A 60,317-nucleotide genomic window follows, 5' to 3' on the forward strand; every position below is an offset into this window, starting at 1 on the left:
CTGTTATTTAGCTGCACCCGAGTAGCATCTCGAGTATGGTATAAATTTTGATGTTTCAGTAGTTATTATGGATTTGTTTCTGAAAGGTAAGTTTTTCTTTAGACTTCGTAATATATGACAAAAATTTCTAATAAAAGCTTCTACTAAAGTTTTCTACTATTTTTGCATCATTAAAAAACGATGCGAAATTGAGGAAGCATTCGCAACCACTAAACAAATATGTGAAGAAAAAGCTTTCAAAGCTTTCAGCTTTGCCTTCTTCAGTAGTAGAAAATCCTTAAATAAAACAGGGCAATAAAAAGTAAAAAATTACCCTAGAAAACTTTGACTGAAAAAACAAATTAAAACGCAATCTTTACGCCATCAGAGTCAACACAACGGCGGTGATGCAAAAGTGCAATGTGTTTCCCATGTATTATTTTCTCTTCCAAAGAGCTGATCGTAAAGCTTTTGGAAGTGACTCATTCTAGAAGAATTTAAAAATTAAAGCGTCCCCTCTCAGGACCAAAAGTGATTTGAGGGCCTCTAGTCCCTCTCCCATGTCCTTCTTGGTCATTGAGCACTACCGTAATCCTCAGTGAAATCAGATCAACGTTTTAAATAAGTAATTTTCATAGAATAGTTGAAAGGTCAAAAATAATATGTCTCAGTGATGACATAAACCACGTTACCCCAGGGAAGGTATTATGCAAATTCCAACTTCATAACTGATAGGTTTTCAATATCATAGCAGTGCTTCTGATTTATTGAAGAGTGATATGTCTCCTATTTCTTTTTTTTCCTCAGTCAATTTGTATGGAAAGGAGGGAGAGCACAAAAACTAGGTAAGGGGCTTATATAAATGTAAATTAGAAGAATAAATGCTGTTTTGAAAGGCATAAGTAGTTGGAGGGCAGAAAGCCGAGTCCTCTGTGCTGCCCACATTTTGCTTCCTGTGCTTCCCGCATTTTACTCTTAATCCGTCAGTAAACCATTATGTTTCAAGGCTATTTTGTCAAAAAGTCAACACATTTATCCTGAGATGGTATGACCCACGCAGTCGTCTTCTCGGCCAAAAGAGGTTTGAAAATAGACCGCAATACTTGTATTTCTGATCAGTTCGGATCTTGCGTTCTTAATCCCAAAAGCCAAGAGTATTAAATAATTATGTGTCCAAGGATGACGTGAACCACATATACCCAACAACAAGAACACTAAATTAAGCAAATTGTCAATTTATATTTTACTAGATAGGCCTTAGGAGCTGTCTAGAAAATGATGTACGTTCAGAATTGACATGAGTCTTTCAGGGATCAGTTTCCAGGTCAATATCAAATCATATTTCTTGGAGTACAGGGGAGGATAACACCGAGCCGAAAACAGATGAAAGTTATCTTTCATCCCTGTTCAACCTGAAACTTATATCACAAGGTCCTTGAGCCAAAAAGCCCCTGACACAAAGAACAAATTGTGTACATAAGTCTTCATTTGGTTTGAAAATTGCATCCATAAGACCCTAGGCAAAGAGGACCCCAACGCTGAAAAACAAATTTAAGACTAGTTTTGGCTGTCTATATTCATGATGCCCAGAATGGGCCTAAAAACTTGTCATCTCTGATCGGCTTGAAACTTACAAGGTACGTAGACAAGGGCCGGTAGACCTAAATGAAGACAAAATGTATAAAAATTTGGGTCTATTGATTTTTGAAGCCTGAAACTAGGCCAGAGGGCTTCGTTTTCTGGGGTTGCCTTTCCACGAACTTTCTCCAAGTTTCCTTCTAATATCGAAATTATTTTTGTCGTATCTTGAATATCCAGTCTTTCAATTTAGTTTCCATGAAAATGGCAACCCTTTTCGGGGGAAGCTATTATCTGTTTCTCGGATTACACATATTTTCATGTGAAATAAGTTTTTAATGAGTAACTTAAAAATTAATGCAACTTACATATTCAAAATCAGCACAAAGAATAAGTTTTGTTATTACACATCTTGTAATCACAACTTTTTTAGAGTGTCGGTGTCTGTTGACAAGGGTTGCTCTTTACTTATAGTTTGTAACTACGAGCTGTTTGACTCAGGGCTCTCTTAAATGTGAAGGAGGCGTGCAACTCCCTCCTTCAACTCCAATTTTTTACAATAAGTTTCATATACGTAAAAAAATGCTTCGAGAATGATATTAATCATAGAAAAAAGGCACACCTCGTGTCGTTAGGAGGGTAGGGGTTGGAAAATCAAAGGTTACTTATCGGGTCATCCTTCCGACGGTTTTAAAAGCAAATTGTTGAACAAATCAATTTTACAGAGATGTTCCCAATCAACACCAGTTTGGTAGTGAAGCTCCCCGACAAACAAGAAGACTATAAACATTACATATAAATAAGAAAAGAGAAATATTACCATTTAAACCCCCTGAAAAGGGTGCTCCTGGTCGAGATTGGGCTTAAAGCTTTGACGGTTTGAGGTCCAAGTATTTTTCCATTCTGTTTTTGCGAGATTTTCAGGGAAATTCTCAAAAATTAAGGGATAGTGGAAGCAGAATGGAAACAGAACGCACTGATGAGCCAAATGCAATAAAAGAGAGAGGTGATACCGAATTCTCAGCTGCCGTTCTTGGGAGACATCTGACAGTTTATAAGTGACCACGGAATTCCTGTATTGTGTTAAAATCACTTTTCTGTGAATAGTCTTCGCAGCGGTGGAGTGCACTTGACACTTTTACGATAATCAAATCAGTCCAGTTTTGTTAAGAAAAAAATATCTATGATAATTTATTGTACCCCCTGGCATTGTGCGCCCCTAGGCCCGGGCCAAGTGGGTCCGTTGTTAAATCTGGGCCTGCTTTTAGTAGCACATGTTGACCTTCGCCCCTATAAATTTTCTGGTGACGCTTGTGACCTCCCACCCCAGTTTTTCACCTCTGTGTCGGAATTTATGGGAATGTAACCTTTTACGTAACAGAAAAACATTATAGCTATAAGGGGGATGAAATCACCCTAACTAACAAACTAACAAAATCTCACCACAGCACAGAGGCCAACACAGCTATGCATGTTCCTCCTCCATCCCAATCAATTCAAACCCTCCCTCTTTATATTCCTTTAAATCTTTCTTTATGACATCCTTCCACCCCAGACGAGGACGACCTGCTTTCTGTCTAGCCCTACACGGTTGACCGAAAAGGAGAATCTTCGGCAATATGTCATCCTTCATCCGCAGATCGTGGCATAGCCATCTCAAGCTTTCTTTCATTTCATTATAGCCGTAGAAAGCGGATTAAACCACATTTTTCGTACAGTCTACTGTTTGAAATAAGTTCAGTCGGCTGAACTGCTGTGGGTGAAACCACCCACAGCACCTATATTAAAGGCAAAGACTAAAAATGTTTTTGGGAGCTAAGAGGGATTAGAGGTCAGTTCCTACTACAAATACCCAAGCGTGAGTCATTACTGTCACTGAAACTGGAATGCTCAGTATATAATTTTTGATATATTCAAATCTATTGGTTATCTCAAAATTCGCACTCAATGGCTATTTAGCACCCTTTGGGCTAAAATTGTTGTTTCAGCCCATAAAATACTTGCTCGTTTCTGAATAATCTTTTTTGGTAATTAACAAGAGCTAAGAGCTCATATGGCACTTGTGATGAGGTCGGAAGAGCCAAGAGCCAAGAGCTCATATGGCATGAGCTCTAGCAAAATTTGAGATTCAATAGATAGTTTTAAAAGGAAAATCAGAGGCTTAATTCCGGTCAGGAATAAAAATAAGAGCTCTGAGTCAAGAGGTCCTTCAAAAGGTCAAATCCAGTAAGATCTGATCACCCAATCGTAAGTTAAAAATACCCCAATTTTTCTAATTTTTTCTCTCCCTTCAGCCCCCCAGATAATCGAATCAGGGAAAACGACTTTATCAAGTCAATTTGTGGAGCTTCCTGACACACCTACCAATATTCATCGTCCTAGCACGTCCAGAAGCACCGAACGTGCCAAAGCACTGAATCCCACCCCCTAACTCCCCCATAGAGAGCGGATCCAGTCCGGTTACGTCAATCACGAATCTATGACATTTATAAGCGTTTTCCAAGATTTCCGGTTTCCCCTCTACCTCCCCCCTCCAATCTCAACAGATCGGGTTGGGATTTGAAATAAGAGCTCTGACACATCCTTTTCTTCTAAATATCAAATTTCATTAAGATCTGATCACCCGTTCTTAAGATAAAAATACCTCAATTTTTCAAATTTTTCCAAATTAACAAAAAGAACGAATCCGTTCCAATTATGAAAATCACGTATCTATAACTTCTGTTTATTCTTCCCATCAAGTTTCATCCCAATCTCTCCACTCTAAGCGTTTTCCAAGATTTCCGGTTTCCCCCTCCAACTCCCCCAATATCACTGGATCTAGTCGGGATTTAAAATTAGAGTTCTAAAGCACAAGATCCTTCTAAATACCAAATTGCATTAAAATCTGATCACTCGTTCGTAAGTTACAAATACCGCATTTTTTCTAATTTTTCCTAATTACTCCGCCCCAATCCACCAAAGAGAGCGGATATGGTCCGGTTATGCCTGTCGCTTATCTTGGACTTGTGCTTATTCTTCCCACCAAGTTTCATCCTGATCTCTCCGCTTTAAACGTTTTTCAAGATCCCCCCCCCCCCCAATGACACTGGATCCGGTCGGGATTTAAAATAAGGGATCTGAGCTACGAGGTTCTTCTAAATATGAAATTTTATAAAGATCCAATCCTTTCTTCGCAAGTTAAAAATACCTAATTTTTGTGTAATGTTTCAGAATTAACCCATCCCCCCAACTCCCCCAAAGAGAGCGAATCTGTTCCGGCTATGTCAATCACGTATCTAGGACTTGTGATTATTTTTCCCACCAAGTTTCATCCCGATCCCTCCACTTTAAGCGTTTTCCAAAATTGTAGGTCTCCCCCCAACTCCCCCCCCCATTGTCACCAGATCCTGTCAGAATTGAAAATATCAGCTCTGAGACATGATTTCCTTCCAAACATCAAATTTCGTTAAGATCTGATTACTCCTTCGTAAGTTAGAAACGCCTCGTTTTTTTCTAATTTTCAGAATTAACCCCCCCCCCAAAGTGAGCAGATCCGTTCCGATTATGTCAATCACGTATCTAGAACTTTTGATTCTTTTTCCCACCAAGTTTCATCCCGATCCCTCGGCTCGAAGCGTTTTCCAAGATTTTAGCCCCCCAACTCCTCCAATGTCACCGGATATGGTCGAGATTTCAAATAAGAGCTCTGAGACACGATATCCTTCGAAACATCAAATTTCAATAAGATCCGATCACTCCTTCATAAGTTAAAAATACCTCATTTTTCTAAATTTTCAGAACTAACCCTTCCGGTTATTGACTCTAACCGTTCCAGTTATGTTAATCACGTATCTACGACTTGTGCTTATTTTTCCCACCAAGTTTCATCCCGATCCCTCCACTCTAAGCATTATCCAAGATTTTAGTTTTCCCCACCCCAACTCCCCCCAATGTCACCTGATCCAGTCAGGATTTAAAATAAGAGCTCTGAGACACGATATCCTTCCCAACATCAAATTTCATTAGGATCCGATCATCTGTTCGTAAGTTAAAAATGCCTCCTTTTTTCTAATTTTTCCGATTTAACCGTCCCCCCACTCCCCAGATTGTAGATCGGGGAAACGACAGTTTCTAATTTAATCTTGTCTGGTTCCTTATACGCCTGCCAAATTTCATCGTCCTAGCTTACCTGGAAGTGCCTAAAGTAGCAAAACCGGGACAGACAGACCGACAGAATTTGCGATTTCTAGATGTCACATGGTTAATACCAAGTGCAATAAAAACGTCAGTAGAACATTCAATTCTCTTTCTAATGAGCCTCCTTCTAGTATCCTGGAACGAGTGGTTCGATACGATCACCCCTGAAAATAAAAAAAAGAATAAACACGCATCTGTGACCATCCTTGTCGAAAAAACAGGATTTCACATAGGGGCTTGAAACCTCCGTAATAGACCTCTCTTATGTACTTAATTCTTTGTGGTAATTTTAACCAAAATCGCTCGGATAAATTGAGATGCTTCCTCCCTTTCTCGAAAACTGCATATTTTCTTAGGCTCATAACATTTCTTGAGCAACTTTACACTTAATGAATTTTATTTATTTGGAGTGAAGATACAGTCCTTACTTACAGTTCATCCACGAACTTCTCCTCTTACCTTTTATACCAGTTAGGAGGATATTTCTAAAATAAGAAAAACCCCTTTTGGGCGAAACTTGTTTTATTTGCACAAGATTAAAAACCAACAATTCAAGAACCAATCAGGAAAGGTTAAAAACCAGCCTACATTTTGACATAGCAACGACGTTAATTAAGTCACCCCTATCTTTTCTGCGAAAATACGTTGCAATCCAAGGGCAAAAGGGTTTCAACAAATTTATTTCTGTCTTTCATTCTTGATTTGAACGCACCTGAATTAGGTTGCTAATAGCAAATTATATAGCCAAAAAATGGCAGATTTAAGAGTATTTGCTCGAGCTATTGGATTTTTGAAATTGGCTGAAGTTGTAAGAATTCTTTATAGATTTTATTTCAGTTTCAGTGGCATAGCTTGGAGGCAAGGGGGAACACCCAAGGCTTAGGATGTGTTGGAGATCTATTTAAATAAATAAATTATCTTTTTTTATATTTTCGATGGATCTGTTAAGAGCAAGGCCGAAACTGACATTGTTCACAGCGATAGAAGTACCATGCCTCCGCTGTTTTAGGTCAGTGATATAGGCTATAAAGTATTTCTATACATTTAATAAAGCTTAAGCTAGGCCTAAGAGCCTTCTTCAATATTCAAAGGATTGAGGTTCCGAGCTTCTTTAATAACGGATAATCCATGCTATAGGTTACTTTGCCTGTCTTTAGTCCTAAAACTGGGTTACTCTTAGAGTGCGTTCGAGAATCCCTTGTCTTAAATATGCTAACATCCCCGGGTATAATTTGCATAAGGGATAACAACCAAAACTTGTCCTGCTACCTGTCAGCTGAAATACTGCATGGATCACTAGATGAACTACAGTAATCAAGCGTGCTCCCATGTAAACATAGCTTAATACATATTCTGAAGTGTTTACTATTACTGTTTGCAGATGTATCCATGTAGCAAGTGTACCCACAGCCGTTCCTAGGGTTGATAGCGCCCAGAAAAATTCATTAAAGCGTCCCTCTCCCGATCAAATATAAGCAAAAAAAAAAAAAATAAAAATCTGTTCAAAGTGGCCAATCCCCCAGCAACCCCCCCCCCCCCCAGCTGCAGTACCCGGGGCAGATGACCCAATCGCCCTCATCTTCTTTGAACGACTCTGGGTTTACTTTATTTGAAAACTACCCCAGACCATTTCAAGGAGCAATACTCCTGTCCTCAGATATCATTTACATCAAGAGAAACGTAAGGATAAATAATCCAGTTTGTCGGAAAAGTAGGTAAAATTCTAGTTAATTGACTTCTTGCTATCTCGGAAAGAGTTTAGGTTAGAAAAATGAAACTTTCAGGGATGAATTTACAGACTAAAGTATGTCCCGAAAAGGTATTTTAAAATACCCACCTCCACTCCGTCTCCCTCCAGAGAGCCCCAAGATTCGCCTATATGACAGGTCTATACCTATTGAAATTTTGACAAAACAACATTTTACCTTAATTTTCTGTTACTAGTTGCTTTTTCTCTGCCTTTAGCTCTGAAAAATGCACTTCCTGTTATTTGAGTAGAATTTTGAGCCATATCAATGTTGTTTTTTCTTTCAAAATTTAGGAAATGTGTTTGCATATCTTTAAAATCTTATAAAATGGAATTGAGCCAAGTTATGAAGCTGAAAATAATAATCTATCTATCAGTATCTATGATCGATTCTACCAGTATCAAAATTTGTTTTTTTTAGTTTCGTTTACTATTGAGCCGGGTCGCTCCTTACTGCAGTTCGTTACCATGAACTGTTTGATGTGGAGTGAACCTGTTAAACTGATACCAAACGAATTTTGCAGAACATTCTTCTTTCCCCTGCGTGTTCCTGAAATTACGAACTATATACTATGTATATAATTTTTCAATACTTTCGAAATTTATTTGCTATTTCAGAATTTCTATATGACCAAATTGACCCTTTAAGGGTAAAAATTGTTTTTTGTCACAAGTGGACACTAGGAAACTGGCACTTTCCCTTTTTCCAATCTGTTGCTCAGATTAGAGTCAATGAGCCAATAGTTCTGTTCAAAGGCTCACTCTAGCTTTTTCTGACCTTTGCTTTGATAGTATTTCACTTGATGAAAAAAGAGTGAAAACAGAATAATTGCTCAAAAGGGAGATATTTAATTTCTAATTATTTGAGAAGTGATGAGATGTATTTCTTTTAACAATCTGTATATATTTCAGGAGTCTATAATTTCTTCATCATTTCTTCATCATTTTAACTTGTTTCAGATTGTTGCTATAATTTGTCTTGTATTGACTCGACAATATGACTTACATTTCGGTGGTGACATTATTTCTGGAAGTTACATCGACAGATATTTAACAGGCATCATTACCATTGGTGGATTTTTGATGATTTCATTGGCACTTCTTATATCCTATGTCTGGGGCGAAGCTGGAACATATCAGCGATTTTTGGTGAGTTTCAATAAATTTAAGCGAGGTTTACGATAGCAGCAACAGCGTTGACAATAGCACAGACAGTAGATTGACCCTTTAGCAAGATTTATCGCAACAATCCTAGATGTCTCGGTTTCCTTGCAATCAGTGATCGTATATGTTTTGAAGCTCATGGAGTTTTAATGCGAGTTCAATATATATATATTTTTTAAACAAGGCTATATGTGCATTTTCACTCTGTTAAATATCAACGCCTCTGTGTCCAAGCACATTGTTTTAAACCAAATGTAACAATATCAGCAAATAAAAAACCTAAATGATTAAATATAATAGTGTTTTGTAATTTCGTTTGAGGGTTTAATCAATGCTGGTAACTGATACGGAACTGGTTTACCTGATTGGTTACTAGCATCAATTGGTTACTGACTGGTCACTGGTACACCTGGATTGCGGAAGCCAGTGGTGCCCTCCCCTGGACGCTCCTTTGGATATTTTAGAGAAATGTCACATGTCCAGAGTGAAATAAATTTACTAGAAAAAAATTGAATCTTTAAAAAAAAAGAAAAAAAACAAAATCAGAAAAATTACAGAAAGAAAATAATGGAGGGAACAACTTTTCTTACTTACATATATGTTAAAGTTGATTAACTATTTAGAAGTTTTTTTTTCAAGGGATCCTGTTTCCCGGAACTTTAGCATATAACTGTCTGAAAATGCAAACAAAAATCCTCATTATTTCTTAGAATAAAACTTCTATATATTTGATCAAGCTATCTTACTTAATAAAATTAAGGACATGTTATTTTTCTCCTTCCTTTCTTCATTACTTTTTTGTAAAAAAAAAACCTTCAAATATGTTTTAGTGATTTAAAGATACTGTTTGATTTTTTTTTTTTAATTTGAAATTTACACATTGTTCAAAATGCTGAACGAATTAATTCAGTTCCCTCCTAATTATTTAATTTAGTTGCAAAGATATCTTTAGGTTTTGACTACTATAATATGTATAGTTTCCAAAACAGGATCTCTAACCCTTTCTCACAGATAATTGGAAAAGTGATTACTCAAAGAATGTTTGGTTATGTTTTAAAGGTAGAAAAAACTCATCAGAAAAAATTAAACAACAAAGAAATTATTTTCTTATTTTAATATTTTCTTATAGAAAGAAATTATGCATATTTTTCAATCTAGTAAAAAACAGCTGACATTTGTTAGAATTTAGCACTAAAGAATAGAAAAGTAAAGAAGACCCGTTTTATTTTAAAACTGTGCAATAAACAAATCTTACCGAAAAGAAAAAGGTTGAAAAGAAAAGACCCTCCCATACTAAAGAAAAGAATATTTTAAAATAGAGACGCTTTGACGGGAATTATATTCATCAAGGAAAAAATGAATCTATTTTTCGAAAGAAAACTAAAATATGCTGAAAAAAAATAGATTCATACTGAAAAAATTCAGATAAAGACGCAATAAAAATTTGCCTTTTCCATAGGCAGATACTTGGGCTTCGTGTCCTGCAATAAAGCGATTACTGCACTTATAATTGACATATTGGGCCACTAAAAAGGGTTCAAAGCATTTTATAAACCTAGAAAGGACTCAAAATATTTATGCAACTAATATAACAGAGCAATTTACTTAAGCCTTTAATTTTCAGTTCCCAAGAAGGCGAGCTATTTCTACACATGACGATACAAATTAGTCTTTTGGTATCAGAATTCCGTTTTTTAGAGTTTTGGTTATTATTGTTCGTTACCACTTACTACAGTTCGTTACCAGGAACTATTTGGTTCTTGTCTGATATAAAGCGCTATATTTTGTAAACAAATTATACATTTTATATGAATAAGCACCGAAGTCAATTCACGAAAATCAGGAGGAGGAGCAAAATATATTTTTTCTAAATTCTAGTGAGGGGTAATTTTATTTCAATTTTTCAGTAAAATACCAAAAACGGTATTCTTAAAAATGTAGGATGGGGAAAAAATACCCTCCCCTCCTGTCAATTGACGCCGCCGCGAACAAATGCAAAGGACAAAACATTTGCCACGAAACAAGACCACAGAAATAAAATCTTTAATTTCTTGCTTGTGTGATGAATGTTTTGTACTATCTAAATTTCTCCCGTCCCCTATAAAACAGGGTTTCGCAGATCCCTGCTGCTAAACGTTTTCTTATGTTTGTATTTTCAGGAGCTTATATTCAATTTCGCTGGTATGATCATGTTTATTGTCACTGGTGCATTGGTTTTAGAATATTATAACTCTTCGTATGTCACCGGTGGTTATATTGGTGCAGGAAAGGTTCTTGGTGTAAGTAGAATTTAGTCTTAATTGTTTGTTCTAAGTAAAGAAAAGGGCTAATTACACCACATGATTTACTATTTACATTTTCATAAATTGCGACAGGCGATTATATTTGACAGTAAAATTTCAAGAAGAAGCAAAAAAAGAAAAAAGATTAATACTTAAAATCTGAATTTAAATTAGTCTAAATAGAATGCTATTTTTAACAAATCTCACAGGAATAGTATGTTACGAATCATTTTTAGCAACAAATATGTTTCCCCGAACTGCGAAAGTACTGACCCCCCCCTCCTCCAGAAAATATGTAAAGCTATGAATTTAAAACGGTAGTTTCATTAAAAGTTGAAGCAAACCTCCAATATTTGAACAAAGGCGTGTTTTCCCTGTCTCAATTTTTAACAACAAATATCTGCGAACTGCAAAAAATTATTGTTAACAATTTTTGGTGAGATCTGAGCAGGAGATTCAAAAAGTTTAGAGTATGGAAATACACTTGGTAGATATCTTTTAAAGAAATAATTGTTGATGGCTATTATGTTCCACTTTAAGTTTTACAGCTTATTATCGTGGGTTGATTTAAAGAAGGTGATACCAATAACAGGCAAAGGGATTACTTGTTAAGGCTTGTTTGTAAAGAAAACCCAATATTTACACGTAACTAGATGTACAAATCTTGTTAGTCAAATTGGCAAATCGAATTTTGAAATCCTAAGCAGTGGTGGTGTTAGATGGCAGCACATTTGTGAAAGACAACTGAATGGAAGGTGGCAAACTTTTAAATCAGACTGATCTCAAGGGTGGACTCTTCTAAATAGGGAATTCTCTAATTAGTGGTGTCTTATCTATTTTAGGTTAATTAGGTGGACATTTTTGAAATGAAAAAAAAAACAGTAAAAACATGTTGAGATATGAAATCAGTTCAAGCTGAATGAGGATAAGTATAATCAAAAGTAAGGGTGGGTGGGTTAAGGCTTGAAGGTTTCTATACCAGGATAATCCTTTGTTTTTCAGGGTTGTTTTTTTTTAACACCTGACAATTTAGTTACAATGGGGGTGGATCAAGGCCCTGACATATATGTGGGTATCCTGGATCATAAGTGAAAGGGAAACACAGTTTCATATTAGTTTCATAGCTCTGGTTAGGAGATAAGTGGCAGCAAGAAATACAAGCGACAGCAAAAATCAAAATTGGTCAAAACTGAAAGTGACTAGTCTTTGGGAGTCAGCTTTTTTTTATCTTATTTTTCTAGAAACTATTCAAAGTAGCTGTAACTTTTTTGTTGTTGAATTTATGCATTTTGTGTTCAATCTTAATTCAAACACCTTTTCAACCCAATTTTGCATAAAAATTTCTATTAAGGAAATACTTGGGGCAATTGACCTAAAAGACTAGACTAAAAAAAAGAAGTTGCAATTGCAACATCATTGAAACAATCATAAATCCAACACAAAATCAGATAAGAATGTCTATTCATCATTAACGTCAAAGATTTTTTGTAACAAACAATGTTTGATTAATATTATTTTACAGGAAAAAAGCTAAGTTTTATTAAATAGCCCCATTCGTAAAAAAGGAAACCAAATTTAGTGTTCAGGGAGGAAGAACCTCTAGAACATTTCATGTATATTAAAAAAAGACGAATTATAGACAGATAGTCACGATTGAGCGGTTTTAAAAGGGGTTACCAAATTTAGAGATTATAATCGTTCAATCTGATGCATTCATAATAGAAAATGAAAACTGATATTTATCTAGCCTATAAACTAATGTTATAGCATAAATATGAAATTGACTAAACTTAGATATTTAAGTTGTATTTATGCATAAGATAATGCAAAAATAAATTATAAACTAGTGAATATATTTTTTTCAGGGTGAAATTAATTGCAAAATCAGTTTTGTTAGTTCATTTTTTTTAATTAAAGCTATGAGTTCTTTAGGCACAATAATATTTTCAAATGAAAATTAGATGGAGAGAATAAACTTAAATCTGTCAACTGTACTAGTTTATTTTAGCTTAAATATTAAAAAATTATTCCATTAAACCAAAAACTAATTTTCTTTTTTTCCAGGTATTGTGTTTAATCAACGGCCTGCTGTATTTGATAGACTCAGTTCTGGCTTACCGCCAAGGTTACAACACCATCTAATTAAGTTTTTATTTTCAAATGTGCCATTGTGATATAGATCTTATAATTTTTCTTTTTTTTAGTAAATAAAACTCGAGATTTAATTTTTCACTTGAAAAACTTAAGAAATAAAACGATGGTTAAAATGAAATGGAAACAACTGCTAAATTTTTATTTAAAACAGTTACTGATAAAGTTTCATTTCATTTTGTTTATAGATGGAAGGGAAGTCTGATATAAATAATTAGTTGACAGGATAGCGCTATTATGAAATGCATTGTGCACAGGGTTGCCAACTTTTTGGTTATTGAATATGTCCCTTGATCATTCAAAGATATATTCTTTTCAGCAAAATTGTGTCCATATTTTCTTGTTTTAGTTTTAAAATGAAAGTCCAACAAAAGTTTGTTTTCGATGAAAACATGAATAATTACGGACATCTAAGGGGCAAAAATACCTAGGGGTCCTCCTCTCCCCAACTGGCAGCTCAGTTCATTCTCTAACCAGATTAAAATACACCGGCCCACCTCCCTACTAGCTAATGCGAAAGTATACATCATTGTAAATGATTGCATCAGCCTTCAGATGAATGGTATTACAAATTGAATGAGAATCACATAGGTTGTAAAAGCTTTATTCTCATTTGATAATCCAGGGGGCACTAACTAGTTATCTTGTCTCAGAACGAATGGATCAATTTACAGTTAAGCTTTTGAGAAATTTTGTTGACAATTATACTGTTTCTTTAAACGATTTTAATGTAAGTTATGGGTTGTATTAAATGTTTCATGAAATTAGGCAAAATCTAAAATAAGCCATGTTGCTTGACATTAAAAACGTGTTCCGACAACATGGATCATCTTACTCTACTAAGTAAATTAAATTATAACGGAGTTACAGGAGAGGCATTGAAATGGTTCCAGTCCCACCTTAACAACCAGCGCCTTAACACAGGAGAAGAAGGGATCTATCCTAGGTCCACTGTTCTTTATAGTTCACATAAATGACCTAAGTCGTGTCCTAAAGCAAAATTTCAAGACTTCAAGGTGATGCAAACTATGCTGTGGTGAAAACGCTTCCAATGATGACTGTGACTCTGATGAACTGGTACCTTTCGTAGATGACACTGCAATGACCTCCTGCGGTACTAGCATGAGACTTGTAATTAATGTTCATAAATCATTTGTTTTCTTCTTTTCGGGAATTGGAATTCTTCATCTAAAAATAGCTAGAATTACGACTAATCGAGAGACGATTAGGCGACTAGAAATGGGTTTTGCTAGGTTTCTAGGTATACTTCTGGACGAAAACCTTTTCTTTTTACACCACATCCAGGCTGTGGAACTGAAGTACTTCCGCAATCTTGGCATCATCAGGAAATTGAAGCACACATTTATACGACGGACTTCCGAAACATCATCTCCAATATTGTGTGACAAATTGGCAATCAACATTCAAATCACACCTGAAGAGACTCGATCCAATCCGTAGACGTGCACTGAAAATAACTGGAAGTATAGATAACTGTCTCTCCCTTGATTCACTCTACCGTCTGTCATACTCAGTTTATGCTTTTAGGTTGTTTTCAGGGTCATTTCCATCTCCTTTCCACAATCTCTTAAAGTTGAAACCTAAACAACAAGATCAAAACACACGGTCTGCTTTTGGTATTCGGGTGAGATGAACACCAACGGTGCGCTCAGATTTTTCTCTGGATATGATTTGCACCATAGAGTAGAAGATGCTTCCGCTTGAGCTGAGATGTAAAAGCTCAAGTAGGTCCTTCAAAACTAATTTAGAGAAATATTTAGTGAAAGGTCAAATAATTAGAATTTAATTTGAATTGAAATAAGTTTAGTATTTCAGATTATTTTTGTTGTTTCATAGTTAATAAGATGAGGTGATTGTGCTTCCGGGGAGGGAGGAGAGAAGCCAATAGTTAAGGTACTAATAAGTAATTGTGGAGGAGGCGTTTGGATGTCTCGGGAGTGAAGTGAGAGCCTTTCTGCGCAATAGCAATGAATCTTTATGTTTATTGGTCTCAACGTCGATTGTGTGATAGAGCAGTGTCTCTTATGTTATTTTATATTGTTTTCTTTTTAAAATAAACCTGATTGAGCTGCTCCTTACTCCGCAATTGATTTTTTTTTATTTAATCTGTGACAGTTCTTCAACTAATACCAGGAAATCCCCCCCCCCCATCCGTATAAAATATCTCTTGAAAAGTTCCTCCAGAAACTTTTGTTCCCATGCGAAACTTTTCCCGTGGAAAACATCCCCCTGCAAAAATCCCACCCTAAAAATGTGTGAATATTTCCCAATAACAAATACTAGGATATATGCGAACAATTTGAAAATTGAGTAGCTCACAATCTTTTCTCTGGAGACTATGGAAAACCAAAAGAAACCGTAAGTTGACAAATTCGAACAGTTAATTTTATTTTTTGCTCTGAGATACTAAAAGAAGATGTAAAAAAAAGTGAAGCCGTTATTTTCAAGAAATCATAAGGGAAAAAATCAACTTTAAATCGCTCAAATTTTGGCAGTTAATCGTATTTTTTTTAGCGTAACGGGAAAAACAGTATCGGTCAAGAACTACTGTAGTCAGCCTTAATAAAGACAGGTTCTCCACATAGTCATATATAAGGCACAGAACCACTTAAGACGTCCAGAGGCAAAGTCTAAGCTCTACCAACTAAACTACGAAATCCATTAATCTAATTTAATCTATTGGATTTTGGTGGACCATAATTGCGTAACTTACAGCCCTTTTCCCAGGGACTATGGGGGGTCATGTTATTACCAAAAGCATATTGGATCTTTCATTATTGGATCTTTCATCTATGCTGAAAAAAACTATTATCTCAAATTTTTTATCGGACAATTTTAGCTGAAGGGGGGCCTTTTATGGAGGGGGGCTAGCTACACTCCCGTCTTTTGGTCACTAAAAAGGGCATTAGCAATTCTAATTTCAGTTCTTATGAGCCATTAAGAATCATTCGTTGATGTTCAGGTAACCCCTTAGCCCTGGTAAACAAAATAGAAAAAAAGGAGACATCAGTGCTATCTATGCAAAGAAGAAATTTTCCCTGTTGTTCAAGGTGGGGGATTTTAATTACCTTATAAGGGGGTTTTGACAGTACTGATTCCAATGGCACAATTTTTATTTTAGTCTGACGGCATTTTTGAGGAGTTTTCAGTCTATTTTTAAAAATCACCATAAATAACGATTTGCCCGATGCTGATATACAGCGATTTAAATACGCCCCATACCGATACACGTGACACCGTTGCACCCGATACTGATACTCCTGGCACCATGTATAACTCTTTGTCCAGGGACTCTGGAGGGTCATATCATAACCATAGACATAGTATCTTTTAACTATGTTGAACAGAATGGTTATCTCAACCTTTTGATTGGACGACTTTGGAGGAGGGAGTCTTTTTTGGAGGGGGGCTAACTGCCTACCAATCTTTTGTAAATTTAATTTTTGCTCGAATGAACCATTAAACATCTCTATGGTGTTCTGGTCACCCCCAGCCCTTCTAGAAAAGAAAGAAAAAGAGGACACAAATCAGTGCTATTCATGCAATAAAAGTGACTGTGTATTTTTTATTTCGATCCAACACCATTTTCGAGGGGCTTAATGTTCTTTTACGAAATCACCATAAATTTGATTTCGCAACGAACTTTTACTTTTAAGAACAATCGAAACAACAGTTACCATTCATGATTCAGTGTCAGATGGAAAAATTTTCTCATTGGGCAATTTTTTTTAACGGGTTATTCAACTTTTGGTTATTATGGGCTGTGGTTTGCTCTTTTTTAGGCTGCAGCAACTGCCGCAATTATGATATGCAAAGCTTTCGAACTTCAGGGGTCTCTAATTATAAGTTGACGGTATCCTTTAAAAAAACGAGTATCCTTTACGTATCCTTTAAAGTAATCCTTTAAAGGATACCGGTATCCTTTAAAGTAAAAAAAACGAGGGGTGGTGACTAAGAACCACTCTGGTTGGGGCTCTAGACCATGAAAAACTGATTCACCACCTTTGTGGCATAAAATAGCAGAATAAGCCACTCTGATGTCGTTTGTCAAGGTGGGGACCCAAATTTCTTGTTTGGGGCTTTGGACCATGAGAAATCAATTGGATATTTTAGAATTTCCGTTCTATGGCATTTTGACTCTTTTTAAATTAAACAAAAAACAAGTTTTTTATTTCTTTAAAAAGCAGAGTCTTGACAGAGAGTCACATTTAAGCGTAAAGAGTGAGGCGTTGAGGAGGGGACAGCCCTTTTCATACACGAAATAATTTCAGTTCGTTCTAAATTTTAATGTCGCTTTTCTTGTCCATAGATTACTTTTAAAAAGTTTTATACTAATGCAGGTTCCAATTTGGCTCACCGTAAATGAAAAAAAAACAAAAACATTTCTATACTACTTTTGGTGGATTCATTCCATATACGAAAGGCCGCCTCGCCCCCTTAATACCTTGCTTTTTACGCTAAGGCTTTAGCATATTTAAAAAAGCTTCCTATTCTAATTAAACGGCCCCTGTGTTTCAGTAGCCACTCCTAAAAAACTAGGGCCAACAGTCAAACTTTAGCGTGAAGAGCAAGGTATTGAGGAGGGGACAACCCTTCGCATACGGAATGATTTCTGTTTGTTTTCAATTTTAATGTTGCTCCTCACTTTCAGTTAAAAAAAACTTGTTTTTTTGTTTAATTTCTGATCGTCTTTTAAATAATGCTCTAAATCTGACTTGCTTAAAAAGCACACTAGAACATTTAATTTTCATTCAAATGTACCCTCTCCCAATAGTCTAGGACCATTATTGCAATACAATCGTCCATGGGGGAAAAATAGCAAAATTCCACATTTTGTATATAGAAGCTTGAAACTTCTATAGTAGGATTCTCTGGTAAGCTGAATATGATGGCATGGTTTTTATTAAGATTCCTTTAATTTTAGGGGATGCCCCCCTATTTAAAAAAACAGGCAAATTTTTTCAGGCTCGTACCTTTTGATAGGTATCAATAAAATTGATGAATCGTATAAATTTGGAGTCAGCTTAATAAGCTGATTCTACTGATTTTAAAATTCCGGTTTTTAAAGTTTCGGTTACTATTGAACCGAGTAGCTCCTTACTTACAGTTTGTTACCACGAACTGTTTGACGAACATTGATGTTAGCTTAACAAAATGGTAGAAAGCGCCATCTTACTGTTGCAGGATCTTTTTTGCCACTAAAAAAGAACTCTGTAAGGCGATACCTTTCAAATGAGCCCTCTCCCAACATTTTAAGATCACTGGTTCGGTAAGGTCGCCTCTGCAAAAAGAAGACCCGTCAGTGCTTCCCATAAAAAAAGTGATTTTTCTTGTTGTTCAAGGCTGGGGGCTGTAATCAGGGGCGGATACAGAATTAATCTTTGGGGGGGGGCAGTGATTGACAATTTGGCTCCGCAATAGGTATTTTTTCTTCCCGGCCATGTAACTAGTGCAGCCTTCGATCTTCAGGGGGGAGTTTCGTAACCCTAAAACACTTGTGGATCTGCCCCGGCTGTAAATCTCCTGTTCAGGCTTTCAACCATTTTGATTCCAATGGTGCACTTTTCCTTTCGATTTGAAACTATTTTCGAGGGGTCTCAGGCTGTTTTTCAAAATGACCTTAAATTATGTTTTCGCAATAAACTTTTACTAGAATTATTAATCGAAATAATAGTTCCTATTCTTGAATCAGCGTCAAAAAGTAGCCTTTTCTCACTAGACAGTTATTTTCAAAACGTGTTTTAAACTTTTGGTTACTATGAATCGTGGTTTGCTCTTTAAAACAAGGTTGCAGCTATTGACACAACCATGAAAAGCCTGAATACTGGTCGCCTGAATCCATGAGAAGCACCTACTATATTTTGCAAGGATTAAATGGCAAGATCTTTCACTATGCCTATCAGAGCCGTTCCTAGTGCTGGTGGTACCCGGGGGAATATTAATTACAGCCCCTCCCCCCTCCCAACTCAAATTTCAGCAAAAGAAGCCGAATATAATCGAAAAATTTATTAAAGTGGGCAAACCCTCCCCCCGCCACGGTGCTCACCCTTTGAATGGCTCTGGTGCCAATACAGGGTCAAAACTGATAATTCAAACCTATATAAATTTTGCTTGGGTTTCCCTGCAACAGTGACTCATGGGTCATAATTACTGTTAAATTTCAAGAGGTACTGGTACCATAGCTGAGGCCTAGTTTAGTTATTGCCTCCGAAGATGTTCATCCCAACCTAGTAGTAAAAGAATACATTTAAATTTTTTATTAATTCTTGCAAAGCACAAGTTAAACGCTATCATATAGGATAGGTTGAATATATGTACCAGCCCCCCCCCAAAATATATGTTGTTTATCTGTCAGTTTTGTATTTCACCTTTACTCTTTAAATAGATGTAGAAAAAACTTAGGTACTTGTATGATACAGCACCAACCTAATATTCTTCGTCTAAGTAGAACCTGTTTCTCTGACAAAAAATTCCAATGAAATATATCTAAGTATGATAAAAATATAAATCTTTAGTAACAAATTTCGGCTATATATTTGCACATTAAGGGGGGTGGGGGTAAAGTATAGCGGGTCTACATGCTCAACGCATTAGGTACAATTATTCTGCATATTATGATGCAAGAATTGCTTCCTAAATTCACACTGTCTAAGTACTTTACCCCACCCCTAATGTGGAAGTATATAGCCCAAATTACATATTTACCATCCTTTCTGTCACTTATCTTTGTCTTGTCTCACAATAATCTAAAAGAAACTTTATTTAAAGAACTTTATTTATTTAAAACTTTTTATTTAAAGAAGTTTTAAAAGAAAAAACGGTTCTAGAATGCGTCAATGGATGAACAACTTGAGTGGTCTGCGCTATACCATAGAAGTACCAAAAACTTAGCCTCTTTTGAAGTTTATTTGTATATTTAAGATACGTGTTGCATAAAGTTGCTAACAATTCAATATTTAACTTCACTTTTACTTTATGCGGGTCAGAAGTAGTTATAACGGGTATGTCAGTTGATCTTTACAAAATATTCCCTAGAGATCCTGTGAGGTTATCTTTGCAACTTTTCTTTTAGGCTAAACAAGTTTTCCAAATAAGAAACAGATGAACATATTTTTTCATTGTTCGAAGTGCAAAGAGGGTCACTACCCACCTCTAGAGCTGCAGTTGCTAACCGGCCTTGTGTATAATCAGTTTGAAATAAGTCGCAGCGACCGAGACACATGATAATGGCCGACCTTCGAGTTTTTGCACGTCTTTTAGGTTTTCTAAAATTAGCTGAAATCGTAAGTTAAGCAAGTTTGTATGGGTAAGGTTTTTATTAACGGAATATTCAGGTAACTAAGAAATAAACTTACCTCTACAGTCAGAATTGCATCCTGAATCCAAATTTAACACGCATTTGCGTCGGAAATGAACTGGGGGGGAGGGCAGGTAAAGTTCATTTCTGATACAAACGAATGTTAAATTCGGATTCACGATGCGATTCTGACACTAGTGGTAAGTTTGAAATTCACCCCCTCCCTAATGTGCAAATATCTACTCTGAACTGGTATAGCCTATATATAGGGTGGGGGTTAAGTTAATTTCCGACGAAAATGAATGTTAAATTTGGATTCAAAAAGTATTTCTGACTATACAGGTAAGGTTATTTTTTAGTTACCTGAATAGTCTGTTAATATAAACCTTACCCAATTATTTTGGTTTGCATGTTTAGTTGTGCCAATTCACGGAAAATACATTTATATTATACTATGATATATAATATATTAAAATATAAAAACATGGGCAAAATATATTTCTCAATATCTAGGCGAGATTTTACTTTTCTTTAGATTCGTTGAATGAAAATCCCAAAGTAGGGAGTTTTCAGATGAAAATACAAATAATTTTTTTTTAATCTAAGAGGAGGAAGTTCACCCTGCTCCCTCACGATTTCTGCCACTGTGTATGTGCTTATGATTCTTTTAACTTAAAAAAGTAAAAAAAAATAGTGACGTTAATGATACTGGCCCCTTAGCCCTTGAATTTTCTTATAAGTATTGTTTCCCCGTTAATTTTGGGAGTTCGTCGACAGTTATTGATAACTTTACCACTAAGACTGTACAAAATACACAGCCAATATGCTTCCCATAATCTACATACCCTAGGTCAATTACAAGTGATTAAAAATATCCACTAGAAATCTTATTTTCCAGTTCATGGCAATTTGTTCACCAATTTATATATTAAATATATTAAAAGGCCATTTGTATATTAAAACCAAAACAATCTTACCTATTGCTCCACAAGGGTAGTAACTAGGGCAAATTTATCTTCTAACACAGAAATTAAATAGAAAATAAATAAATATGCCATTCAGTGATCTTTTCATAATAATATAGCCGAAATCCCCCATAATCGTCCCACCCTAGGGCCTGGATCTAATGGCGTAGTTAGGAGAGACAAGCGTGTACACTTTTTCCCAGGAGCAACATTTGCTAAGGTGCTTTAGATAATATAACTATTAGTTATTTAAGACGTGCCCACTTAGGCTGTAGAGAGGGACAAGAACTGAAACTGCCTTTATACCTTGAAAAACCTACCATTGCCTTTGGGAGGAAATAGTCCTTATTTCGTTGATGTTCGAACCTAGTTTCGGATTCGAATGAATTGGCATTACGAACAAACTATTCGTGAGCTATAATTATAAATAATAATTTAAACATGAAACATCTAGTGGTTATGAGGAGTCCGGGTCACGAGACTTTCCCTCCCTCTTGTTTAAGTTCACTCCTGAGTACAAACTAATAAAACCGGAAAATTTTATATGCTTCTAGGGCAATGCCCAGTCAATAGGGAGGGGGCAAAGACGCATTTGCAACATTGGTGGATTATTACATTATGGGAGAACATTGAATAGGGAGATGAATTTCTTTCTTTATATTTCTGCTTTAGCCATCTAAGTTTGGTGTTAAAAGATAAACCTACCGTAGCTAGTGGTAGACTTTCAAATAGTTTCTCGAACAAGTAAAAAGAAAAGACTAAGAAGAGGAGACACGTTATATTCAAAAACTGCTCCCACACTTGACTTACATATACATTTTCACTATGTACAGTAGGATAAGCTTGTGCTGTACGCTCTACCCGAGCTTCATATCTCGTGCCCCTGTTTTCACATTTATTTTGGAACAGCCTATATACCCAAATTTCCACTGAGTAAAAATAAGGAGTTAACTAGAAGCCAAAATTGAATTCAGAGTAAATAAAAACTCATACAACACAATATACAATAGAAACATAATACAATTCATTACACGAACACAATAACACTACAGATAAAAGAAAAAAACTAGGGTAAAATTCTAGCTTAGTGACTTCTTGCTATCTTGGAAAGGGGTTAAGTTAGGAAAATGAAACTTTCAGGGATGGGTCTACAGGCTAAAGTATGTCCCGGGAAGATATTTTGAAGTACCTATCTCCACTCCCTCTTCCTCTAGAGGGTCCTGACCTTTGGTGACCTTTAAAAATATGTGTGTTGTACAAGTGAAACCTTGCAAAATAGATCTTCTGCTTGAATGAAGTACAGCAAAATTGTTTTCAGCTTCACAACTTTGCTCAATCGCAATTTATAAGGTTTTAAAGATATGCAAATACATTTACTAAATTTTGAAAAAAAAATATTGATATGGCTCAGAATTCTTCTCAAATAACAGGAATTGTATTTTCAGAACTAAAGGCAGAGGAAAAGCAACTGGTAACTGAAAATTAAGGTAAAATGTTGTTTAGTCAAAATTTCAATATGTATAGACCTGTCATGTAGATAAATTTAAGCGCCCCCTAGAGAGAGAAGGAGTGGAGGTGGGTACTTTAAAATACCTTCCCAGGGTATACTTTAGCCTGTAGACCCATCCCTGAAAGTTTCATTTTCCTAACCTAACCCATTTCCGAGATAGCAAGAAGTCACTAAACTAGAATTTTACCAAAACTAGGAACTAAATATCGATTCGATAACTTGAATAAGAAGTCCCTAGATATTGGGGAAAAATTATCATTTCAGGAAGGCCGGTCCCCAAACATGTGAACCTGAGTCTTTTCTTCAAAACCTTCAGGCCTTCAGGGCAAAGTTCCAGCTTTCACAAAAAGTTTTTTATGTAATCAGTAGAAAGGAGAAATTGCGAAGTTTAAATATTCACGTGCATGATTTTTATCACTCTAGTTTGGCGTAACGGGGGAAGTATGGCCTTAATTTTGTCTTGTAAGTAGTTGTAAGTAAATATCATAAACTCATTTTTTAATTGAAGGCTTTAGTAAATAAATTTAGTTAAAGTTTATCTCATTTATGAATAATTTATTAGCTGTTAGATTCTTTATATATATTTAAATTGGATTAGAATAGAGTCCCCCCCCACCCCTTCAGCCGGGCACATACGCGGGAATTTAAAGAGGTATGGAAATGATACAAAATATTTATTCAATAATTCGAATAAGAAATTCCTGAGAGTTTGGTAAAAATTACTATTTCAGGCAGGCTGGTCCCTAAGGCCTCCCCCTGCTTATGCTCCTGCCCTCAGCGTCCTGCTTTCCTTAGTGGACGATGGTATAAGTGCTATAAAATCTACTGGTGGATGAAATTGAACAAAATACGTTGTAAACCATTTCGTTTTAATTTGTAATAAGGATAGACATATTTTCCTCCACTAAAGGGCTACTACTGCCCCTCTGACACTACTTTTACTGATCTATTGCTACTTAAACTTTATTAAAACAGAATATATTAGATAAGTTACAATTAATTGTGTTAAAAATAAATTACTTTTTCAAGTCGGATTCAGTTTATTGTGTTGCGAGAGCAACACTTTGGTTTTGTCCCGGTTTATTTTTTTCCTGTGCCGTCGATCTCAGCCTTTTCCTGGAAACTGGTAAGGGTCAAACCTTCGGTTTTTACGGAAAATGTGGACCTCAGGCTGGATTGATGAATATGACATTACATTTTGGAAAGCTCCGCAGAACTCTTGCCAGGGGGCCAAAAAGGATGGTTTTTGCTTGTCCACGAGCCAGAGCCTATGGTGTGCGAAGTGAAGTGGAGTTATATAGCCTATGTCAGAGAGGAGTATCTGAAGTTGTGCAGCCAAGCTTTCGTTTCATCAAAGCATGGTTCTGCTTTCGAGTGGAAAGCTCCGTTCTAGCAGGCAAGCAGGCATGCATCACTTTCAAATTGAAGATGGACTAAAATCTATAAGTGTTAAATATATGCGGCAGTTACCCGGCCCCACAGCCAATATATCTTCTTTGAGTGATAAATAGAAAAATTTACAGAAGCAAAAACGTGGCATTTTCCCACGGGTCCAAAAGTGCTGCCATCTATTGTTTTTATCCATTTCTCTTCGTGATTTCAGCTGAGTTTATCATTTGGTTTTTCGGACTTGAGATTGCGGTAGAGAAATGGTATCAGATGTGCCTAATAAACTTTAAAAGTTCTCTCATTGCTAAAGAAATTGGAGCTTATCCTTTGCTCCTTTCTAAGTGGTGACGTTAAAAAGTTGGCCTACGGCAAAAAATCAACTTTTAAACTAAGACAGATAGAATTTTTATTTCGACGGCAATCGATAGCTCTTGATGAGCTGATCAAAGTATATATCCATTTTTTCGTACAGAAATTCCTTCATGAGGTATACCAGTTTGAAAGTTTCAAGGGGTTGACAACTTCAGTAGTAAGGTACACACTGAAACGAAATCTAGGCCAATAAAAATTGTGAGACATATAGAGGACTTATATGCAACAGTTGGCTGTAAGGTAATAATCACCTTAGGCTATGAGGGGTTAGCAACTTTCGCTAGTTGGTATATCTATTATTTCTTTCCAGTGTATTTGATGGTAAAACCAATTTGGTTCCAGTGGTAAGACATGTAGGGGACTTGTAAGTAATAGTCTGCTGTTAGGCTACAGTCAACTTCAGCGATGAGGGATTTGCAACTATGCTAGTTGGTGTACCAATTTATTTGTTTCCGGTGAACTTTATGCCTATCACGGGAGAGGGACTTAAAAGTAAGAATCGGTTCACTTTGGGCGAAAAACGGCTGTTAGCTCATAATCATCTTTGGTAATGAGGGGTTTGCTATTTTTGCTGGCTGGTGTACCTATTATTTGTTTCCGGTTTATTCGACGGTTAAACCAGTTTGGTTCCAGTGGTAACACATGTAGGGGACTTAGCGATGAGGGGTTTGCAACTTTCCCTAGTTGGTGTACCCATTTATTTGTTTCCAGTGAACTTGATGTCTATCACGGGAGAGGGACTTGTAAGTAAGAATCTGTTCACTTTGGACTAGAAATGTGTGCAAATTGGTGTACATTGTACTCGACCTCTTTAAATCTGACAGAATTAAGTGTTTACGCAACGGGTACAAACGATAACGTAAAACAATGAGGTAGCTTCGTAATGATTAGTGTCACCTATGGTATTTTAATCCTGAAAGGTTACGGATAGCTTTTAATACCAACTGGACTATATAAGATATTGTTCCAAGTTTTCATCCGTCACGATGTCTACGATTGAAAAGGATAAAGTTCAACTGGCTGCAAAGTCAATTTAGTCCCTTCTTTCAATATTATTTTGTAGTTGTTGTTTTTTCAACGCTGAGGAATAGCCTTTGGTCATGTGATAACTGATTGCGTTCTTGTTAGAACATACCGTTTTAAAAACTTTGATAGGCTGACAACTTCATCATTTAACCGATAGTGAAGAAACAAGCACAAACGAGAATGTAAAACAATGAGATAGTTTCGTAATAATTAATAGAACGTCATCTATGGTATTTTGATCCTGAAAAGTTAGGGATAGCTTTATAATACCAACTAGATTATATAAGATAATGTTCCGAGTTTTCATCTGTCAAGATGTCTACGATTGAAAAGGATAAAGTGCAACTGGCTGCAAAGTCAATTCAGTCCTTTCTTTCGATTCTATTTTGTTGTTGTTTTTTCAACGCTGAGGAATAGCCTTTGACAATGTGATTACTGATCGATAGCGAAGAAACAAAACCGAAGTGTTGCTCTTGCAACACCTTAGCCGGCGAAGCCGGACAAAGGTTGCCGTAACACTTCACGTTGCCCTGGCAACGTAGGTCAAGTTCTATTTGAAAACAGACACACCTGTAAAAAATTAATCTTTACTTTCTAAAACAGGTTCATTGACGTTCTAGTTCTGTTTCAGTATTTTTTTTATCCTGTTACCATCAGTGACACCTGAAAAATCGTCAGGTATTTGGCTATATTTTTTCTTTAAAACAAAAACCTGTATAGCTTTCTGTGTAATCAAGCAAAATTCCAAAATTTTTCTTTTCTTTTTTGTTTGCACAAAAACTTTATTTTGGAGAACCAAACTGCCTAGTCTGTTGGCTCTTGGCACTAACAGGCATTATTTGTAAATTCACACTTGATAACTTATAAATTCACCTTGTTTTAATTGCATCTTTTTGTACAAAAAATGTTAGCCAATCATTAAATTTGCGCAGGGCCTGTTCTCAATGATATTTTACTTACACTGAGATTTAGCAAACATTAATTTGATCAAATCAGAGTTTTCGTAGAATTTTCTGTTTGGCTGAAAATTCCATGAAAAACTCTGAATGGTTCAGATTAGCACAAGCTGAATCTTGGTGCTATTAAAATCTCACTGTGAATAGTGCAATATCAAACAGTTCGTGGTAACGAACTGTAGTAAGGAGCGACCCGGCTCAATAGTAACCGAAACTCTAAAAAATGGTTTTGTTACCAATAGTTACATCAAAAAGATCGCTTTTTAATGCTGATTTTAAACATATAACTTTCATCAAGATTAGTCTTACCTATCAAAAGTTACGAGCCTGAGAAAATTTGCCTCATTTTAGAAAATAGGGGAAAACACCCTCTAAAAGTCATACAATCTTAACGAAAATCACACCATCTTATTCAGCGTATCAGAGAACCTTAGAGTAGAAGTTTCAAGCCCCTATCAACAAAAGTGTGGAATTTCGCATTTTTTGCCAGAAGACAAATCACGGATGCGTGTTTATTTGTTTGTTTTTTTTTTGTTTGTTTGTTTTTTTCCCAGGGGTGATCGTATTCACCCAGTGGTTCTAGAATGCCACGAGAGGGCTCCTTCTAGTGGAATTAAAAGTTCTAGTGCCCTTTTTAAGTAACCAAAAAAATTGGAGGGCACCTAGGCCCCCTCCCACGCTCATTTTCCCCCAAAGTCACCGGATCAAAATTCTGAGAGCTATTTTATTCATCATGGAGGAAAAACCTAATAACTATGTCTTTGGGGACGACTTACTCCACCGTAGTCCCCGTAGGAGGGGCTGAAAGTTACAAACTTTGACCTGTGTTTACATATAGTAATGGTTACTGGGAAGTGTACGGACGTTTTTCAGGGGGATTTTTTTGGGTTTGGGAGGGAGAGTTGAGGTGGGGGTACGTAGGGGGATCTTTCCATGGAAAAACTTCTCATGGGGGAAGAGACTTTCAATGAAGGGGGCGCAGGATTTTTTAGCATTATTTAAAAAAAAACAATGAAAAAATAAATATGAAAGGTTTTTTCTACTGAAAGTGAGGAGCAGCATTAAAACTTAATACGAGCAGAAATTATTGCGCATATGAGGGGTTTACCTCCTCATAATACCTCGCTCTTTACGCTAAAGTATTTTTAGTAATTTCAACTATTTATTCTACGGCCTTTGCGATTCAAGGGTCATTCTTAAGGAATTGGGACAGAATTTAAGCTTTAGTGTAAAGAGCGAGGTATCGACGAGGGGTGAACTCCCTCATATACGCAATAAAAACATACGAACATAGAAGTTCGTTACGTAAGTTAATTCGTAAATCACGTCTATCTTTTACTAATGAAAATGTTCGTAAAAAAAATAAAAGTTCTAGTTGCCTTTTTAAGTAACCAAAAAATTAGAGGGCAACTAGGCTTCCTCCCTCTCTCCTTTTTTCTCAGAATCTTCCGATTAAAACTATGAGAAAGTAATTTAGCCAAAAAAAAAATTAATATGCAAATTTCGTTTTATTTATTTATTTGCGGATAGCCAATATCAAAACATGCATTAATTAAAAAAAAACGTCCAGAAATTAAATAAAAGAAACAAGTTTTTTTTTAATGAAAGTAAGGAGCGACATTAAAACTTAAGAACAGAAATTACTCCGTATATGAAAGGGGCTTTTCCTCCTCAACGCCCCGCTCTTTACGCTTAAGTTTTTTACTGTTTTAAGAAGTAGAGTTAAGAGAAAGAGTCAAACTTTAGCGTAAAGAACGGGGCGTTGAAGAGGAAAAGCCCCTTTCATATACGGAGTAATTTCTGTTCGTTTTAAGTTTTTAATGTCGCTCCTTACTTTCATTTAAAAAAACTTGTTTTTTTTATTTAATTAAGTTCAGGAGCCGCAATAATTTGTAAGCGGTGGTCATAATCAAACATAAAGTGATAGTGAGAGCACAGTAAGGATCTCTTTTCGAAATGAGTCCTGCTCTCCTTTTTAGTTAGGGGGAGGAGGCAAGATCCAACAACAACAAAAAATTTATCATTAACTTGGCTGCATCAAAAAAATTCGCGAACAGGCTCATGTTGGCCTGTCGCAAAGCCATCTCTCTCAAAGAGTGGCGACCCTCAAGGAAAACATAGTGATGAAACTGACATGGCTTTGTGATTCTGTGTTCCCATACGGCTATTTTTCTGCTATGAGTTGTTAGTAGTTGCGGTGTAAACACCTTAATGGCCTGATTTTAATTTTGACCTTGCTATTCAAGAAGGCTATTGGTCTTAATTTAAGCCTCGGCAACAAATAGGACACATTTATTAGGGGGGGGACTCTATAATATTTTCTGTTCCGTCATTAAGGGGAAATCAGCACAGATTTTAAAAGAAACTAGACCTACGTTGCCTGAGCAACATGAAGTGTTGCGGCAACCTTTGTCCGGCTTCGCCGAATAAAGTGTTGCAAGAGCAACACTTTGGTTTTGTTTCTTTGCTATCGGTTGAACGGTGAAGTTGTCAGCGTATCGAAGCTTTTAAAACGTTATATTCAAAGAAGAACGCGATCAGTAATCATATGATCAAAGGCTATTCCTCAGCGTTGAAAAAACAACAATAACAAAAGAATATAAAAGAATATTGAAAGAAGCCACTAAATTGACTTTGCAGCCAGTTGAACTTTATCTTTTTCAATCGTAGACATCGTGACGGATCAAGACTTGGAACAATATCAATTGGAATAATCTAGTTGATATTATAAAGCCATCCGTAACTTTTCAGGATCAAAATACCATAGATGAAACTCTATTAATTATTACGAAACTGCCTCATTGTTTCACGTTATCGTTTGTACCCGTTGCGTAAACACTTAATTCTATGTTACAGTGAGTATGGATACACCAACTAGCAGAAGTTACAAACCCCTCAGTACTTTCATTGTTTTACTTTATCGTTTGTACCCGTTGCGTAAGCACTTAATTCTAGGTTACAGTGAGTATGGGTAGGCTACACCAAATAGTAAAAGTTACAAACCCCTCTCCACTGAAGATGATTGTAGCCTAGCAGACGATTATTACTTACAAATCCCCTACCACTTTATTATTACCATATGCAGGTAAGACTGCATGTCTTACCACTGGAACCAAATTGGTCTTACCATCAAATACACCAACACCAAAAACAAGAAGAACAATAGGGAATTTTTTAAGACAGTGGGAAACAAATTAGAATGAATATTTCGGCCCTATGTCCAAGGGCCGTCCTCAGTAATACAAATAAGAAAAAACAACTTACGGTAGGATAAAATCAATAAAACTAAAATGAACAATTTTTCAAAACAGTCCCAGCATCCTTATATCAGCGAAGTTCAACCAAGACTGAAAAATAAATTGTTATGAAACGAGGCAATTCAATGAAATGAAAGAAAATGATTTAAAAACAGGTTTTTAATGCCAGCCTAGCTTTTTTCTCTGCTGATCTTATAGGTCTATTTGTGATAGGTTCTGTGTTAATATCTATTGGTTTTTTAAAATATTTTGTAAGGTCATTTTTAATTAAATTTGTGTATAAAGCATTCTGTGAATATTTTCCTAAATCCCTATTTAAGGAAATATTATTATTAATCTTAAGTCTGATTTCCATTACTTCTCGAACTACTTGCTTTATGCCTAGATCATTGCTAATAATGGCGGATTCCTCAAAAAGTATTTTGTGGCTAGGATTTTCGAAAACATGACTACTTAAGCAGAATCAAAAGAAACAGAAGTAATATTATTAGAATTCAGATCTGTGGTGATATCATCTTTATGTTGTTGTAGGTGTTTCTCGAAATTCTGGTGGGTTCTCCCTACATAGAATTTGCCAAAGTCGCATGGTATTTGATAGACACCTTTTTGGCGAGTAACTGGAGTCTTATCTTTACCAGAATTTAGGAGATTTATGACTTTCAAATTATTGGTAAATACAACATACAGATTATTTTGTGTGCATAATTTTTTAATATTTCTAGTGATTTTTGGGATATATGGGAGGTAAATTATGTTTTGGGGCTTGTTGGGATTTTCCCATGGTAAATTATCGTTGATTTTATGGGAGTGTCTTTTCACTCTACGGTAAATTGTATTATTAATAAATAAAAGAGGATACTCATTTCCAAAAAGTATGTCCCTGATAAAGTCTAGTTCAGCTGTGATGTAGGAATAAGAACAAATATTCAGGGCACGATCTACGAGACTTTATAGACTATCACGAAAGCTCTGAATTCTAATAATATTACTTCTGTTTCTTTTGATTTTGCCTTAAGTAGCCATGTTTTCGAAAATCCTAGCCACAAAATACTTTTTGAAGAATCCGCCATTATTAGCAATGATCTAGGCATAAAGCACGTAGTTCGAGAAGCAATTGAAATCAGACTTAAGATTAATAATAATATTTCCTTAAATAGGGATTTAGGAGAATATTCACTGAATGCTTTATACACAAATTTAATTAAAAATGACCTTACAAAATACTTTAAAAAAACCAATAGATATTAATACAGAACCTGTCACAAATAGACCTATAAGATCAGCAGAGAAAAAAGCTAGGCTGGCATTAAAAACCTGTTTTTAAATCATTTTATTTCATTTCATTGAATTGCCTCGTTTCATAACAATTTATTTTTCAGTCCTAGTTGAACTTCGTTGAGGTAAGGATACTGGGACTGTTTAGAAAAATCGTTCATTTTAGTTTTATTGATTTTATCCTCTCGTAAGTTGTTTTTTCTTATTTGTATTGCTGAGGACGGCCCTTGGACATAGGGCCGAAATATTCATTCTAATTTGTTTCCCACTGTCTTAAAAAATTCCCTATATTGTTCTTCTTGTTTTTGGTGTTTGTGATTGAAAGTCAGTGTGGTCTTCGTCGTTATTTATATCAAATACACCGGAAAAAAATAATAGGTACACCAACTAGCCAAAGTTGCAAACCCCTTATTCCCGAAGATGATTATGTTATAACAGGCGACTGTTGCTTACAAGTCCTCTACTTGTCTCACAAATGGTATCGGCCTATTTTTGGTTTCAGTGTGTACCCTACTACTGAAGATGTCAACCCCTTAAAATTTTCAAACTAGTATATCTCATAAAGGAATTTTTGTACCAAAAAATGGATGACATATACTTCGATCAGCTCATCAAGAGCTATCGATTGCCGTTGAAAAAAATTCTATCTGTCTTAGTTCAAAAGTTGATTTTTTGCCGTAGGCCAACTTTTTAACGTCACCACTTAGAAAGGAGCAAAGGTTAAGCTCCAATTTTTTTTTTAGCAATGACAGAACTTTTAAAGTTTAAAAGGTACATCTGATAACATTTCTCTACCTCAATCCCAAGTCCGAAAAAACAAATGATAAACCCGGCCGAAATCACGGCAGCACTTTCGGACCCGTGGGGAAATGCCGCTTTTTTTGCTTCTGTAAATTTTTCTATTTATCACTCAAAGAAGATATATTGGCTGTGGGGCCGGGTAACTACCGCATATATTTAACACTTATAGATTTTAGTCCATCTTCAATTTGAAAGTGTGCCTGCCTGCTTGCCTGCTAGAACGGAGCTTTCCACTCGAAAGCAAAAACATGGTTTGATGAAACGAAAGCTTAGCTGCGCAACTTCAGACACTCCTCTCTGACATAGGCTATATAACCCCACTTCACTTCACACACCATAGGCTCTGGCTCGTGGACAAGCAAAAACCATCCTTTTTGGCCCCAGGCAAGAGTTCTGCAGAGCTTTCCAAAATGTAATGTCATATTCATCAATCCGGCCTGAAGTCCACACTTTCCGTAAAAACCACACAGGTTAGACCCTTACCTGTCTCTAGGAATAAGCCGAGATCAGCAGCATAGAAAAAAAAGAAGACAAAACCAAAGTGTTGCTCTCGCAACACAATTAGTCAGAAATGCTCGGGTTTTAACACTATTATAGACTTTATCATCTTTTGGGTCAGCAATTAGAAGCCTCATTCGTCGTGGACGGACAGTAGGCCTGACTATGACAAGACGCTCTACCATTTGAGCTACTTCGGCTTGTCAGCAATTAGGTAAAAGAAACATCGCTTGCCCTTTGCCAGAGTCGCCCTCCTCCATGTCAACCTTATCTATTAAATGGAATTTGTCTATTTCAGCTTGTTTCAATAATTTGCATTTCTCTACTGCGAAAGTATGACTTGCACTTCGGAGGAGACGTCGTTTCTGGATCGTACATCGACCGATACATGACAGGGGCTATCACTTTGGGAGGTTTCTTGATGATCTCTATTGCCCTCCTGGTATCATACGTCTGGGGTGAAGCTGGTACATATCAAAGGTTTCTGGTAAGTTATTGGCTATTGGCAATGGCTATGTTGGTTATGACTGTTGCCGGTTCTATGAAAACCAATTGGACAATATCTCTGTCAAAACCGCATTTTTAGAAATTAAAGTCCTTTTTGTGACATATTGAAATGACATCTATGGCATTTACAGAAACTTCGAATCTCAAGTATAACAGCCATAGTATACAACCATAGTATAACAACCATAGTATAACAACCATAGTATAACCAAGTATAACAACCATAATAAGCATTGCTGATTTTAATCAGTGAACCATGCGTGTATTATATAATGCTGTAGACAATTTTCTCCTACAAGTTTAATCTGCGATAGTAATTTAAAAAAGCCTAAACTAACGCATGTAAAATATCACAGCGTGCGTAATTGAGCTGGTATGTTAAACTCTCATAAGTAAATTCTCATTTTTAAGTTCCATCTATCGCTGGTATCGAGCTTTAACGCTAAGCAACAATGAGCATGGGAAACTTATAAGAGACGAAACTGGCGCTAATATTGACAACAACAAGAGCTAAGAGCTCATATGGCACTTGTGACGAGGAAAGAAGAGCTAAGAGCCAAGAGCTCATACGGTATGAGCTCTAACAGAATTCTATGAATCAATAGATTGATTTAAAAGGAAAATCAGAGGCTTAATGCCGGTCGGAGTTTTTTAAATAAGAGCTCTGAGTCACGATGTCCTTCTAAATATCAAAATTCATTAAGATCCAATCACCCACTCGTAAGTTATAAATAACTCATTTTTTCTAATTTTTCCTCTCCCTTTAGCCCCCAGATGGTCGAATCTGGGAAAACGATTTTATGAAGTCAATTTGTGCAGCTCACTGACACCCTTACCAATTTTTATCGTCCTAGCACGTCCAGAAGCACAAAACTCGCCAAAGCACTGAACCCCTCCCCCCAACTCCCCTAAAGAGAGCAAATCCAGTACGGTTATGTCAATCACGTATTTACGACATTTGCTTATTCTATCCACCAAGCTTCATTCCGATTCCTCCACTCTAAGCGTTTTCCAAGATTTCTGATTTCCTCTCCAAACCCCCCCCCCCAATGTCAACAGATCCAGTCGGTATTTGAAAAAAGAACTCTGAGACATGAATTCCTTCTAAATATCAAATTTAATTAAGATCCAGTCACCCGTTCTTAAGTTAAAAATACCTCAGTTGTTCTAATTTTCCAAATTAACCCCCCCCCAGCTGCTCCAAAGAGAACGGATATGTTCCAATTATGTCAATCACGTATCTAGAACTTGTGATTATTCTTTCCATTAAGTTTCATCCGATCTCTCCACTCTAAGCGTTTTCCAAGATTTCTGTTTCCCTCCTCCAATACCCTATGTCCCCGGATCCAATTCGAATCGAAAATGGGGAGTCTAAGACATAAGATCCTTCTATATATCATGTTTCATTAAGATCCAATCACCTATTCGTAAGATAAAAATACCCCAATTTTCCCGTTTTCCAAGAATTCTGGTTTCCCCCTCCAACTCCCCCCAATGTCACAGGATCTGGTCGGAATTTAAAATAAAAGCTTCAAAGCACACGATCCTTCTAAATATCAAATTTCATTAAGATCTCATCACCCGTTCGTAAGTTAAAATACCTCATGTTTCCGAATTACCCCCCCCCCAAACTCCACCAAAGAGAAGGGATCCGGTCCGGTTAAGACAGTCACGTATCTTAGACTTGTTTTTATTCTTCCCATCCAGCTTCATTCTGAAATCTCCGCTTTAAGTATTTTTTAAGATTTCTGCCCCCCCCCCAATGACGCTGGATCCGGTTGAGATCTAAAATACGAGATCTTAGCTACGAGGTCCTTCTAAGTATGAAATTTCATGAAGATCCGATCACTCCTTCGTAAGTTAAAAATACGTCATTTTTTCTATTTTTTCAGAGTTAACCCTCCCCCCTCAATTCCCCCAAATAGAGCGGATCCGTTCCAATTATACCAACCACGTATCTAAGATTTCTGATCATTTTTCCCACCAAGTTTCATCCCGATCTCTCCACTCTAAGTGTTTTCCATGATTTTAGGTTCCCTCCCAAACTCCCCCCAATGTCACCAAATCCTGTGGGGATTTGAAATAAGAGCTTTGAGACACGATATCCTTCTACATATCAAATTTCATTGAGGTCCGATCAGCCGTTCGTAAGTTAAAAATACCTCATTTTTCTAATTTTTCAGAATTAACCCTCCCCCCCAACTACCCCAAAGAGAGCGGATCCGTTCCGGTTATGTCAATCATGTATCTAGGACTTGTGCTTATTTTCCCCACCAAGTTTCATCCCGATCTCTCCACTCTAAGTGTTTTCCAAGATTTTAGGTTTGCCCCTCCCAACTCCCCCCCCCCAATGTCACCAGATCCGGTCGGGGTTTAAAATAAGAACTCTGAGACACGATATCCTTCCAAAGATCAAATTTCACTAAGACCCGATCACCCGTTCGTAAGTTAAAAATACTTCATTTTTTCTATTTTTTTCCAAATTAACCGCCCCCCCACTCTCCCCCAGATGGTCAAATCGGGAAAACGACTATTACAAATTTTATCTGGTCCGGCCCCTGATACGCCTGCCAAATTTCATCGTCCTAGCTTACCTGGAAGTGCCTAATGTAGCAAAACCGGGACCGACAGACAGACCGACAGACCGACAGAATTTGCGATTGCTATGTCACTTGGTTAATACCGTTTGGCTAATAAGTGCCGTAAAAGCTTATCAGCGCCATCTAGTGTTTTGTGAAACTTGGTATTGTTTCGAGCCCTGTAATTATTTTTATGTCAGGAACTGAGATCACACACTATTCGTATTTTTACACTGAAAAACGTGTCACGAAGCATTAGATTGCAATAAAAGTTTATTTTTTTTATCGACACTAGCGTCAGTTCCCATTCTTATAAGTCATCCATACTGTTTGGCTAAGCCCAGTAATTATATAGCAGAATAATTTATCATGCACGAGTGTTCTGTTTCCCGAAATGAATCTTCTTATTTTGCCTTAGTCATGTTTTTAAACGTCAGTTTAATATTGGTAAAATTAGGGATAGCGTCGAGCTGAAATTCGGCCGGATTGGAGTCAACCTTGAGCTGAGTAAAGCTCAGAGTTGAGTTAAAGTTTAATTCAATAGCAACCGCCCTGGAATATTTGTGTTAAGTCAAACTGAGTTCACACTATGCATTCTTCGTCGGGAGTATTATAATTTCTTGTTAAAGATAACATTTTTTTAAATTAATAAAACACTTGAATTTTTTAAACTGCTTTTTTTTGTATTTTTCATTTTAATGCTCTTACAAATATATTGTAAATTAGTTTCATTTCCGCTTTCATAAGAAATTGTCTGTCAGTATTTCTATGGGACTTTCGTTAGTATAGTATTTGTATTTATAGTATTTCGTTAACATATTATTTTTGTCGACGTTCATCGTCGTTATTTTTTTCGATTTAAGTTGTTACCTTCGTTGATATCTTTAATTTTGTATCGACTTTCTTCATCATTTTTTATGGCACTTGGTGTTAACCAAGTGACATATAGCAATCGCAAATTCTGTCGGTCCCGGTTTTGCTACTTTAGGCACTTCCAGGTAAGCTAGGACGATGAAATTTGGCAGGCGTATCAGGGACCGGACCAGATTAAATTAGAAATCGTTTTCCCGATTTGACCGTCTGGGGGAGGGAGTGGGGGGCCCGTTAATTCGGAAAAATGGAAAAATAGAAGTATTTTTAACTTACGAACTGTTGATCAGACCTTAATGAAATTTGATGTTTGGAAGGATATCGTGTCTCAGAGCTGTTATTTTAAATCCCGACCGGATCTGGCGATATTGGGGGGGAGTTGGGAGGGGGAAATCTAAAACCTTGGAAAACACTTAGAGTGGAGGGATCGGGATGAAACTTAGTGGTAAAAATAAGCACAAGTCCTAGATACATGATTGACATAACCGGAACGGATCCGCTCTCTTTGGGGTAGTTAGGGGGGAGGGGGGTTAATTCTGAAAAATTAGAAAAAATGCGGTATTTTTAACTTACGAACGGGTGATGGGATCTCAATGAAATTTGATATTTAGAAGGATATTGTGTCTCAGAGCTCTTATTTTAAATCCCGACCAGATCTGGTGACATTGGGGGGGAGTTTGGAGGGGGAAACCTAAAATTTGAAAACACTTAGAGTGGAGGGATCGGGATGAAACTTGGTGGGAAAAATAAGAACAAGTCCTAGATACATGATTGACATAACCGGAATGGATCCGGTCTCTTTGGGGTAGTTGGGGGGAGGATGGGGGTGTAATTCTGAAAAATTAGAAAAAATGAGGTATTTTTAACTTACGAACGGGTGATCGGATCTCAATGAAATTTGATATTTAGAAGGATATCGTGTCTCAGAGCTCTTATTTTAAATCCCGACCAGATCTGGTGACATTGGGGGGAGTTGGGAGGGGGAAACCTAAAATCTTGGAAAAATAAGCACAAGTCCTATATACATGATTGACATAATCGGAACGGATCCGCTCTCTTTGGGGTAGTTGGGGAGGGGGGTTAATTCTGAAAAATTAGAAAAAATGAGGTGTTTTAACTTACGAACGGGTGATCGGATCTCAATGAAGTTTGATATTTAGAAGGATATCGTGTCTCAAAGCTCTTATTTTAAATCCCGACCGGATTAGGTGACATTGGGGAGAGTTTAGGGTGGGGGAACCTAAAATCATGGACAACGCTTAGATTGGTGGGATCGGGATGAAAATTGGTGGGATAAATAAGCAGAAGTCTTAGATACGTGATTTAAATAATTGGAACGGATCTGATCTGTTGAGGGGGGGGGGGGTTAATTCTGAAAAAATAGAAAAAATGACGTATTTTTAACTTACGAAGGAGTGATCAGATCTTCATGAAACTACATATTTAGAAGGACCTCGTAACTCACATCTCTTTTTTTAAATCTCAACCGGATCCAGCGTTATTGAGGGGGGGGGGCACCGGAAATCTTAGAAAATACTTAAAGCGGAGAGATCAGGATGAAACTGGATGGGAAGAATAACAAGAGCTAAGAGCTCATATGACACTTGTGACGAGGCGAGAAGAGCTAAGAGCCAAGAGATCATATGGTATGAGCTCTAACAAAATTCTATGAATCAATAGATTGACCAAACTCGCCAAATCACTGAACCCCTCCCCCCAACTCCCCCAAAGAGAGCGAATCTAGTACGATTCTGTCAATCACGTATCAAGGACATTTGTTTATTCTATCCACCAAGCTTCATCCCGAATCCTCCATTCCAAGTGATTTTCCAAGATTTCCCCCTCTAACTCCCTCCAATGTCAAAAGATCTGGTTGGGATTTGAAATAAGAGCTCTGAGACATGAATTCCTTCTAAAAATCAAATTTCATTAAGATCCGATCATCTATTCGTAAGATAAAAATACCCCAATTGTCACGTTTTCCAAGAATTCCGGTTTCCCCCTCCAACTCCCCCCAATGTCACAGGATCTGATAGAAATTTAAAATTAGAACTTTAAAGCACAAGATCCTTCTAAATATCAAATTTCATTAAGATCTGGTCACCCTTTCGTAAGTTTCAAATACCTCAATTTTCAAAATTACCCCCCCCCCCCCAATTCCACTAAAGAGAGCAGATCCGGTCCGGTTATGTCAGTCACGTATCTTAGACATGTTTCTATTCTTCCCATTCAGTTTTATCCTGATCTCGCCGCTTTAAATATTTTCTAAGATTTCCGGTCTTAGTCACCAGACTAATGTCACCAATGTCACCATTGGTTCCAATGTCACCAGATCCGGTCAGGATTTAAAAAAAGAGCTTTGAGACACGATATCCTTCTAAATATCAAATTTCATTGAGATCCGATCACCCCTTCGTAAGTTGAAAATACCTCTTTTTTCTAATTTTTCAGAATTAACCCCTCCCCCAACTACCCAAAGAGAGCGGATCCATTCCGGTTATGTCAATCATGTATCTAGGACTTGTGCTTAATATTCCCACCAAGTTTCATCCCGATCCCTCCACTCTAAGTTTTTTCCAAGTTTTAGGCTTCCCCCTCCCAACTCCCCCCCCCCCAATGTCACCAAATCTGGTTGGAATTTAAAATAAGAGCTCTAAGACACCATATCCTTCTAAATATCAAATTTCATTGAGATCTGATCACCCGTTCGTAAGTTAAAAATACCTCATTTTTAAAATTTTTCAGAATTATCCCCCCTCCAACCATCCCAAAGAGAGCGGATCCGTTCCGGTTATGTCAATCATGTATCTAGGACTTGTGCATATTTTTCCCACCAAGTTTCATCCCGATCCCTCCACTCTAAGTGTTTTCCAAGATTTTAGGTTTCCCCCTCCCATATCCCCCCCCCCAATGTCACCAAATCCGGTCGGGATTTAAAATAACAGCTCTGAGACACGATATCCTTCCAAACATCAAATTTCATTAAGATCTGATCAACAGTTCGTAAGTTAAAAATACTTCAATTTTTCTATTTTTTCCGAATTAACCGGCCCCCACTCCCCCCAGATGGTCAAATTGGGAAAACGACTGTTTCTGATTTAAGCCGTCCTTGATACGCCTGCCAAATTTCATCGTCCTAGCTTACCTGGAAGTGCCTAAAGTAGCAAGACAGGGACCGACAGACCGACGGAATTGGCGATTGCTATATGTCACTTGGTTAATACCAAGTGCCATAAAAACCTGTATAAGATACGTGACTGACATAACCGGACCGGATCTTATCTCTTTGGTGGATTTGGGGTAATTTGGGAAAATGAGGTAAATACGTTCTGAGACCATACTGGCTATGCATGACGTATGAAAACAAAGAAAGGAAATAATAAATGAAAAGAGAAAAAAAAATAGATGAAAAACGAGGATTTTATCAGCCAGTAGCAAAATTTGAAAATCAAGCAAATGTTTCGACAAGGACCTCCGCCAAGTCGTCCTCAGTGCTCAAAAAAAAGAAAGAGGAAAAAAAAGAAACAAAGAAGAAACAACAGCAAAATCTAACCTTTTTAAGTGAACTGCACGAGAGGAAAAAGACACTGAATCAAACAACAAAAAACAACTTGAAATCAATGAAAGAGAAGTTACCAATTTGGTAACTTTTGTTCACAACTAATTGGTAACTTCACCAAATTGATGTTTATCCAATATCAATTTGGATAAATCTCCAATTTTGATATTTAGAAGGGATTCATGTCTCAGAGCTCTTATTTCAAATCCCGACCGGATCTTTCGACATTGGGGGAGTTGGAGGGGGAAATCTTGGCAAACACTTGGAGTGGAGGAATCGGGATGAAGCTTGGAGGATAGAATAAGCAAATGTCCTTGATACGTGATTGACGTAACCGTACCGATTCGCTCTCTTTTGGGGGAGTTGGGGGGAGGGATTCAGTGATTTGGCGAGTTTGGTGCTTCTGTACGTGCTAGGACGATGAAAATTGGTAGGCGTGTCAGGGAGCTGCACAAATTGACTTGATAAAGTTTTTTTCCCAGATTCGACCATCTGGGGGGCTAAAGGGAGAGGAAAAATTACAAAAAATTAGGTATTTATAACTTACGAGTGGGTGATCGGATCTTAATGAATTTTGATATTTAGAAGGGCATCGTGACTCAGAGCTCTTATTTTAAATTCTGACCGGCATTAAGCCTCTGATTTTCCTTTTAAATCAATCTACTGATTCTTAGAATTTTGTTAGAGCTCATACCATATGAGCTCTTGGCTCTTAGCTCTTCTTGCCTCGTCACAAGTGCCATATGAGCTCTTAGCTCTTGTTTTTTTTATATATATCGACGTTCTTTATCATCATTGTTTTGTCGTAGCTTCTCTATGGGACTTTCGTTGATGTTTCTTTTTTCTTTTTTATCGAATTAAGTTCACTAACATCCTTCTTTTTATTTTTAAAAAATTGCTCTTCAACTTCTTCTCAATAAAAAGTTCGCTCAGTATCTATATGAGACTTTTGGTAACATCGTTTGGTAACATCGTTTTTTTTATATCGATGTTCTTCATCATTTTTTTTTTCGAATTTCAACTTCCTTCTTTCTGGAACTGCTTTTCAACTTCTTTTCAATAAAAAGTTCGCTTTTAGTATTAATGGGACTGCCGTTAAAATCGCTTTTTTTACATCGAAATCATTTTTTATCGAATTAAATTTGCTAATATTCGTCTTTTTATTTTTAAAGGAATACTCTTCAGCTTCTTGTTAATAAAAATTTCTCCCTTTGTATCAATGGGACTAACGTTAATATCGCTTTTTTTTTATATCAACGTTAATCGTCCTTTTCATATCAAATTAAGTTACTATTATCCTTTTTTGTTTTTAACTAACTGCTCTTCAACTTTTTCTCATCTAAAATTTCTTTCAGTATCTCTTTGGGACTTTCGTTAAAATCGTATTTTCATATCGAAGTTTATCATCGTTTCTTCTTTCAAATTCACTTCGGTAACATCCTTTTTGTACTTTTAAGGAACTCCTCTTTAACTTCGCAGCTACGGTAATGTTTCTAGTAAGTGGAATTTTGGCCATCGGTTACTATAATTCAGCCATCGCTCCCGCCTCCAGTGTCGGCGCAGGAAGAGCATTAGGAGTAAGTATGATTGTCAATTGAGTGTTCTAGACAGGGTTGTCAATATGTTAAAATTCCTTAAAAGTGCGAGAGAACCAGCGAAATTTTCATTGATGCTAAAAAAGAATTGTTACTCTGCTAATAGTATAAAAGAGGAAAATAAAGTGGTTTGCAAGTGACTATCTAGTTGGGAAACGACGAAAATATATTCATCTTGACCGGGGATATGAACTCATTATTAAAAAAGAAAAAGAAAAGCTATATCACATACACTAGATTTGATTTCAATGATTTAAATTACAGATTATTAGGCTTGCCGTGTTTATTTTTGAAGAAATATTTAAATTCATCTATTAAAATGTGTTTATTCCAAGTTTATTTGAATTATTTAAATTCGTTATTTGTGTCATAGTTTGATAAACTGCAATTTATAGTTTTCTCAATAGAAAATTCTTTTTTATATATCTATCAGGATAAATTAAAATTTTCTTGTTAGAGCCTTTCTTAAAAGGTGGTATAGAGCTACATGATTTTTAATTCTTAATGTTTTTCTTTTATGTCAACTATGATTTGTTTATTCCTATTGAAATTTGTTTATTCCAAATTTATTTAAATTATTAAGTTTCCTTAAATTATTTAAGTTCGTTATTTGTGTCCTAGTTTGATAAACTGAAATTTATTGTTTTCTCAATAGAAAATTCTTTTTTATATATCTATCAGGGTAAATTAAAATTTTCTTGTTAGAAAATTTCTTAAAAGGTGCTATAGAGCTACATGATTTTTAATTCCTAATGTTTTTCTTTTATGTCAACTATAATTTTTGGTACAATAGGATCAACATTGGGGTATTAGCCCACTAGACTGACCCCTTCTTCTAATTTTCAAATTTCTTACGTAAAATTAATTTTGCTTTCCAAACTGTCCAAAATTGCATATATAATGTCAGATTAACGTCCATTGATTTTTGAATTTGGTCAGCTTGTTGGAAGAATTGATAGCCAAGTCTTTGCTAATTAAAGCAAGGACAAGACAGATAGTCTCTCTGGGAGGCAAAGCTGGTATAATTTTTTCAGAGTTGTATAAAAATGTTTAATTTCTCTTATTGATGATATTCTATCATCTATCCTTGGGTAGAAAGGTAGATAAGCATAGAGTAAGGGAAATTCAAATTGTCTATGAGCTCTGTGAGCCATTTGAAGGCAATTGGAGACCAAAAAATGATTCAAAGATTTATGATATCTCCACAGGACTGGCAGGCAAGTGGGCAACTGAGATTGTTCATATTATATGAGCTTCGCCTACTAGGAAATTCTACTGGAATTGTGATGGGGTGTGACCGAGATTTCTGTGTTGATTCATGACGTATAATGTTATCAGTGCTTATTTGATTAGCTATTTAGCTGGTACTCTAGGGGGAGCCTTGAAAATGTATGCATTATTCAATTTTGTCAAGTAAAATATGTGGTGCAAGACACGTGCGCATGATTGCTTCTCGAGGTGGCCCAATAATAAAACAATTCGTGGGGGGGGGGAGGTGAATAATAAAAAAAAGAAGTTCCCAGAAATTAAGAAAATTTTGTATTTTGTTTTTAGGGAGGAGGGGTACAAGACTGCCCTTCTCCCTACTGTGACGCCAACTACTATATGATATTACCGCCAGTCTTGAAAAAGTATTTATTATTCATGTAAAATAGTCAAAGCCCGTGTTAGAGGGATTCAATCTTGGTTTTATTGGTAACGTTTGTGCTGGGTAACCATCTCAGATTGCAATTAATAGTCACAAAAGGTTTTTTCATAAGCAATAAAATACTTTTACCAATATATATCTTAGTGCCGGGAGGCAGGCAGCTTCGCCACGCGGCCCCACCATTCTGCACGAGGTAGGGTTCTATATATAGATTCTCACTGTCGCTTGTCTCCTAACCAAAGACGATAATTGCCTTTTCTTGATGTCTCGGCGTCATAAGAGGCTCGGAAAAGCCATTAAAGTCCTGACCTATTTAGATCGTTTTTGTGGCCAGTCATCGCTGTTTCTTGCTTTCCAGCCATAGATTTTATTATTCATTTTTGTTCATCTTTATGTCAAAAGTTCTTTCCACACCTTTCACTTTAGCAGTTTAGATTCGTGCATCATCTCATTTAGTTTCTTAATAAGTTACAGATAACAATTACGTCTTTTCAAGTTTCCAACCACGGATCACTGTTCAAAATTTCGTTTACAATTCAACGTGATTGTCACTGTCGTTTGTTTCATGCCATTTTCTGTAGCTGTTAAGATTCTCATTTTCACCAGTTTTCTAATCACATTCATCGTGCTGTCATTATCATTAATCAATCCCTTAAACATTTTAAATGACCTTAAATTAATGTTTTACTTTTCTTTCAGGCTCTGTGCATTATCAACGCCATCTTCTATCTAATCGATACGATCATTGCATATCGTAGCGACTACAATGCCTAGAGGGAACCTCCTTCGTGCAATCATTTTTTTATACCTTATTGCTTTGAAATAAATGTTCGAAAACCGTGTTTTACAACATTGACATAAATTTGTTAAATCCATACTTTTTTAGTAGGCTAAATTTGGTGTTTAGAAGCCAAATCGATTAAATTAGCTTATTCATGTGCTTTAGCGTTAAAGCAGTCAATTTTGAACTCATACAATTTTAAATGTATTATATGTCAAGATTTAATAGCAACAAATTAGTAGGGGAAAAACTTAAAATAAAATAGACCCATATTTTTTTATTTAAAAGAGATGAGATTGAAAAGGGAATATCTATTCTGAAACCCACTTGGAACGCATCTTTGAATTTCAAAGAAACAGATCCTTAGCGTTTTCTCCACCCCAAGTTTGGTATTATCAAAACTCGCAAAATATCTTCGTTGTCTATTTTCTCTGCTGTTTGAAATACAGAACTGATTACTTTGTTTACTAGACATCATTTATCACCCATGCTATAAAGTAGACATTTTTTAGGAATTAAATTGACATAAATTTTAATTGATTTTCATTGAAATTATCGATTTTGGAAACAATACTTACATCTCTTCTGAAATGCCGGCCAAAATAAAGATGGTTTTGACTCTGAGCTGCTGGGCTGGATGCTTCATTTTCTCAGCATGGCATCTCAACAAATTACAAGGATAATGTTCGTTAGCTCCCTTTAATCCCAGAATTTTCAGAATCCTCAAGTTTCTACGACCACGCTTCTATACGAAGTGGCAAAGGGAAAAATATAATGTTTTTTTATATCTCTCTTTGCTTAGTCAAAGCTAATGTCTTACCCACTGATATACAAGGGGAGCTTAGGGAAGTTGCACAAGAGTTCAAAATATTAGAGAGAGTAATTTAACACTAAAAAGCCACAAGCTAAACATTAGCCCCGTAAAGAGTGGGGGTTTGTAGCCCCATTATCACTCCATAACCCCAGTCTCGACATTGAAGTTTAATGTCTGCATGACAATGCTTTAAAATGAAAATCGCCCCTAAAAATTTCAGAGGGGTTGGGTCATTGGACAAATATGACAAGAGGGGAGTGCTCCTTCCGTCTTTGTAGATGTAAGCATAGGTTAGATGTTTTATTTTATACTAAGGATGTTTCTGCAATTGCAGGGTAGCAATTATCCCCCTAGTATCTATATTGTGCTTTGAGTCCAAATGCAGCCTTCCAAATGAAGTGAGGGTCCATATTGATTTGAAGAACCTCAAGAGAATTTAGGAATTTTTACCTTAAAAACGCTTTTTTGAGGCTTAAGGGAACCCCCCTCCCCCGCTGGAAAATATTTAATTACCCCTTCCCCCCTAAAAATAATATCTCTGTGAAGTAAAAATAATACTTCGGACTGTATATAAGTCTAGAGATGAAGGTGCCACAGCATGGCAAAATGGCTTCTGAAGCTAGGAGGCTAGGTCAATGGTTTTCCCATAGCTTTAAGCCAATTGGGTCCCCCACTCTGGACAGATGTAAGCAGTAGAAATATTCCCTATTCAACCATTAGACAAAGCCCAACCGAGATGCAACTGCTCCGGAGAACATATAAACAAGTATAAACATATGCGACATTAGATTAATTTTTTTTCATGGGTAGGCCCACGTGTGTCAGAAGAAAATAATTGGTATAGTGTAATAACGCAAAAGGTAAAGATAACATTGGTTTTTGAATTGAAAAAAAAATTAATTTATAGGGATGATTAAGGTAAAAATAAGTTTTATTGATTAGAAAATTTGGTGCTTCGCATTGATATTTCAGTTTAGGCACTTCCAGGTAAGCTAGGACGATGAAATTTGTGAGGCATATCAGGAACCAGACCAGATTGAATTAGAAATGGTCGTTTCCCCGATTTGACCATCTGGGCGGGAGTGGGGGGACGATTAAATCGGAAAAATTAGAAAAATGAAGTATTTTTAACTTACGAACGGGTGATCAAATCTTTATGAAATTTGATGTTTGGAAGGATATCATATCTCAGAGCTCTCATTTTAAATCCCGATCGGATCCGGTGACATTGAGGGGAGTTGGGGGGCGGGCTAAAATCTTGGAAAACGCTTAGAGTGGAGGGATCGGGATGAAACTTGGTGGGAAAAATAAGCACAAGTCCAAGATACGTGATTGACATAACCGGAACAGATCTGCTCTCTTTGGGGGAGTTGGAGGGGGGAGGTTAATTCTAAAAAATTAGAAAAAATGAGGTATTTTTAACTTACGAAGGAGTGATCGGATCTTAATGAAATTTCATATTTAGAAGGACCTCGTAACTCAGATCTCTTATTTTAGTTCCGACCAGATCCAGTGTCATTGGGAGGGGGGACCGGAAATCTTGGAAAACGCTTAAAGAGGAGAGATCAGGATGAGACTTGGTGGGAAGAATAAGCAAAATTCTAAGATATATGACGTAAATAACTGGACCGGATTCGCTCTCTTTGGTGGAGTTGGGGGGGGAGTAATTCGGAAAAATTAGAAAAAAATGAGGTATTTGTAACTTACGAACGGGTGGTCAGATCTTAATGAAATTTGATCTTTAGAAGGAGCTTGTGCTTTAGAACTCTCATTTTAAATTCTGATCAGATCTGGTGACATTGGGGGGGGGGGGAGCTGGAGGGGGAAACCGGAAATCTTGAAAACCAGAAATTTTGGAAAACGCCTAGAGTGGAGATGTCGGGATGAAACTTGATGGGAAGAATAAGAACAAGTTATAGATATGTGATTGACATAATTGGAACGGATCTGTTTTCTTTAGGGGAGCTGGGGGTTGTTAACTTGGAAAAATTAGAAAGATTAAGGTATTTTAACTTAAGAACGGGTGACCGGATCTTAATGAAATTTGATATTTAGAAGGAACTCATGTCTCAGAGCTGTTATTTCAAATCCTGACCAGATCTGTTGACATTGAAGGGAGTTGAAGGGGGAGACCGGAAATATTGGAAAACGCTTATGAATGTCGTACATACGTGATTGACGTAACTGGACTGGATCCGCTCTCTTTGTGGGAGTTAGGGGGTGGGGTTTAGTGCTTTGGCAAGTCTGGTGCTTCTGGACGTGCTAGGACGATGAAAATTGGTAGGCATGTCAGGGAGCAGCACAAATTGACTTGATAAAGTCGTTTTCCCAATTCGACCATCTGGGGGGCTGAAGGGAGAGGAAAAATTAGAAAAATTGAGGTATTTTTAACTTACGAGTGGGTGATCGGATCTTAGTGAATTTTGATATTTAGAAGTAACTCGTGACTCAGAGCTCTTATTTTAAATCCCAACCGACATTAGGCTTCTGATTTTCCTTTTAAAGCAATCTATTGATTCTTAGAGTTTTGCCAGAGCTCATACCACATGAGTTCTTGGCTCTTGGCTCTTCCAACCTCGCCACAAGCGCCATATGAGCTCTTAGCTCTTGTTTTCAAAGGGAAATTATGTGGTGGGCATGAATCCAGATTCACAGCTAAATTAAATTTAGTCACTTCTTTTTTCAAATATGTTTATTGATATTGGTTTGATTTTTATTATCTGTAGTACTGAAGAGCTCATTAAGGAGATAATCAAAAACTAATTTTTATAAATGTTGCCTCTTTGTTCTAAAAAGAAGATAGTCAAATATTTAAACTACTAAAACTAAAATAATTACTTGCTAGTTTATTTTCCTTGATAGGAATATCATTTATTTTTATCTTCGATTTCCATTTCTTGACACGGTTTTGAAAAGAAAATCCACTGTACCATGAATTCCTACTTTTGGACAGATTGAAAGCTCTTCTCTTAAAAAAAAAAGAAAAAAGAAGTGGCAACACAATTATTTATCAATAACTTAGAAAAAAATACGCCAATTGCACAACTTTCTTTGGAATGCATGAAGATCTTTCAGAGCGTTATGAACAAAACTTTATTCTTTGTGTGCACCTTGTGAGAAACAAAGAGGATTCCAAAACTTAAAACTGAGAATTTTTGTAAGTCCTTGAAATGCCAAATAACCTTGCTAGCTCTAAAGGCGGATAAAGATTTTCAAAAACAGGAAGGGGCAATATAAAATTCTGTTAGCTACTGCTCAAAGCCTAAGCGAGACAGTTTTCTTAGAAAGCAAAGCTAATTATGCCAAGGCAGCTAAAACTAGAACTGAATGTAAAGAATCGAAGAAAAAAAACTCAACCCCCCTTTCTAAAAAAAATTCCTAGAAATGCGCATGATAATTAAGCCACAGCAAATTATGTAAGCAAGGTCATTGATTGATCTAGTGAGGGGCCATACCCCCTCCCTCTGGCTCCAAACATTCCCTGGACAAAACAAAGTTTCATTAGCAACTGACAATAAACTTAGTAACTAAAATGATTAAATAATTTTAAATACTCTTAACACAATCCTGAATCATTTCAAGTTTTATACAAAACTTGAGCGTAACCCGAACCTGGAAAGATAATGTAAAAAATCGTGAGTGGTTAACTATATGAGTTGTAAAAAAGTGCTTTCCGAAGAGACGTTTTACGTAATATGCAAGTTCATGGCAGAATGTATACAACAATAATAACAACAAGCATTACTTTATATTCTTCTTATATTACAAATAGAATTCTTTTGATGTCATTCAATTTTCTAAAAACTCACTAAGAATCTCAAGAAAACAGTTCTTAACAACCGTTTGGTATCTTATTTGATAGGGCTATTCCAACAGTTATTAGAAGAAAAACAAAGGTCCTTTTATCAAATTTTGAAGGAAATTTTTATGGCCCAAAAAGAGAGTATAAAGGAGGAAAAATTCAAGGGAAAAGTTTTGATGCTCAATGGCGCAACAATCAAACAGTTCGTGGTAACGAACTGTAGTAAGGAGCGACCCGGCTCAATAGTAACCAAAACTCTAAAAAATGGAATTTTGATACCAATAGTTACATCAAAAGAATCAAATTTTAATGCTGATTTTAAATATATAAGTTTCATCAAGATCAGTTATACCCATCAAAAGTTACGAGCCTGAGAAAATTTGCCTCATTTCATAAAATAGGGGGAAACACCCCCTAAAAGTCATGTAATCGTAACGAAAATCACACCGTCAGATTCAGCGTATCGGAGAACCTTATTGTAGAAGTTTCAAGCTCCTATCTACAAAAATGTGGAATTTCGCAGTTTTTGCCAGAAGACAGATCACAGATGCGTGTTTATTTGTTTTTTTTTTTTTTTACCAGGGGTGATTTTATCGACTGAGTGGTCCTAGAATGCCGTGAGAGGGCTCATTTTAATGTAAATTAAAAGATCTAGTGCCCTTTTTAAGTTGACCAAAAAAATTGGAGGGCACCTAGGCCCTCTCCCACGCTCATTTTTTCCCAAAAGTCACCGAATCAAAATTCTGAGATAGCCATTTTATTCACCATAGTCGAAAACACCTAATAACTATGTCTTTAGGGACGACTTACTCCCCCGCAGTCCCCGTGGGAGGGGCTGCAAGTTACAAACTTTGACCTGTGTTTACATGTAGTAATAGTTACTGGGAAGTGTACAGACGTGTTTCAGGGGGATTTTTTTTGTTTAGGGGAGATTTGAGGGGGGGTTACGTGGGAGGATATTTCCATAGAGAAACTTGTCATGGGGAAAGAGAATTTGAATGAAGGGGGCGCAGGATTTTCTAGCATTATTTGAAAAAAAACAATGAAAAAATAGATATGAAAAGTTTTTTCTACTGAAAGTAAGGAGCAGCATTAAAACTTAAAACGAACAAAAATTATTACTCATATGAGGGGCTTACCTCCTCGTTATGCCTTACTCTTTACGCTAAATTATTTTTAGTAATTTCAACTATTTATTCTACGACCTTTGTGATTCATAGCTCATTCTTAAGGAATTGGGACAAAATTTAAGCTTTAGGGTAAAGAGCGAGGTATCGACGAGGGTTGAACCCCCTTATACACGCAATAAAAAAATACAAATATAGAAGTTCGTTACGTAAATTAATTTGTAAGTTAAGTATGTTTTTTACCAATGAAAACGTTTGTAGAAAATTAAAAGTTCTAGTTGATTTTTTCAGTAATCAAAAAATTGGAGGGCAACTAGGCCTCCTCCCTCGCTCCTTTTTTTCAAAATCTTCCGATTAATTGCAATTAATTAATATGCAAATTTCATTTTAATTATTTATGTGCGGAGAGCCAAGGTCAAAACATGCATTAATTCAAAAACGTCCAGAAATTAAATAAAAAAAACAAGTTTTTTAAATGAAAGTAAGGAGCATCATTAAAACTTAAAACGAACAGAAATTACTCCGTATATGAAAGGGGCTTTTCCTCCTCAACGCCCCGCTCTTTACGCTAAAGTTTCTTACTGTTTTAAAAATAGAGTTAAGAGAAAAAGTCAAACTTTAGCGTAAAGAGCGGGGCGTTGAGGAGGAAAAGCCCCTTTCATATTCGGAGTAATTTCTGTTCGTTTTAAGTTTTAATGTTGCTCCTTACTTTCATTTAAAAAAACTTGTTTTCTTTATTTAATGCTAATATTAGGGCCGATTCCAGATCCTCTACAGGCTTGTAAATTTGTTAGACTTGAACGCCATTTTCTGGAAATGAGATAGTAGTTAATTTCGTTTTTCGCATGGCCGTCAGGTGATGTCCACGAGTATTGGTCTATTTCACGATGCGAGAACAAAGCCCGTTCTATTAAGAGGTCATTAAGGAGTTCAAAATCAATCAGCAGCTTTCCATTTTAATTTTGACCTAGTCCAAGGGCTTGGGGTAGAAACGATGTTTACATTGAGGTCCCTTAGCAGGTTATAATTTTCGGTTTGCTACAATCTACCAGGAATCTTATCACGATTATCGGGTCCATTTCAATAGAGTACCGTATGCATGTTTTGTCAATAGGATTTCTGGTTTCTGGTGCGCTATATGCAATGACGAGGTCTTCGTCGAGCCTTTTGTGTCCAGAACCGCGCTATTGCATCTTTGACAATGACAGTAGGTCGAAGAGTTTGCTTTCAGAAATCCTATTCTTCGGCGCGCCGTCAAAATCTGTTGGGGATTTGTTTTGGGGCTCGATCTGAATGTTTTAGCTGCACAAGATGTTCCCCGACGGTGAGCCCTTGGAATCCAGGGTGTGGATCCCAAGCCCACAACTTAACCCTCCTTATTTGAAGGAATTGGGACCGTCTTGCTTCATACACCTCTTTGAGGCAAGGTTCCTTTCTTGGCTGAGTAATTCATGTACTGAACTTAGTTTTGTTCTATTATAAAATTGAATATATCTATTTATTGCAATCGCTTGAAGCTAACATGAGATGCCAATATTGAAAAAAAAGTTTATGATTCATAGAGCTACAAAAAATAACAGGAGCAACAAAATTCAGGTTAGCAATGACTCTTTCAATGTCAACACAATACTATTGTTACTACTACTAACAGCTCACCTGTGCACCAAGCCGCCTGATACCAACGCAGCTATGCATACTACTCCTCCATCCTAATCTACTCAAAGCCTCCATATTTACACCCTCCCAGGAAGTCCCTATTTCCCTTAAATCTGTCTTTGTGACCCCTCCCCCTAACTGCGAATGATCCACTTTCTGTTTAGGCTCTAGACTGTTACAAATACAGAAGAGAGAATAATGAGGACTGTTTTTTCCCAAAACAGTGAACGAACAAATCCTGTATGAATATATGGGCTTTATATATAAGGGCCATCTTCAGCAAAGAAAATATTAAACAATACCACACTTACAATAAAATTTCTTGGTTAAAAATCCATATTTTAAAATAGCCAAGACATCATTACTTCTTAACATTAAATAAAAAAAACTAGTTTTTTTAACTGAAAGTAAGGAGCGACATTAAAACTTAAAACGAACAGAAATTACTCCGTATATGAAATGGGTTGTCCCCTCCGCAATCCCTCGCTCTTTACGCTAAAGTTTGACTCTTTGCCACAATTTTGCTTTTTAAAACAATTAAAAGCTTTAGCGTAATTCGCGAGGGATTGCGGAGGGGACAACCCATTTCATATACGGAGTAATTTCTGTTCGTTTTAAGTTTTAATGTCGCTCCTTACTTTCAGTTAAAAAAACTAGTTTTTTTTATTTAATTTATGAACGTTTTTGAATTAATGCATGTTTGGTTTTGGCTCTCCGCTCATAAATTATTAAAATGACATTTGTATATTAATTCTTTTTTTGGCTAAATGGCTTTCTCTTAGTTTTGATCAGACGATTTTGAGAAATAAGGGGGGTGGAGAAGGAGGCCTAGTTGCCCTCCAATTTTTCGGTTACTTAAAAAGGCAACTAGAACTTTTAATTCTTAACGGACGTTTTTATTAGTAAAAAATATTCGTAACTTAAGAATTAACTTACGTAACAAACTTTCATAATCCTATATTTTTATTATGTATACGAGGGGGTTTGTACCCTCGTTAATACCTCGCTCTTTACACTAAATCGTAAGTTTTGTCCCAATTCTTTAAGAATGACCCCTGAATCAGAAAGGCCGTAATATAAATAGTTGAAATTACTAAAAATACTTTAGCATAAAGAGCGAGGTATTTATCTCCTCCTAAAAACCTCGCTCTTTATGCTAAAGTATTTTTAGAACCCCTCACATGCGTAATAATCTCTGTTCGTTTTAAGTTTCAATGCTACTGTTTCCTTTCATTTGAAAAAACGTTTTCATGTTTATTTTTCATTGTTTTCTTATAGTAATGCTAGAAAATCCTGCGCCCTTTCCATTGAATTTTTCTTCCCCCATGACAGATTCCTCCAAGGAAAGATCCTCCGACATAGCCCCCTCCCCTCAGCCCCACCCCCAAACAAAATAGAATCCCCCTGAAAACGTCTGTACACTTCTCAATAACCATTAATATATGTAAACACTGGTCAAAGTTTGTAACTTGCAGCCCCTCCCCCAGGGATTGTGGGGGAGTAAGTCATCCCCAAAGACATAGTTCTTATGGTTTTCGACTATGCCGAACAAAATGGCTATCTCAAAATTTTGATCCGTTGTCTTTGGGAAAAAATGAGCGTGGGAGGGGGCCTAGATGCCCTCCAATTTTTTTGTTCACTTAAAAAGGGCACTAGAACTTTTCATTTCCGTTAGAATGAGCCATTTTGTGACATTCTAGGACCACTTGGTCGATACGATGACCCCTGGGAAAAAAAAAACAAAAAAAGACAAATAAACACGCACCCGTGATTTGTCTTCTGGCAAAAAATAAAAAATTCCACATTTTTGTAGTTAGGAGCTTGAAACTACTAAATTAGATTTCTCTGATACGCTGAATCTGATAGTGTCATTTTCGTTAAGATTCTACGACTTGTAGGGGGTGTTTCTCCCTATTTTCTTAAATAAGGCAAATTTTCTCAGGCTCGTAACTTTTGATAGGTAAGACTAAACATGATGAAACTTATATATTTAAAATCAGCATTAAAATACGATTCTTTTGATGTAGCTATTGATATCAAAATTCCATTTTTTAGAGTTTTGGTTACTATTGAGCCGGGTCGCTCCTTACTACAGTTCGTTACCACCAACTGTTTGAAAAAGTTCAGCCGAGACTGTGTGATGAAAGCTAACATTTTACAAGCTAAAAAGGTTCATTCATTTCACTCACTGGATTTATTAAAAATTGGAATAATTTCTTGTTGCGATATTTGCCTTCTCTGCAGCTAATCTTGTAGTTCTTTCGGAATTGGGTTTGTTTTTATTTGTTCCTATTTTGGCTTTATTTTGAAATAGGTTAGTTTCTATAATTAATTTTGCATACATAGGGTTGAGTGTGTATTCACCCAAGTCTCTATTTAGGGATGTGTTATTATTTAAGTTTCGTTTGATTTCGATTGCCTCGCGGACAGTTTGTTTGATTCCTAGGTCCTTTTTAATTAGAATTGTTTTGTCAAATGGAACATAATGGTTTAGATGTTCAAAAATAAATAATTGCTTAAAGCTGAATCGAAAGATATTGAGGTATTTTTAGATTTTAATGCTTTTTCAATGGTTTCTTTGTGATGCTCTAATCTTGTATCAAAATTTTGTCGAGTTCGGCCAATGTAATAATTTCCACAACTACATGGTATTTCATACGCCCCTCTTAGACGAGTAACCGGGGTTTTATTCTTAGCTGAATTGAGAAGATTCATTATACTTAAACTACTTGCGAAGACAACGCGTAAATTATTTTTAAACAAACTTTTTTCAGTTTTGAAGTAATTTTCGTAATATAAAGTAGGTAAATTGTGCTTTTGGGTTTATTTGACTCATTTCCTGGTGTCGGATTTAAGGCTTTAGAAGAATGTATCTTTGAGCAATAACAGTATTTATGAGAAAAAATGGGTACCCGTTGTCAAAAAGTATGTCTATATTAAAATTTAATCCTTTTTTAACTCTTTCTTTCAACTCTACTTTTTAAAACAGTAAAAAACTTCAGCTTAAAGAGCGGGGCGTTGAGGAGGGAACAGCTCCTTTTATATACGGAGTAATTTCTGTTCGTTTTATGTTTTAATATCGCTCCTTACTTTCAATTAAAAAAAACTTGTTTTTTTTATTTATACTAAATAAAACCACGGACTACGGTATATCCTAATAGGTAATTTGTGCTATAACCATATAATCCCTTTGTGGCACAATATTTTGTGGCAAATTTCAAATATTTCCGCCACTTTGTGAATCTCTCTCCCACTATATATGAAATTTCGGCTATTTCTCAGTTGCAGCATTGATTAGAATTTAGCACTAGAAATTTCTGTATTAGCTAAAATTTAATCCAAACCCCCCTCCCCTTTTAGAAATCCAGGATATACCACTTAGTTATGTCATATCCGTGAGATGGGACAGTAGCGAACCACTTTGCCGGCTCATCACATTTCTTTTTGCTTTCGTAATTATGAATAATATAAATTCGTACCATTATTCAGTGACTTGCAGATATACACTCGACCTTTAACGGGAGATTAAATGGGAGGAGGTTTCTTATGCGAGCCGAGACTGTAGTAGACAAATATTATCGATTTTGATCCTGCTAGTTAAATTTATCTAAAGTGGATTCACCAGTTGACAAAAAAAAGAAACAGTTTAGTCGAATACCTTGGTACCAAACACTTTAAGCAGACCAACTTTTTCCATCTCCCACCATTTTTATGGCACTTGGTATTAACCAAGTGACATATAGCAATCGCAAATTCTGTCGGTCTGTCTGTCTGTCGATCCCGGTTTTGCTACTTTAGGCACTTCCAGGTAAGCTAGGACGATGGAATTTGGCAGGCTTATCAGGGACCGGACCAGATTAAATTAGAAATAGTCTTTTTCCCGATTTGGCCATCTGGGGGGGAGTGGGGGGCCGGTTAATTCGGAAAAAATAGAAAAATGAAGTATTTTTAACTTACGAACGGTTGATCAGATCTTAATGAAATTTTGATGTTTGGAAGGATATCGTGTCTCAGAGCTGTCATTTTAAATCCCGACAGGATCTGATGACATTGGGGGGGGAGAGGGAAACCTAAAATCTTGGAAAACACTTAGAGTGGAGGGATCGGGATAAAACTTGGTGGGAAAAATAAGCACAAGTCCTAGATACATGATTGACATAACCGGAACGAATCCGCTCTCTTTGGAGAAGGGGGGGGGGGGTATTTTGAAAAATTAGAAAAATGAGGTATTTTAACTTACGAACGGGTGATCGGATCTCAATGAAATTTGATATTTAGAAGGATATCGTGTCTCAAAGCTCTTATTTTAAATCCCGACCGGATCTGGTGACATTGGGGGGGGGGGGGTTGGGGTGGGGGAGCCTAAAATTTTGGAAAACGATTAGATTGGAGGGATCGGGATGAAATTTGGTGGGAAAAACAAGCAGAAGTCTGAGATATGTGATTTACATAATGAGAACGGATCCACTCTATTGGGGGGGGGGGTTAATTCTGAAAAATTAGAAAAAATGACGTATTTCTAACTTAAGAAGGAGTGATCGGATCTTCATGAAATTCCATATTTTAAAGGACCTCATAACTCAGATCTCTTATTTTGAATCTCAACCAGATCCAGCGTCATTGGGGGGGGGCAGTTGGGGGGACCGGAAATCTTAGAAAATACTTAAAGCGGAAAGATCAGGATGAAACTAGATGGGAAGAATAAAAACCTGTCTAGGATACGTGACTGACATAACCGGATCGCATCTGATCTCTTTTGTCGAGTTGGGGGGGGGGGTAATTTTGAAAATTGAGGTATTTGTAACTTACGAAAGGGTGACCAGATCCTAATGAAATTTGATATTTAGAAGGACCTTGTGCTTTAAAGCTCTAATTTTGAATTCCGACCAGATCCTCTGACATTGGGGGGAGTTGGAGGGGGAAACCTGAATTCTAGGAAAACGTGAAAACGGGGGTATTTTTATCTTACGAATAGGTGATCGGATCTTAATAAAACTTGATATATATAGAAGGATCTTATGTCTCAGATGCTCCATTTTCGACTCGAAATGGATCCGCGGACACAGGGGTTGGAGGAGGGAAACAGAAATCTAGGAAAACGCTGAGAGTGGAGAGATCGGGATGAAACTTGATGGGAAGAATAAGCACAAGCTCTAGATGCGTGATTGACATAATCGGAACGGATCCGTTCTCTTTGGAGGAGCTAAGGGGGGGATGTTAATTTGGAAAAATTAGAAAAATTGAGGTATTTTTATCTTGCGGATAGGTGATCGGATTTTAATGAAATTTGATATTTAGAAGGAATTCATGTCTCAGAGCTTTTATTTCAAATCCCGACCAGATCTGTTGACATTGGGGGAGTTGGAGGGGGAAATCTTAGAAAACCCTTGGAGTGGAGGAATCGGGATGAAGCTTGGTGGATAGAATAAGTAAATGTCCTTGATACGTGATTGACGGAACCGTACTGGATTTGCTCTCTTTGGGGGAGTTGGGGGGAGTGATTTGGCGAGTTTGGTGCTTCTGGACGTGCTGGGACGATGAAAATTGGTAGGCGTGTCAGGGAGCTAAACAAATCGACTTATTAAAGTCGTTTCCTCAGATTCAACCGTCTGTGGGGGGGGGCTAAAGAAGGAGGAAAAATTAGAAAAAATGAGGTATTTATAACTTAAGAGTAGGTGATCAGATCTTAAAGAATTTTGATATTTAGAAGGACATCGTGACTCAGAGCTCTTATTTTAAATCATGACCGGCATTAAGCCTCTGATTTTCCTTTTAAATCAATTTGTTGATTCTTAGAATTTTGTTAGAGCTCACACCATATGAGATCTTGGCTCTTACGTCTTCTCGCCTCGTCACAAGTGCCATATGAGCTCTTAGCTCTTGTTGATATATCAAACAGTTCGTGGTAACGAACTGTAGTAAGGAGCGACCCGGCTCAATAGTAACCAAAACTCTAAAAAATGGAGTTTTGATATCAATAGCTACATCAAAAGAATCGCATTTTAATACTGATTTTAAATATATAAGTTTCATCAAGTTTAGACTTACCCATCAAAAGTTACGAGCCTGAGAAAATTTGCCTTATTTAAGAAAATAGGGGAAAACACCCCCTAAAAGTTGTAGGATCTTAACGAAAATGACACCATCAAATTCAGTGTATCAGAGAACCCTACTGTAGAAGTTTCAAGCTCCTATCTACAAAAATGTGGAATTTTGTATTTTTTGCCAGATCACAAATCACGGGTGCGTGTTTATTTGTTTGTTTTTTTCTTTTTCCCAGGGGACATCGTATCGACCAAGTGGTCCTAAAATTTCGCAAGAGGGCTCATTCTAACGGAAATTAAAAGTTCTAGTGCCCTTTTTAAGTGACCAAAAAAATTGGAGGGCATCTAGGCCCCCTCCCACGCTCATTTTTTTCCCAAAGTCAACGGATCAAAATTTTGAGATAGCCATTTTGTTCAACATAGTCGAAAACCATAATAACTATGTCTTTGGGGATGACTTACACCCCCACAATCCCTGGGGGAGGGGCTGCAAGTTACAAACTTTGACCAGTGTTTACATATAGTAATGGTTATTGGGAAGTGTACAGACGTTTTCAGGGAGATTTTATTTTGTTTGGAGGTGGGGCTGAGGAGAGGGGGCTATGTTGGAGGATCTTTCCTTGGAGGAATATGTCATGGGGGAAGAAAAATTCAATGAAAAGGGCGCAGGATTTTCTAGCATTACTATAAGAAAAGAATAAAAATAAACATGAAAACTTTTTTCAAATGAAAGGAAGGAGTAGCATTGAAACTTAAAACGAACAGATATTATTACGAATATGAGGGGTTCTAATAATACTTTAGCATAAAGAACGAAGTATTTAGGAGGAGATAAATACCTCGCTCTTTATGCTAAAGTATTTTTAGTAATTTCAACTATTTATTCTACGGCCTTTCTGATTCAGGGGTCATTCTTAAAGAATTGGTACAAAACTTACGATTTAGTGTAAAGAGCGAGGTATTAACGAGGGTACAAACCCCCTCGTATACATAATAAAAATATAAGGTTATGAAAGTTTGTTACTTAAGTTAATTCTTAAGTTACGTATATTTTTCCCTAATAAAAACGTTCGTTAAAAATTGAAAGTTCTAGTTGCCTTTTTAAGTAACCGAAAAATTGGAGGGCAACTAGGCCTCCTTCTCCACCCCTTATTTCTCAAAATCGTCTGATCAAAACTAAGAGAAAGCCATTTAGCCAAAAAAGAATTAATATACAAATTTCATTTTAATAATTTATGTGCGGAGAGCCAAAACCAAACATGCATTAATTCAAAAACGTTCAGAAATTAAATAAAAAAAACTATTTTTTTTTTAGCTGAAAGTAAGGAGCGACATTAAAACTTAAAACGAACAGAAATTACTCCGTATATGAAATGGGTTGTCCCCTCCGCAATCCCTCGCTCTTTACGCTAACGTTTGACTCTTTGCCACAATTCTACTTTTTAAAACAATTAAAAGCTTTAGCTTAAAGAGCGAGGGATTGCGAAGGGGACAACCCATTTGATATACGGAGTAATTTCTGTTCGTTTTAAGTTTTAATGTCGCTCCTTACTTTCAGCTAAAAAAAAAAATAGTTTTTTTTTATTTAATCAGATGCAGACTTGAAGAGAAGGAACCGTTCTCCGTAAGGAGAACGGTTCGAGTCCTGGTGTCGCTGGCTATTCGGCTTGGAATAGAGCTCAGTGGCGTGACTATAATCTCAGTCAGATGTTTTTCCCCCATCCATCCATCGCATTTCCTTGCTGAAGGACCAAGAAAGGACGATCAGCAATGCCGGTAGGGACTGTTAAGTCAAGTGATGTATTTTTTACCCTTTTATGATGTCTCATCTGAAGAAATTCAGCATAAGGGGATGGAAAAAAATTGTGAATATCTTGAAAACTTAACATGATAAAGCAAAATAGTTTTCTGATTTGTAATCAGCATGAAAAGCTACATTAGAAAAATATGTAGTAATAAAAATTACTGGGCAAATGAGCCCCTAAACATCTCTGTGAGGTTCCGGGTTACGAAATCCAACGGAAGGGGTGTTAAAAAATATCTTTTTGTCGATATCTTGAAACAGTTGGCAGATTTACAATCTTCACGAAAAACAAGAAGAACAAGTTTCGCAAAGGATTATTTCCCTCCAGATTTAAAAAAGAACTATTTTTGGTATTTTTGTTTAAAAAAAGAAGTCTAAAAAGAGAAAAAAAAATACTCGCTGCGTTAATTCTGACAATTACTTTTTGTATATTAATTTTTAAAAGTCCAGAAAACGATTGTCCTACTACATTTTTTTGAATTGCCACCCCTAGGAGAGTGGTGGTGCAATTTCTCTCCTTTTGGTGGGCATTTTACTCATTTTCCTAAAATGACCCAAATGTAGCTTTCAAAGAATAGCCTCAAAGTTAATACATTTACACATTTGGAATTAGTGTGAAAATTATATTCTATAGGTATACAGATTATTATAAATAATAAATGAATAAAGCTTTGACTACTATTGGCATGGGTCACTCTTGTATATAGTTTGAAGTTTTGCTGTTGCTCCTTATTTTATTTGAGAAAACTTTTTTTTTATTTAATTTCTGTTCTTTTTTCGAATAATATCGAGAAACCTTTCTCCCACCTCCGTGAAAAATTCTACGGAAAAACCTCACAGAAAACTATCTCCTGTAGAAAATTTCCTCCCGGAACATCTCCGCTTGTAAAACTTAGTTTCTAAAGAGAAAGAACAACAAATGAAAAGAATGCCACACATAAATTTTGGCAATTTTTCCCCCTGCAAAATTTCACCTGGGAAAATCCCCCAGAAGCTTCCTCCCCGCGGAAAATTTCCCCAGAAAATGTGTGTTTATTTCCCAACAAAGAAAACTATATTGACACAATGGACAAATTTCTATAGC

General features: G+C 36.5%; 2 protein-coding genes across 2 annotated transcripts; both read left to right on the plus strand.

The window, feature by feature from the left end:
• The first annotated feature begins 6,402 nt into the window (after positions 1 to 6,402).
• LOC136035086 (protein snakeskin-like) lies at positions 6,403 to 13,154 on the plus strand. The gene is made up of 4 exons (XM_065716672.1): positions 6,403 to 6,544; positions 8,444 to 8,632; positions 10,807 to 10,926; positions 12,994 to 13,154. Exons 1-4 carry the CDS (start codon positions 6,488 to 6,490, stop codon positions 13,069 to 13,071), a joined length of 444 nt encoding a protein of 147 aa, XP_065572744.1. The 5' UTR covers positions 6,403 to 6,487; the 3' UTR covers positions 13,072 to 13,154.
• A 7,043-nt stretch (positions 13,155 to 20,197) lies between these two features.
• On the plus strand, positions 20,198 to 44,047 carry LOC136035087 (protein snakeskin-like). Its single transcript, XM_065716673.1, has 4 exons — positions 20,198 to 20,384; positions 32,746 to 32,934; positions 41,420 to 41,539; positions 43,905 to 44,047. Exons 1-4 carry the CDS (start codon positions 20,322 to 20,324, stop codon positions 43,977 to 43,979), a joined length of 447 nt encoding a protein of 148 aa, XP_065572745.1. The 5' UTR covers positions 20,198 to 20,321; the 3' UTR covers positions 43,980 to 44,047.
• The last annotated feature ends 16,270 nt before the right edge of the window (positions 44,048 to 60,317 follow it).

This window comes from Artemia franciscana, chromosome 13, assembly GCF_032884065.1.
Source record: "Artemia franciscana chromosome 13, ASM3288406v1, whole genome shotgun sequence".
In the NCBI taxonomy this organism is placed as follows: domain Eukaryota; kingdom Metazoa; phylum Arthropoda; class Branchiopoda; order Anostraca; family Artemiidae; genus Artemia; species Artemia franciscana.

What these genes read in the sequence shown, in the direction of transcription:
- LOC136035086 (XM_065716672.1), top strand. Translation starts at nt 6,488, where the DNA reads ATGGCAGATTTAAGAGTATTTGCTCGAGCTATTGGATTTTTGAAATTG. An exon ending in TTTTGAAATTGGCTGAAGTT is followed by an intron (nt 6,545 to 8,443) that starts GTAAGAATTCTT and finishes AACTTGTTTCAG; the next exon opens with ATTGTTGCTATAATTTGTCT. An exon ending in GTGCAGGAAAGGTTCTTGGT is followed by an intron (nt 10,927 to 12,993) that starts GTAAGTAGAATT and finishes CTTTTTTTCCAG; the next exon opens with GTATTGTGTTTAATCAACGG.
- LOC136035087 (XM_065716673.1), top strand. Translation starts at nt 20,322, where the DNA reads ATGATAATGGCCGACCTTCGAGTTTTTGCACGTCTTTTAGGTTTTCTA. An exon ending in TTCTAAAATTAGCTGAAATC is followed by an intron (nt 20,385 to 32,745) that starts GTAAGTTAAGCA and finishes TGTCTATTTCAG; the next exon opens with CTTGTTTCAATAATTTGCAT. An exon ending in GCGCAGGAAGAGCATTAGGA is followed by an intron (nt 41,540 to 43,904) that starts GTAAGTATGATT and finishes CTTTTCTTTCAG; the next exon opens with GCTCTGTGCATTATCAACGC.